The following is a 68,946-nucleotide window of genomic DNA, read 5'->3' on the forward strand; positions in this document are numbered from 1 at the left end:
AGCTCTTTGTTTCCTTTGTTCATTCAGCAAGCAGCACACGTCATCTGCCCTACGGAGCTTACAGTCAAATGTGCTGGAGAGATATTTACTAACCCAAGACCGACAGAAATGTCTGTGAAATTAAAGTTGTAAAGAGGGTCACAAAAGAGAGATCCTGGAGGTTAAAGAAGACAGCCCTGAGATGAAACAGGAAAGACTTGGGGTTAGCTCTGTGAAGAGGGGACCGGTCCAGGTGGTCCGGTGGGGGGCCCCAGTGTCAATGAAAGCCCTGTGGCAAGTTGACGGTGTGGCCGAGGCTGCAGAAAGAACAAAGAGTGAGTAAAGTTGGGGGTGGGAATGTCAGGTGGAGCGGCTTGAGGAACCCATTGAAAGTGTTCTCAGCCCAGGGTGGGGCTGACACGACTGTATTTGAATTTCAAACAGATCACAGGGGCGGGATGGGGAGGGCACTGTGGGGAGTGGAGGCGGGTAACAATAACAAGCTGCACAAGGTTGCGTTAAGGAGTGCGGATAACACAGAAGAGGCCCCGCATGGTGCCCAGCCCCTCCTGTGCAGCAGATCCCAGCTGCTCTTATTATGCTCTTATTATTAGGTGCTCCCAGGGTTTACTGTCTTTGAAGCCCATCTCCCTTTCCACCACAGATAGAATCCAGTGCCTGAGACATGATGGTAACTCAATAAACAGTAGTTAATTTGTTCAAGGTTCGTGGCTTTGTTTTGTTTTGTTTTGAATTTTCCTCCCCTCCCCCGGCCCCCCCCATCCAGAAAGCCCTAGTTTCACAGAGCAACGGACAGGGAATCTGGGAAGGACCTTTTGACTAACAATCCTGGCCTGCGCCACTCTGCCGCCACCTGGTGGCAGCATGCCTACAGCACAGAGCAATGGCTCTGGGCAACATCAGCGTCAAAAATAAATGAGAGATACCACTACTGAACAGTACACTTAAAGATGGCTAAGATGGTAAATTTTATGTGATATGTCTTTACCACGATTTAAAAAATAATTAAAGTGTAAAATGAAGGTAAAGGGTAAAATTAGTCCTTTCTCACTTAGGATATCCCATTGCTTATCTTGGGATTATGTTGTAGCACTCTCAAATTTTATTTCTCACTCAATACAAATAACATCATGACATGACAGTTCAAAGTATTTCTGTCCTATCTCTGCACTTCCCTCAAGCCCTTTAAAATTTCTCTTTGGTATCCTTGGAGCAGGGTTGTGACGATATACTATTAAACATATGTTATTAATTATGTTATGGATTATAAATATTACATATTATACTTACAAATACTGCTGCTGTTTGACTCAATCCCCTCAAAGACACCCTTTACTCAGTTTGCAGTTTCCCGAGGTAAAATCTCAACACCAGTTCCATCTGACCTGCGTCTGCTAGGGTACAAATACGCGTGACCTGCCCACCCCGTGTGTTACCAACAGCAGCGTACGACTGGCCCTGACCTTAACCCTCTCTATCCTTTCTAACAAATGTGAGGTCCTCGTGGTCCCCGCTTGCAGTCCAAGTCCAGGAAAGCAAAGATGGCAGCTGGTTTGAAGTCTCCCCTCATTGTTCCCTGAGGGCTCCCACAATGGTTTCTCCACGCCCACTCACGGCCACAACATAAAAGACCCCGTCCACTGTCTACTCTGCTCCTTACCAGCTGTGTGACCTCCAGCCAATCACCTAACCTCTCTGCATTTATGGAATCCCTATCAGTAAAAATGGGATTAACAAGGTCTTTCTCACGGGAGGATGCTAAAAACCAAATGCCAATGTATAGAAAAATCACTGTCCACCCTACAGCACTGTGCAAATACTGTTATTACCCCATTGAGACGATGGTTGTTTGACTGTTTGCTTCGGCTGCAATTAAAACGTGGACGTGGGGTGGAGACCTGGGCTCGATTAGGATCCGCATCTGCCATTTAGCTGAGAACTTTCCCTGGACTTCTCACCTCCCTCTCGGAGCTTCCATATTCACATTTGGGAAACAGAAGTAACTATTCCATGAACTCAGGGATTGTGCCATCATTACATGACATAGCAAAGGTCAAAGGGCTGTCCCAGAGCAAGGGTGCAGCGCATGGGACCCAAGAGCTCTCTCAGAACACAGGCTATTCCAGAACCTTCCTGGAGAGTAGCCCATCCCTGACCAACCTTGGCCACATGGACCAGGAGGTGCCCTGCCCTGCACCATTGGCAGCCTGGATTTTCACCCACAGATTTGAGCAGGTTGCTGCTTGAGACACCGCTTGTATTTTATTCCCTGACTATACAGTTCCGTTGAGATGACAAGCCACTCGAAAAAGTAGTGACAGACACTCCGACCCCCTCCCCAGCCCTTCAGGACAATAAAGTTTATTCACAGCTTAACAGGAATTATATTAATTATATAGTATCTCAAATTGAAGAAAATTGTGGACATTTATATTAGATTATGTTGCTTATAACACACATAACCTTGTTTAAAATAAAAGCTTTATTGGGATAATTCACCCTATAAAATGGTACAATTCAGTGGTTTTTACTATATTCACAATGTTACATTCTCACACTGTTGTGCAAGCATCACCACTATCAAATTTTAGGACATTTGCATCACCTCAAAAAGAAACCCTATACCCATTAGCAGTCGCTCCCTCCCCCAGCTCCTGGCAGCCACTAATCTATTCTCCCTCTTGATGAATGGATTTGCCTCTTCCGGACATTTTATATAAATGGAATCATACACTATGTGGCCTTCTGTTTCTTCCTTCCCTCCTTCCTTCCTTTCGTTCGTTCTCTCTCTCTCTCTCTCATTTTTTTTTTTGAGAGCAAGGGAGGGCGCACGTTCAAGGAAGGGGGGAGTTCAGGAGGGGATGGGCAGAGAAAATCCCAAGCAGACTCCCACTGAGCACAGAGCCCCTACGCAGGGCTTGGTCTCACGACCCTGAGATCATGACCTGAGCCAAAATCAAGAGTCGGACACTCAACTGACTGCAGCAGCCAGGCTCCCACTCATCTTTATTACAGCTTTCCCAGTCAGTGTGAAGTGACCTGATTTGCATCTTCCTAAAGACGGGGGAGGTTAAGCATATTTTCATGTGCTTATGGGCTATTTGTGTATCTTCTTTGGGGAATGTCCATTCAAGCTCTTTGCCGCTTCTAAATTGGGTTATTTGTCTTTCTGTTGTTGAGCTGTGAGAATTCTTTATGGTTCTAGATACTAGACCTTTATCAGATATATGATTTGCAAATATTTTCTCCTATTCTGTGGATTATCTTTTCACTTTCTTGATAGAGCTCTTTGATGCTCAAACATTTTTAATACATGATCTTTTATCTTTTATTTTAGTTTTTAGGTTTGTGGTTTTTTTTTGACAGAGAGAGAGACAGCCAGCAAGACAGGTAACACAAGCAGGGGGAGTGGGAGAGGAAGAAGCAGGCTCCCAATGGAGAAGCCAGATGCGGGACTCGACCCCAGGACTCTGGGATCACGCCCTGAGCCGAAGGCAGACACTTAACGACGGAGCCACCCAGGCGCCCCATAATACGTGATCTTTTAGATTTATTATAAAAGTGACATATTTTATTACATTCATGAGTTAAAAGAGAAAGCCATTCTCTTGTGCTTGGGTACAATTCAGCAGCCATTCCTAAAAAACCCTAAGTAAAACAGAACTGGAAGAAAACCACCAAACCCTGATTAGGCATTCTTAACAAAACCAGTAGCAACCACCAAAGCACATGAGGCCATGCCGACGCCACAGCTCCTAGAAAGAGCAAAAGGGCAAGATGCCCATTGTGCTTCAACTGTGATTTTTTTAAAGATTTTATTTATTTTATTATCTGAGAGACAGTGAAAGTGAGAGAGATCACAGAGGGAGAGGGAGAAGCAGACTCACTGCTGAGCAGAGAGCCTGATGAGGGGCTCAATCCCAGGACCCTGAGATCACAACCTGAGCCAAAGGCAGATGCTTAACCAACTGAGCCACCCAGGAGCCATCAACTGTGATTTCAAGGTTTGGATCAATGCACTGAGACAGGAAAATAAAAGTATTAGTATCAGTATTTGAAAAGAAGGGAAAAAATATAACTTTATTTGTAACAATATAATCTAGAAAATCTGAGGCTCTCCTAAAACATTAAAATTAATAAAAGGATTTGGCAAAAATGACTGGTTTCAAGAAATACGTACAATAAACCAATAGCTGGGGTGCCTGGGTGGCTCAGTCAGTTGAGTGTCCAACTCGTGGATTCAGCTCAGGTCGTGATCTCAGGGTTGTGAGATCGAACCCCTCATCGGGTTCCACGTTCAGCGGGGAGTCTGCTTGAGATTCTCTCTCTCTCCCTCTGCCCCCCCACTCCCTCTCTCTTCTCAAATAAATCAAAAAACAAAACAAAACAAAAAAACCAATAGCTTTTCTTTGAACTGGCAAAGAACAAAAGAAATCAGTGTGGGGAAAAGTATTCCATTCACAAGAGCAACAAACACTATTGTGTCAATAATTTGAACAAAAAAAAAGGATCTATATGGGGGCGCCCCGGTGGCTCAGTTGGTTGGGCGTCTGCCTTCGGCTCAGGTCATGATCCCAGGGTCCTGGGATTGAGCCCCATGTTGGGCTCTCTGCTAGGCGGGGAGCCTGCTTCTCCCTCTCCCTCTGCCGGTCGCTCCCCCTGCTTGTGCACACTCTCTCTCTGTCAAATAAATAAGTAAAATCTTTAAAAAAAACCCAAAAAAACAGGATCTATGTGGAAAAAACTAGAAAGTTGTATTTAAGGACATAAACATAAGGCCTAGAAAAATGAAGAGATATCAGGATCATGCTTGGAATGCTTTATATCATTAAAGTATCAATTCTTGGGGCACCTGGCTGGCTCAGTCAGTGGAACATGTGGCACTTGACCTCAGGGTTGTGAGTTTGAGCCCCGTGTTGGGTGTGATTACTTAACAATAATATATTTTTATTTAAAAATGTATCAATTCTTCCCAAGTAAATAAAAAAAAAAGTTAAATACCTCCAATCAGAATGGCCTGGGATGGGCTGGAAAACATAAAACGATTTTAAAGTTTAAAATTGTTCCTTAAAAATTGTTTTAAAAATAGCAAAATGCTTCAACAGCTTTTTTTTTTTTTTAAAGATTTTATTTACTTATTCGACAGAGAGAGACAGCCAGCGAGAGAGGGAACACAAGCAGGGGGAGTGGGAGAGGAAGAAGCAGGCTCCCAGCGGAGGAGCCTGATGTGGGGCTCGACCCCAGAACGCCAGGATCAGGCCCTGAGCTGAAGGCAGACACTTAACGACTGAGCCACCCAGGTGCCCCTCAACAGCTTTTAAAAGTAACTATAAAGTTACTCGGGGCAAAGACTGCTAAGTGCTCAGCCAGCATTAACTCCCTCCTTTCTTACTACCAAAACTTGTATATTAATGAGGATAGCAATGTGTCACTGCCATAAAATTACAATATAACTTATGAACTTGCATTTCCTGGCCTCCCTTAAAGATGTGGCTTTGTGACTAAAAGCTAAAAGTTGCTGGGAAGGGTTTATAGAATGACTCCTTCAGAGAGGAATAGATGAAGGTTTGGAAAAGTCTTTCCCCCTTTTCTTCCTACTTGGAATATGAGTGTGGTGGTTGGCATCCCAGAAGCCATCTTGGACTCTGAGCTGACCTCAAGCTAGTACGAGGATAGTGGAACAGAAAGATGGAAGGATCCGGGGCGCCTGGGTGGCTCAGTCGTTAGGCATCTGCCTTCGGCTCAGGGCGTGATCCAGGAGTCCTGGGATCGAGCCCCAAATCAGGCTCCTCCGCTGGGAGCCTGCTTCTTCCTCTCCCACTCCCCCTGCTTTTGTTCCCTCTCTTGCTGGCTGTCTCTCTCTCTGTCAAATGAATAAATAATCTTAAAAAAAAAAAGAAAGATGGAAGGATCCAGTCGCTGATGAACACAAAGCCACCACATCAGCCCTGAGCTGCCTATTTCTGGAATTCTTTTATCTGACAGAGAAATAAACTTCTGTTTTGTCCAAGTCACTGTTATTTTAGGATTTGGCTGTATGTTCCTGATCCAAAACCTATTTGACACACTACTATAATCAAAAAAAGTATTATCCTGACACAGAAAAGGCAAAGAATAAATCAGTGGAATGGGGAAAAAAATCCAGAAATAAATCCAAGTATTTATGGAGACTTAATACATGAAAAGATTACAGTCAATTCATTTGGAGAAGAATGTTTCATTTACTAAGTTTACCTGACATACTGGCTGTTTGGAAGAAAACAAAGCTAAATCCTTCCTCACATCATAAACAAAATTAATTCCAGGTGAAGTGGATATCTAAAGGTGAAATGTAAAACAATTAAATTAATAAAAGAGAAGTTAGAAGAATATTTGCATAATGAGCTTAGATTGGGGAGACTTCATCAGGCAAAGCAGGGAACCAAAAAGCCATAAAGGAAAAGATAGACATAAAAATGGTAAGGGCGCCTGGCCGGCTCAGTCCGTGGAGCATATGACTCTTGATCTCAGGGTTGTGAGTCTGAGCCCCACGTTGGGGGTAGAGACTACTTAAAAATAAAAACTTTTTAAAAAATTGTAAAACTTTGGTAGAAGAAAGTGCAAAGTTAAAATACAGGTTGGAAAAAGTCTGGGTGCAACACACTTGCTAGGCAGTGGTTATCCTCTCTGACGGGTCTGCAAACATCTTCTACAAATGACAGATGGTAGATATTTGAGGTTTAAGGGTCATAAGGTCTCTGTCACAACTACTCAAGTCTGCCTTCGTAGTGCAAGCTCAGCCATAGACCATAAACAAATGAGCATGGCTTCTTCCAATAAAATTTTATGCATAAAGAAATTTAGATTTCATATCATTTCCATACATCTCGAAATATTCTTCTTCTTTTGATTGTTTTCAACCATTTAAAAATGTAAAAAATATTCTTAACTTGAAGGCCTTACAGAAATAGACAGCTGGCCAATTTTGGCCTGAGGGCCATAGTTTGTGACCTCTGGTCTATGATATACGAAGAACACCTGCTACTTGGTCATAAAAGGCAAAGGACAAAGGATGTAGACAGGGTAGCTGCAGAAGAGGAAATCTAAATGGTCAGTAAGCATTTGTAACAGGATGTGGAATGAGTTTTTCCTGTTATCTGAGCACAATACATAACACATAATCCCACATTGTAGAGAGAGAGTACTGACATGCTCTTGAAAGCTTTCTATAAAACACCAGCGCCAGTCTGTTGACAATCGGCCCCCATCACCCACCTCCAGATAGTTAACAGGCAGCTACTAATTCAGGAAAGGACTGACAGGGAGGAGAGTTGGTGTCAGACCTAGTCTATTTGACACTCAGAGCAGATGATTTAAATCCTCCTCTTCTCTACTACATTATTTTTAGCATTTATTTTTATCATGAAATGAAACTATACCCAACATGGAAGGCTTTACATATTTCAAAATAGTTCTAGACATTCGATAACTTCCTCTTTTGCTTTTATTTTTCTTTCTTAGGCTCTACTGAGTCAATGTCTTTTCACATAAGGACAGTGCCCCTTGGCACTAATCTGGCACTGCTGTAAAGGTACTTCATAGATGTAATTATAGTCCCAAATCATTTGGCCTTAAGAAAGGGAAATTATCTGGGTGGACTTGACCTAATAACACAAGCCTTTTAAAAACGGAATTCCTCTGGCTGGTTGAAGAAACCCCTAGAAAGGAATCCAGCTCGGCCAACACCTTGATTTCAGCCTCACCGAGCAGGGAACGAGACATGGAGACATGCTATGCCCAGTCATCTGACCTAGAGAACCTTGGGCTAATAAGTGGATATTGTTTTAAGCCACTAAATTTATGATAAATCGTTACGTAATAATAGAAAACTATTACACCCTTTATTGCTTGTACCCAGGAGGACCACTCCTACTCTCTGCCCTCGGTACCCACCAGTAAGAGGCCTTAGGGGAGGGTGAGGGTTTTCCCTCTCCACCCAGCCCTTGAATGGGGGAGCAGACAAAACTCTGCTCCAGGTTGCCTGACCGAGACTAAGACAGGGTGCTCTGGCTCTCTGCATGGCCCCTGTCCCTCATCTCATTCCCTAGAAGTCTTTGGCCTCTGGTACAGTCTTGAGAATCACTGCTTTGGTAAAACCCCATACTTTCCTTAGTCGGTCCCTACGTTTGGGTATTCGAACAAGTTCCATTTTTAATATTGTAAATGAAACTACCACAAACATCTTTGTGCATAAAACTTTGTCTGGATTTTGGCTGGTTTTCTTAGGATAAGAAATGCGGTGTCAAGAGTAAATGAACATCTTTAAGGCTCCTCATCCATATTGCGAAACTTTTCTGGAAAGATCCTATCAGTCTACCACTCCATTAGCGGAGTATGATGTCTAAGGTTATTGATCCAAGCTGAGCCAACAGATGGTGGCTCAAAGACTTAGAAGATATTTCCGGGGAAGGCCACCTTTTCATTTTACTTCCACTCTCTCCCTCTTAGCGAACCACCTTCACTCCCAAGTTTCCAGTCACCCACTGGGAACTTCTACCAGAAAATTCCCAAAGGCACCCAAACCGAACGTGTCCCAAATTAGGGCATTTCTCACCTTTCCACCCCTTTTCCACCAAAACGCCTGATTTAGAAAACACTGGAACCAAGCTGATAACCGTTGATGATAACCAACCAGATTCCCTAACGACAGCAGCTTTTAAGATAAACGAGGACACGCCATGTGCAAAGATGACGACGGGGACAGAAAAGGAACGTCTTGTGCTGGGCACAGAAGCTTTGGGAGGTTTGCGGGGTGTATACACAACAGCGCCTGCGCACCAACTCACAGGACAAGAGGGTGACGAACAGTCGTCACGGAACTTCGCCCAGAACGCACTGCCCGAAATACAGGTAACCCCGGCTGACACCGAGATGCGATTTAGGTAGGCGAGCCAAGCACGTCGCGCCCCAGAACCCAACTTTCGCGCCTTACGAGACATAACTACGCAGCCGCCATAGGGTAGGCGGACTGCCGGCCGCGGCGCGGGGAGAGGGCGTGTGGCATTTGTGCGCACGCGCCCTTGGACGCGCGGGGGCGCGGGGCGCCTGGGAACAAGAAGGAAGCAGAGGGGAAGGGGTGGAGTTGAACCTGTCTCGCGCATGCGTGCGCTGTGCGAACCATTTGGCGGGTTTTCCCTAGTTGCTCCGTTCTGTTCCAGTCATTGAGGTGCTCCGCGCCAGTTTTTAGGAAGCCGGACATTCTCCCCAGAAGAGCGAGTTAACGAGACTTCTGCTTCCTTCCTTCGGGCGTTTGGGGGCTCCTCCCACATTAAAAAGAAGTGTTTCTCCGTGACTGACGCAGGGGGCCTTCTGACCGCCTGAGGGCTTGGGCCGTTTGGTCCTCTTCCGGCTCGGTCTCCGTGCGGGTGAAAGGATCCGAGGAACCTCGTCCAGCCCATCAGTCTCCACGCCGTGGGTTCCTTGAACTCAGGTCCGAGCTCGGTGAGCCGGGCCCCCGGCCTCTCTCCTGGGTCACCATGAGCGTGTCCGCCCAGCGCCTGGTGGAGGAGTTGCAGATCTTCGACGTAGAATGCGAGGCGGCTCTGACCGAGAAATGTGAGTCCCTCGCCCCCGACCCCAGCCGAGGTCCACACTCCTGCTCTGTGTACCCAGTCGCCTAGAACCCAAAAGGGAACGCTTCCAAGTTTCTCCCCTCCACTAGATCAGACCTCTTAGTGTTTGGGAGATGAAGAATTAAACAGAGTTTTGAGATTTGGGATGTAGGGACTTTGAAATGTTTGCAGTGTACTGCTTGGATCCAACTCAAGAATAAGAATATGTAAATCAGCGCAGTTTCAGAAAGGTGGAATTGGGACGTGCCAGGTTCAAACGAGGCCCGGTGGCGCGAGTCGTGAAATTCTTTAAGCCCCATAACGATAAGAGATGTAGGGGTTGTGAAATGTAATTTTATATTTCTGGCTCTTCCCTTTCCAGCCTACACTTTAAACTTGCTGATCCGTCACTTCTCATCAAAGCTGTTGGTGGTCTGTGCAAATATGAACCCTTGAGGTGGATTCCCAAAATTGAATTTTAGCATTGACAAAAGCTTTGGGGAGCTTGTCAGCTGTTTACAGAGGGAGAAAACGACAAGGAGACCGCTGGTCTGTGAACCCCAGTCTCCTTCCTCAGGTCCAGTGCTCCCTCTTACTGGTCGGGCTGTGGGGCAGGAGATGTTTGAAGCAGTGTCTTGGGAGATGTAGAAGTCTCAGTTTTAGGATCAGGATGAACGTGCACCTGCCTTAACCATTCGTCAACACTTTGAACTTCTCTTTGAATGTATAAAACCAGAACGCAAACATGTTAATTTATCTTGAGATACCAAAATACTCCAAGTTCTTATGACCAGTGCATTCTTTTCCAAAATGCTGTTGCTTGCGTCTCACAGAACTACTTTGGCAGAGGTGTTGGACTTCTAGGCTTTGTATTCATAATCACTAGCCTCAGTGGGACTTCAACTTTGCCACCTTCTCCTTTAACATCCTTCTGTCCCACTCAAAGCTGATGAACTTCTTGTCTCACCAAGAAGGTAGAAAACTTCCATAAGAAATAATTAGAAAACTTTCACCATTACTTCTTCCCACCTACCTCTCCTGCCGTCCTATTACAATGAATAAATTCTCCATATTCCTAGCAAAATCCAAACCCTCCACTTGAGTCCTAAATCCCATTCCTTCTCGAACCTTCTTAAGAACATCACTCCAGTAATTCTAACCTCTTACAAATTTTCTATGTTCCTTGCTATAAGAGTTTTTCTCCTAATGGCATAGAAATGTGGTTCTTGCTCGATTTTAAAATACTCTATTGTGAGCACCTGGGTGGCTCAGTATGTTAAGCGTCTACCTTTGGCTCAGGTCTCGATCCCGGGGTCCTGGAATTGAGCCTCCCGTCGGGCTCCCTGCTCACTGGGGAGCCTGCTTCTCCCTCTCCCTCTGCCTGCCGCTCCCCTTGCTTGTGCTCTCACTCTCTCTCTCTGTCAAATAAATAAATAAAATCTTTAAAAATAAATTAATTAATTAAAATAAAGTACTCCATTGAACCCACTCCCTGTTCCAGTTTCTTTTCTCCCCAGTACAGCAAACCTCTTCAAGAAGGTTGTCTATATTTGCTGTCTTCAAATTTTTCCTCCTTAATCCCATTTCAGTAAGCTTTTTCATCCCCAGTGTTTCACTGAAATCGCTCCTCTCAAGGTCACCAGTGACCTTAACCTAGCTAAACTGTGGTGAATTTTCAGTCCTCATCTGGAATTAGCAACATTTGGCACCGTTTGTCATGTCCTCTGTGAAACATGTTTTTCTCTTGGCTTCTTAGACACTACACCTCGTTCTCTTATCTTGCTTGTCACCACTTCTCAGGCTCGTCCTGAGTCCCAAATGCACACACTTCCTTAGGGATCTCACCCCGTCTCCCAGCTTTTCATCCCCTGTGTTGCTGATGATTCTGAGGTGTGTATCTTAGGCTGGACGACTTGCTAAACTGCAAGCTGGTCTGTCCACCTGCTAGTTGGATATGTAATTGGCACCTCGAGCTCTATGTGTCTAGAAACTAAGCTCCTGTGTGTCCTCCCTCTCCTCACAGTACTTCCTCCTGCCTCTTCCCCACCCTTCTAGGTGCTCAGGCTGAAAACATCATCATCCTTGACTCCTTTTTTTCTTCCCATCAGCAAATCCCACTGGCTTTACCCTCAGGATGCTTCCTATCTGAGGTCCCACCACTTCTTCCCCCTCCATCGCCACCACCTTGATCCAGGCCACCGGCATCTCTCACTTGCGCTTTGCCATGGTTCTCTTAATTGGTCCCCCCGATTCTGCCCTTGCCCCCTTCATTCAGTGCTTAATGCAACATCCAGAGTGATCCTGTTCAGTGGAGGCTGGATCATGTTACTGTTCTGTCCAAACCCTCTAGTGATTTTCTAAGTTGCTATGAGTACTAACCAGGGTAATTATAGTGGCCAACAGCCTGTACCCCCTTTACCCTTGAACTCCTCTTCTGTCTCCTTCCTCACTGTGTTCTAGCTGTAGTGGCTTTGCTGATCTTGCTTCAGCTTCAGGATCTTTGCTTGAAAGCTCTTTCCCTAAATACTGGACAACTCACTTCCCTGTCTTCCACCTTCTCAGTGAAGCCTTCCCTAATCACTGTATTGAAAATTACCAACCCCCTGATCCCTTCCCCACCTTTATTTTTCTTTTCTTCTTTTAATCTTTTTTTTTTAAAGATGTTATTTATTTGAGAGGGAGAAAGAGACAGAGAGCAAGAACAGGGAGAGGGAGGGATGCCTGGGTGGCTCAGTCGGATAATCATCTGCCTTAGGCTCTGGTCATGATCCCGCAGTCCCAGGGTTGACCCCTCATTGGGCTTCCTGCTCAGTGGGGAGTCTGCTTCTCCCTCTGACCCTCCCCCATCTCTTGCTCTCTCTCTCAAATAAATAAGTAAAGTCTTCAAAAAAAAAAAGGGGGGGCGCCTGGGTGGCACGGCGGTTAAGCGTCTGCCTTCGGCTCAGGGCGTGATCCTGGCGTTACGGGATCGAGCCCCACATCAGGCTCCTCCGCTGTGAGCCTGCTTCTTCCTCTCCCACTCCCCCTGCTTGTGTTCCCTCTCTCGCTGGCTGTCTCTATCTCTGTCGAATGAATAAATAAATAAAATCTTTAAAAAAAAAAAAAAAAGTACAAGGAGAGGGAGAAGTAGACTTCCCGCTGAACAGGGAGCCTGACCTGGGGCTCAATCCCAGGACCCTGGGATCATGACCTAGCTGAAGGCAGACACTCACCGGACTGAGCCACCCAGGCGCCCCCAGCTTTATTTTTCTACACAGCACATTTAACCATCTAACCTACCACAGATTTTCCTTACTTGTTTTCTGTCTTCAGTAGTAAGCTTCGTGGAGACAAGGATTCTTCTCTGTGTTGTTCACTGCTATATTCTCATGCCTGGAGCAGCGCCTGGCACTTGTGGGTGCTGAATAAATATGGACTGAAGAAATCAAAGATTGTTTTCACCTTTCGCAGGGAAAGCTGCAAGAGATGAACTGAGTTCTTACCTGTCCCCTTTTCCTTCCTGCAGTGGTGGAGCTGTGCATTCTGTATGGACAGAACGAGGAGGGTATGGTAGCTGAGCTCATAGCCTTCTGCACCAGAACAGGGAAAGTTTGCCTCACCTCAGAGACCCTGAACTCTTTTGAGCACGAGGTAAGAACAAAATGTAAGGAAACTAATAATGAAATTCTCCATTTCTGCTCTTAATGGGAGGCGTTGTGATGTAGTGTGAGAAGAGTGTGGGCTTTCGAAACAGATCCGGACTCTGGTCCCAATGTGCACTTGGGCAGACTACGTAACATCTGTCCCTGAGCCTCCGTCTCCTCTTCTGTTAGTGGTTCTGACAACCCACATTTTTGTTATGGTTATTATAAGAATTAAATGAGAGTGGATTTAAATCACCCAAGACTGTGTATGTCGGGTGGTAGGGCTTCAACAGATCTTTGGTGGTGGCGTTAGATTTAAGTGTTTGCGGACAAACGGTCACAGGACAACTCTTTGTTTTTAGCCTGTCATGCATAGTCTGAATTCTTACTTGGAGGAATTTTATATAGTAGATTATATTTTGAATGCCTGTTATTACCTCATGGCTGTGGAAAACACCTCCTCTGTTACTTGACTGGAATAATGTGTTCATTATCTTTTACTCCTCAGTGTCTGAGCAAAAAATTGTCCAGAGCGCCCAGGGATGGTGGGCACGCGGGAACTAGAGACATTGTTTCCATCCAAGAGCTGTATCCTTTCCTGCTGCAGGTTTTTGTATAAAGCCAGCAGCTGTATTTTGTAATTGTGTAATTTAAAAACAAATAATGCAAGTATCTACTCTTCAGATCTCTTATTTAATCAACCCTTGCCTTAGATTTTGGGTGGAAGTCTTTTTCTTGAGCACTGTTTTTAGAATCCAAGTGGAGGAAGAAGAAGAGAGCCTCTTGAACTCTTACACCACACCCTCTAAGGTGAGTCTATGTTTGGACATGGCTTTCTAGGAGTAGTGGTTTTTTTCTTAATTCTAAAAACATTGTCACAACATTTGAAGTTCTGAGGGAGAAAATCAGCCCCCATACAATTCCTACTATGTTTCCACTTACACGTCTTCCTTTCCCATCACAGACATAGCTGTGTTTACATAATGGCGGTCCTTGTAACCATATAGCTATCCTGCTTTTTTCAGTTAGCATAAATAGCATAAAATGTTCGTAAGTATGGTTTCTCCATAATAACTCTTCGTAAAAGTTGCAGAGTGTGGTATCAGGTGGAGGTACTATAATTAAATGATCCAGTCCCAGCCTGAGAGGTAGGGTAGGGTAGTGGAATAGCATTGCCCTCAAAGCCTGAGTCAAAAGACCCAGGTGGCCCTAGGTGAGTTGTTTCATCCCTCTGAGCTGCAGTTTCCTAATCTCTAAAATCCCGATGCATTCGTTCATTTAATGAGCAGCTGCTGTGTGCCAGGCACTGTACTGGACGCTGGGTGAACAGTGGTGAAGGAAACAGGCACAGTGGGGCTCTGCCCTCAAGAAGCTCGAAATAAATTTGTAGGAATCCATAAACGTGGAGTAAGCCTTCATTTTTCAAAGTCCGGTCACACTGTGAGAAAGAAGGTAAGTAGTTCAGGTGCGCCTATGGAGAGCAAGAAAGCTAAAAACACGCCCAGTGAAGTTGCTGACACAAGACAGGCACACTTAACATATTATGTGGACATGCTGCAATTTTCCTTAGCCTAAAATTGAAGAGATGTAAAATCAATGCTTGATTTTCCCCCTAGAGATGGTCCTGTCCTAGAGTCCATATCTTACTAAAAAGTGCTTCCATTTTAGGGGTTGCTCAGGCGGGGAGCCTTGGAGCCCTCCCTGAGTCTTCCTTCTCTCTCACGCCCCACACCCAACTCATCCGCCAGTCCTGTCAGCCCTCCTTCTGGAATTCCAGCCCTCTTACCTTGTGCACCGGGACCTGTCACCACCAGGTCCCCAGCACTGTCATCTCCCGAATGAGCGGGACAGCTTCCTGTCCTGGCGTCTTTCTGCTTTGTCCGCCTCTGAGCAACTCACACAGCAGCCACAGTGCGCCATGCTCCTTTCAAATGCAAGTCAGGCCCCGTTTTTCTGCTCATGGCCCTCCACTGGCTCTCCCGTCTTCCCCAGTAACGTTCAGAAGGCCTGTGTGGTCCGTCTGAGTTCACCCTGCTCCGTTGTCCACTTCCCACTCCTCCTCGCTCTGGTGGTCTTACTGTTTGGTCTTCAAACACACCAGACATGTGTCCACCTCATCTGTCCCCTGTCTGAGGGAACAAACCTGCCTGCAAGAGCAAACCCCTCCTCTTTCCCTCCTTTATTTTCTTCTCTTGCTTTTCTTTTCCCTGTGGAACTTACTACCATGAGACAGGTTATATATTCACTTTGCTTCAGTCCACCTCCCTCTGTTAGAACCGAAGCTCCTTGAGGGCAGAGACGTTGCTATGTTCTCTGCTGTTCTCCCAGAGCCTGGCACATTAATCGCTGTTGAAGGACAGACCTTCTGAACACGAACGGTTGCTTGGCTCCCTAAGTACCATCAACCAGGATTGCAGAACCTAGTGGGGCTGCCTTATGTCGATCTGATTGACAAACTCACAGCTCCGGAATTTGTGATTTGTCTGTATATCCAGAGTCGATTGTGTTTGTGGGGACTGGACTCGTGGTAATCCAGCTCTCAGTAGACTGACGCGTAGGTCAGATGCACATTTACTTGATTTCCTATGGAGGTACGTGCCCTTCCAATGACGGAAGTACCGTCCTGACGACACCCAGTCCTGCCACGGAGGTATTTAGGAGGTTCAGTTATGAATCACAGGTGGTGACCAGGGAATCAGAGTTAAGTGAGTCGGACTGAAATGAGCAAATACGATGAGCTACGTGTCTAAAGCTCAGAGGCGACGCCACATGGGTCTGGCCTAGAGAAATGGAAAGTACTCAGAACAGTACCTATCACATGGAAACTGCTCGATCTTCGTTAGGCCATACATCAGTGGCCTCCCAACAAAGTAGTCATAGGGCCAAACGTTGGCCTTTCCCACCTGAACAGTGCCACGGCGAGGTTGCCAGGCCCTTGTCGGGTCTTCGAGGCAGGTGTGCCTAGGGTATAGGTCCGAGTGTCCCGGTGGCCTTACCTGATCATTATGAAATATTTGACTTGTGCAGTTGACAGTGTTTTGTTCCATGCTCGCCGTAAATCCCCTGGAGACGTGGAGGGAATGTGTTAGCCTGTGGATTTGAAGTTCCCATGCCGCCGGCGTTATATTTCTAGTAAATAAACTGGCAACTGGGGCTATAATTTGGATTTCTGTGTGGTATGAGAATGTGCTTACCCCGGGATGTGAGAAGATGGTGTCCTCGCTCACGGTATGGCTCACTGCAAATGAATAGGCACGCAGCGTTAATAGCAGATCTCATGAGTGTGGTTAGAGTGAGCACATCCCTGAGAAGCGTAACTGGAGTTGGTCTGTTGACACCATCGGGTTTCGCTGTGAGGGCTGAGGACAAGGGCCGTGAAACTGCCCCCTCTCCCAGTGTGTCGTCCTCTTGCCATGTCCCGGGAGACGGACTGCCTCTCTTGAAATACCCCCACACAACCTTGGCCCTAGAGTTCAACAGCCCCTGTGGATTACAAGAGTTGTTTAGGAAAATAGTTTGAGAAAATACACCAAAACCGTAAAATTTTATCCATCCTTTGGCCCAGTAGTTGTCCCTAGTCAGAATCTCTCCTAAGGAAATAATCCAAATTATGGGAGAAGCTATCCGTGTGAAGATGGGCATCTCAGCGTTTTTTATGATCACTCAAAATTATAAGCATCCCATATATCCAGTGATAGAGAAGTAGTTATGGCCACTGTTGTGTCAGTTTAATCACAGCTACTAGAAAGGACAAATGTGGTGACGATGTGGGAAAATGTTCATAGTTAATATAGCGTAAAAAAAAATCAGTATATGTAATATTCAAATAAAGGTTTATATTTAAACTGAGATTGTAAATATTAGAACTTATATATTTTTTAAATTGGAAAAATATGAAAATACCGGAAAGGAGTATTAAAAAATGGTGGTTGTATAAGAGCGGTAGCATCAGGGTCTTTTTAAAACCTGATTTCCATCCTGGCTACTTGATGATGGCCTTGCGTCCGGTCTCGTGTTCAGTCCCCAGTCGTCCCCCGCAGGCAGCTGTGGTGGCATAACTTCAGCGTGCAGCCAGGAGGAGCCCACGGGCAGGGAATCCTCTGTAGACCGGCTGGCCTCCTGCTTATGGTCCCAGCAAAGAGTTTATCTCTGCTCTGCCATGGTCCGTGACCCCAGACTCTGGGGAGCAGTGGATCTCTGAGCTGTGGGCCTCACCCCCCAATCCGGGGCATACCTTTGGGTATTTGTTCATGAGCAAAAGCCAGAAAACAGGAGACCATCAATGAGGCGTTTGCTAAGTAGTCAGGCTGAGAGCTCAGCCGTGTGATCTGCCTGGAGTCATTCCCTCCCCTAATTTTGAAAACGTGCAGGGGACTTTGCCAAAATGAGTAGTAACGCGGTGCCATCCCTTCTCAGGAAAATGTGTCTGTGTGGGTCAAAACTCCCAGCTGTTGTAAAGCAAAGGGGTGGGGAAAGAAAGTGACCACGTGAACAGTTTGACAGGACAGATTGCCTGCTTGGCAGTCCTTTCTGGGAAATGTTGATACTTTTTCATGATTGCCTTCAAAAGGGGGCGGGATTCCGGTGGATTTGGTGATAGCCGCTGAAGATTTCTCTATGGGATTATGCCTGGAGGTGGGGCCTTAAGAAGGGAACCAGCCCAGCCCTACCTTGTGCCCTTCACTTGGGCACCATGCTTTTCTTCCCACGGGGTGAACCCTCAGGTAGCAACTTGAGTCTACAGTGACTAGGATCTTGTTTTCTGTTTTGTTCCTAGGGTTCTCAGAAGCGAGCTATCACCACCCCAGAAACCCCCCTAACAAAAAGGACTGTGTCTAGTCGGAGCCCCCATCAACTCCTCTCGCCGTCGAGTTTCTCTCCAAGGTACAGATCAGAGTGAATCCAGCTGCGGGACAGCAGGCCTGCCCTCCCCTTTCTGTGGTTGTCAGGGGGCTGACCCTGCAGTGACGACTCAGTGCAGGTGGCCATGTGCCTCTGCGGTGCCTGGCTCCGGAGCCTATTGCTCTCTGCCCTCCCTGCCTTCTCTTCCTGTGTGGAAATTTACCGTGTCTTCCAGTAGTTAAGGAAACTCACTTTCCACCCACTTTTCTGGGGCTCATTTCCTAGATCAGGAATTGATATCTTCTCCAGAAAACAACCTGTCTATTCAAAAGTCCAAGAGTCTCAGGAGTCTTGCCAATAGAGACAAATAGGTTTCCACCTGCCTCTCTTAGTTCTGGTGTTGTTAGGTTTCTTCTCTTCTTCTTCTTCTTTTCATCTATAGTATCTCTTTTTTTTTAAGATTTTATTTATATATTTGTCAGAGAGCATAAACAGGGGAGTGGCAGGCAGAGGGAGAGGGAGAAGCAGACTCCCCGCTGAGCAGGGAGCCCGATGTGGGGCTCGATCCCAGGACCCCGGGATCATGACCTCAGCCGAAAGCAAACGCTTAACCGACTGAGCCACGCAAGAGCCCCCACAGTATCTATTTTTTAAAAAGAAAAGTACATACCTGTGTTCATCCTGTTGTATAACCTGTTTATTGTTCCTCTCTCAGGTTACAACTAGTTTCTGAGAGTTTGCGTGTCACCGTGAGTCTACACGGACTTAACTGGCATTTTTATCCTGGCTGCCACCTCTGCACATAAATCCACAAAGATCACATGTGATTTTTTTGAAATCCGTAAATGACATGTCTCCTACTAGAGAATTCCATAGGTGAGGGCCCTGCCAAGTAGAAGAAAGGCTTGGTGCTGCCCCGTCAGGATGAGGCTAAGGACCTGTCACGTTAACCATTTAGGGAAATACGAACTGCCCGCTCTGTGGATCCCTTGTAGATGGAGCAGAGCTTAAGGTCGACCAGCTCTGTCGCTTGAGAAAAGAGGTGATAGCAGTCACTCCAGATGAGCAGTCATGGGACTCAGAAGGACAGTTTCTCTGAGGTGGTCCCCTGCTGCTTTCTGGAGTTCTCAAACTGGTTTGGGAAGCGAGCTTTCTAGACGTACAAGGGTGTCTTTGACACTTGATGGGTAGAGACGGTTCTCATCAGCTGAGCCAGCACTATGACAGCAGTTACATTCTCTAAATAAGCAGGCCCTCAAAGCTCCACTGCACTAAAGGGCCGGCCGCACCGCCGGTCCCACGGAGCGGCGCGGGGAGGAGCTCCGAGAAGTTGGCCGTGCGCTGTCTCGGCATTTTTTAATGCACGCTAATAAAGCTGACATCAGAAACTGGTTTTGTAATTTATGAAAGTAGCTTCTAAATTACTCAGGTAGAGGCAGCGCGGAGCTTGAGATCGTTAATTGAGCTCGTTTTCCGTGGCCTCTGTGGGAAGAAGGGATGATGGCACCAGTCACCGTGTGGCCCACATAAACCTGGTTCCTGCAGGCTTCCGGTGCCCACGTGCGGACTGTTAGAAAGTGGCCTCTCTGCAAACTGCGTTCGCAGCTGGGGGGTTAGAGGCCCTCGTTGGCTTCTGAGGAGCTCAGCGCTGTTCGTGTGCTTGTTTACCAGGCAGTGCATGGAAATGTGAGAACTTGGCAGCGAAGCCTTGGAGAATGGGAATGTTTGTTCACCGGCTGACTGAATTTATTACATCTCCACCTCCACACACATGGGGGGAGAGCTGATTGATTCCTCTTAACTTCATTTTATTGTGGTGTCTACCGTGAACTATGTTGTGAGGAATTGCAGACGCACAGCAGCTTAGGGCTTATCCACAGCCAGGCTCTAGTGGTATTCCAATAAGTGCTAAAAATAAGATAAGAGGGGCACCTGGGTGGCTCAGATGGTTAAGCATCAGCTTTCGGCTCAGGTCATGATCTCAGGGACCTGGATCGAGCCCCACATCGGGCTCTCTGCTCAGTGGGGAGTCTGCTTCTGCCTCTGCCCCTCCCCGGCTTGTTCTCTCCCTCTCTTTCTCTCTTTCACAAATAAATAACAAATCTTTTTAAAAATTATAAGAAAGAAAAGAAAGTGGTACTTGAAACTTGCTTTTTAATCAATCCAGAGTTTGGTTTGGTTTTGCTTTGTTTAGTTTGTAAGCCAGGAGAAAACCTTTTAAAATATGTCTCTTTCTCTAAATTTACCCTCATTCCTGAGATTCCTTGAGGGTTCAGATACGTCCAACCCCATTAAGCTGATTAGATTTATAAAATGTGAGGCCAGGTTGACGTTTCTCCAATCCCCATTTCCAAAAGGTAACCTCATTTTATTCGTCTCTCTTTTTAGATGGGCATACAGTAATGCGTATCTGTTTTGCTTCCAATCAGTGCTACTCCCTCTCAGAAATACAACTCGAGAAATAACCGAGGAGAAGTGGTTACCTCCTTTGGCTCAGCAGAGGGAGTGTCTTGGTCTGGAAGAGGAGGGGCCGGTAACATCAGCCTGAAGGTCTTGGGGGGTCCAGAGTCACTCACCGGGAGCTACAAATCAATGTTTCAGAAGCTTCCAGATATTCGAGACGGTAATTGTTTTTCTCTTTGCAATTCTGGAGAATATAAAACCACCTGGAAAGGTGTAGAGCAAGTAACAAAGCTTTAGCTAGGCTGGTAGAACAAGTTCCAAGGTTGCCTTTGAATATAGAAGTTGGTAGATGTCCTCTGGATGCCCCCAGCAATAGAGGGACATGCGGTGACACTCAGCAATTCTCCCAAGTCCCTTCGCTTCCCTAAAGAAAAAGCACATAACCATTTCCCAGTGGCAGCCATTTGAACTGTGTTAAAGAAGCCAATTAAAGTCAAAGACATTTATGGTTTCTTCCTTGTAAAGAATGGAAGACTGTGGGGTGCCAGGGTGGCTCAGTCGTTATAATCATCTGCCTTCGGCTCAGGTCATGATCCCAGGGTCCCAGGATCGAGCCCCACGTTGTGCTCCCTGCTCAGCAGGGAGCTTGCTTCTCCCTCTCTCACTCCCCCTGCTTGTGTTCCCTCTCTCGCTGTCTCTCTCTGTATATCAAATACATAAATAAAATCTTAAAAAGAAAAGAAAGAATGGAAGACTCTCCAGGTTGGACTTGACTCCCCCTAAACCTCACTGATGACCAGAATGAAGGAAGGCTGGGTTGTGGGCATCCGTGCTGAACCTCAGGGATTGTGCCACATAAAATTTCAGCCATGAGATATTGGGAAATTGGCTAGGTCCTGGGCACCCTCCTGCTTCTGTAAAATGACTGACTTCAAGATTTTACAATGCACTGTATCTTCTCCTCTTGACAAGTGAAATGTCCTAAACATAATACTTCTTCCCCTTTGGGCTTTCAGTTCTGACCTGTAAGATAGAGGAACTTGGCAGTGAACTCAAGGAACATTACAAGATTGAGGCTTTTACTCCTGTTCTGCTCCCAGCTCAAGTAAGAATTGTTCTAATAGTCCTTCCTAATTAATATTGTATTTTTAAACTGATGGTAAAAAGACATCCTTGCTTCCTTTTTTACTTCTTGTCTGTGTTCTAGTTAGAACATCTGTCTTGGTCGAATTTGACCCCATGGATCCTTCTGAAGAAAGACGTAGAGGTGCTCTCTGGTTTTGTGACCAGAGATGGTCATTTTCTTCGCACTTGGATTAGGGTCTTGCACATAAGCAAAGACTGAGTCCTTTTCCTTTTTAGTGGTGAGGCAGGTAGCCCCCTGGAGATTTCCCACGAATAGAAGTTTTCAGTGATCAGGATATGAGGATAGCAACAAGGGTAGGGTTTCCAGGAACAGTGACCCATGGTCTCTCCCCTAGTTTGGTCTCTGTCCTTCTGGATCAACTGCTGCCAGTAGTATCTTTAATTATGGTTTAATCTGGCATATGTTCCAGTGCTTTCTCTCTGAAACATTTTTTAATCTAAAGGGAAATGTGTTCTAGAAGATTCCTTAAGGCACCTCTGTCATTGTTTGCATTCAGAGAAGATTGACCAGTTGGAGAAGATATGCAAAACCATGTCATATAAGGAGGTTTGAGAGCAAGTATTGGAGGGGAGGCAGGGATGCACGGTCTTGTGGGGAAAGATTAGACTTCCTCAGTCTCCCCCCAGGAATGGGAACAGGACAGAGGAAGCCACAGAGAGAGAAATTTCAGCTTAATTTAAAGAAGAACTTCCTGTTAAGAGACAATATGGTGTGTGGTTCAGGATATGGCTCTGGAGCCAAACTTCAAACCCAGACTTGACTCACTCTTTGACCTTAACTAAATTATGTAATCTGTTGCTGATTTTTCTCTTTTGTAAAGTGGGTGCAATAATAGTATCCACCTCAGCATCGTTGTGAGAATTAAACGAGTTAATACACGTAAGCCTTTAGAACAATGCCTGGTATTCAGTAAGCTCAACAGATATGAGCTATTAATGGTTAACACTATCCAGAGATGCAGTGGGCTCCCTTGGGGTGCAGGGACCGAGCTTGCTTCACGACAGATGCCCAAGCTTAGATGACCATCCACTTAGAGGGGCTCAAGCATTGCATGGGTGGGCAGACCAGATGCCCTGAGAGTCACTGATGATACTTGTCAATATGGTGCCCCTACCAAAAAATGTTTCCCGCTTGGGATTTGCTGTTCATTCTGTTGACCCCGGAATCAGCTCCTGTCCCCAAGACTGCCATTTTTATGTTACACCTTCCGTAGGAGCCTATCACTCTGCTGGGCCAGATTGGCTGCGATACCAACGGAAAGCTGAACAGCAAGTCAGTGATTCTTGAGGGAGACCGGGAACATTCCTCAGGGGCTCAAATTCCAGTGGATTTATCTGAGCTCAAAGAATATTCTCTGTTTCCCGGACAGGTAAGATCAGATGCACGCCTGCTCTTTGCTCTGTAGCGCGTGTGGTGGGCGGTGGGCGGGTGAGCAGCGCCTCGCCGGCTGCCTCTCACTTCCACGAGGTGGGGCAGGAGCTCCGGCTCAGGAGCAGACAGCAGCGTGGGGTTCCAGCTGTCCCCGAAGGCTCTGACCTCAGCTCTGGGACCTGCTGCCCACTTCAGACTCCAGCCCCACCCCAGCAGGAGAGCACCCACATTCCTAAGCCAGAGTGTCTTCATCTCTAAAATGGGAATAATAATTCTTACCTCATAGGATTGTTACAAAAAATTAGATCATCCATATGGAGCTCAACCCCCTTAATTTGTTTCTAGAAAAATACTCCCAAGTTTATCATTATAAAATGAGATAGATGGACTTAGTACTTAATAGACTTTTATTAATAAAGTACCCCCAACATGGGGCTCAAACTCATGACCCCAAGATCGAGAGTCCCATGTTCTACCCACTGACCTGGCCAGGCACCCTAGTACTTAATACTTTTTATCTATATCAAAATAGTTGTATTGCTGATCTTGTGTTTCACTCCCGTTCTGCTTCTTGTCCTTCAGGTTGTAGTTATGGAAGGAATGAACACAACTGGTAGAAAATTTATTGCCACCAAACTCTACGAGGTATGACGGTGGCAGCCCCACCTTCCCTCCTGCTTTGTAGCAGGCACAGTACGTGTCGTCCTGTCCGTCCTGGAAACTCGGGAGAACCTATTTGTTTGCTTCTCCATCCTCTAGCTATAGAATGGGAAGCTGTCTCTGGGCCCCCTTGCAAACCATTTCTGTAAAGGGCTGTACAGTAAATACTTGAGGCTTTACAGGCCATACGGTCTCTGTCACAGTGTCTCGGCCGTTGTGGCTCAGCTTGCAGAGCAATGAGTGTGTCTGCGTGCCAGTACAGCTGGATTCGTGAAAGCAGGCAGTAGCCAGATGAGGCCCATGGGCCCTAGTTTACCTACTACCCCTGCTCTAGGCAATAGTCCTCCACAGGTTTGCAGATAACACAAGCAGAAGTAGCAGAGTCCCTGCTCTCAGGTCCTTGCCTGGGATACTGGTACTTGGGGCACCTGTGTTCTCCCACCTTTTGCTGGGTGGTCTATTATGAGCGTGGCCATAATGTTCCTCCTGTTCCCTGGGTTTCTTTGCCGCTCTCCCATATAGAAAAGCGGCAGGTACCATCAGTTCTGTGAGCTTTTAGCCCCAGGGAGCAAGACTGAGGCTGCTTTCTTCCTTCTGCATCTCAGCCCCCGTTCAGGGCCCACCCCCCCCCTTTTTTTAACCAAGAACTCAGTTTAGCTTTTCTCCTGTTTTTAAAAGGGCGTGCCACTTCCATTTTATCAGCCCACCAAAGAGGATGGAGGTAAGTTTGGGTTCAAACCTTGTTTTGCTAACAGTGAGGATGGTGGATGAGGGTCCAGGTTCCTCGGGCCCTGGGAAAGCTGAAGAAGCTGCATGGGAGCACCCCAGTGGAGGCTAGGGAGGACGAGGGGTGGGTGGCTTCATGGGCCCTTGGTGGAAGGCCAGGGTCTGAGCCCAGTGAACGTGGCCACCTGGATTCTGGCTACATGAGGCATGCCATCTGTATCTGGAAGTTACTTTGTAAGAGGCAAAATAGAAATAGTTTTAAAAAGAATTTCTTTCACTGCACTGTGGGATCCTGGAAAAGAAAAGAGACATTAGTGGAAGAGCTAGTGACCCCCAAATAGTCAGGAGTTAACAGTAATAAGCCAGCAGTAGTTCCTTTGTTTTGTGTTTTAAAGATTTATTTATTTATTTTAGACAGAGAGAGCACACACGCAGCGGGGTGGGGGGAGGCAGAAGGCACGCCTGACACGGCTCGATCTCACGACCCTGAGATCACGACCTGAGCTGAAATCCAGAGCCAGACACTTAACTGACTGAACTACCCAGGTGCCCCTGGGTTCATTTTGACGAATGCACCCTAGTCAGGCAGGGTGTCGGCATACAGGAACTTGGTATTATCTTCGCAACTTTCCTATGTTTCTAAAGTTATTCCAAAATAAAAGGTTTATTAAAAAGTTAGACAAATTTCTGGGGCACCTGGGTGGCTCAGTCAGCTAAGCGTCTGCCTTCAGCTTGGGTCAGGCTCTCGGGGTCCCCGCTCCCCGGGAGTCTGCTTCTCCCTCTCCCTCTGGCACTGCGACCCCTCTGTGCTCATACTCCCTCTCTCTCTCAAATAAATAAATAAAATCTTTTTTTAAAAAGTTAGACAAATTCCTAAGGAAGCCTAGAATTATTTGGTAACGAATCTAGATAGGAAAGGACAAAAAGTTTAACAGACTGCTTCAGAATAATTCAGAGCATTTTTGAAAGCAAAGCAGAAGACTGTGGAGGACTTGCAGTGAGATGGCCGACTCTAGGGTATTGTCAGCACCCCGCGCACAGTAATGGTGTGTGATGAGGTCGTTCTTGGAGGTAACGTAGAATCAGGAATGAAATTTAGGAGTTTATGACATTGCATATTGCATCAGAAGATCCTTGTTTCTGGCAACGAAAGGAACGTGGTGGTATTAGATCTGCTTCAGGTGGCAGAAGGAAATTGATGTGGCTGAGATGCCTGGAGCCTGAGCTGCGTGCCAGGAAGCCTCTGGAAGCAGTTGAATAAGTTATTAACATTTTTGACCAAGGTACTGAGCTGGGCACTCATGGAGACACAGAATAAGGCGTGACCCCTCCTCTGCGGGCACTTGCTTTCCTCCAGGGCTTACATCTCCTATAGGCTCCTCAGAACCAGATTTAACTTTGTCCCCTGCCCTGGCACTGCATGAAACAGACTCTTCTCCCTGAACTGTCATCTCGCTTCATGGTGTTCCTGCTCTGGTAGACGAATAACGGCCTAATCCCTGGAACAGTGGACTATGTTACTTTACATGGCAGAAGGGACTTTGCAGGTGTCCTTCAGTTAAGAATCCTGAGTTGGGGTATTGTCCTGGATTGTCCAGGTGGCCCCAGTGTAATCACGAGGATCTTTCTAAGGGGGAGGGCGGAACGATCCGCAGCAAAGGTAGAAATGGTAGGCTGCTGGCTATGAGGATGGAGGAGGGGTGATGAGCCAAGAAATGCAGGTGGCTTCTAGAAGCTGGAAAAGGCAAGGAAACATTCTGGTCTGGAGCCTCCAAAAGGAATACAGCCCTGCAAAAACCTTGATTTTAGGACTTCTGACCTCCAGAACCATCATCATAAATACGTGTTTGTTTTCGGCCACTGAGGTTTTGATAATTTGTCACAGCAGCTGTAGGAAACTAATACAACTCCATGTGAAGTCAGAGATCTCTGGGTTTTGTTGGTGTAAGCTACAGAAACTGGTTCGGACTAACTTAAGAAGAAGAATTTGTTAGGGGAAATCCACCTAGCTCACAGCGAGGACAGGGAGCTAGAAATGCAGACTTAGAAGCAGATAAGGACCTCACAACTGTAGGTGTCCAGTTAACAGGAATTCCCCAACTATCTCATCCAGTTACCTCCGGCTGGAGTAGGTCAGCTCCACCCTTTTTTCTGTTCTTGAATGATTCACCTCGAGATTCCAGAACTAGGGAGGAGAGTGTGGGTGGCTCAAACTGGTCACACGCCTGCCTCTTGGCTAGGGGACGTCATTACACCTAATTTACAGCCCCGCGGACTGCCTTGTGGAGGAGAGGGCTGGCTGTCCCAAAGGAAAGCCGATGCCGTGAGGAAAAGGGCAGTGCGAGACAGGTGGCCAAACATCACGCCTCTGTACCCCTCACATAGGAATCCCGTGCCAGGCCTCACACCCAGCCTGTCTTTCTGGACTCCTCACTGGTCCACGTCCTCCAGCCACACTGGACCACAGATACTCCCTCACGCCGAGCAACTCAAACCGTACACTCTCCAAGACCCTGCCTTGCCCTTTGCCCCCGGAAAATGCTACTCACAAGCATAAGCAAAGCGAAAGAAACCAGTCACAAAAAGATAAATAGTGTATGATTCCACTTACATGAAATACTTAGAGTAGCCAAAATCCTAGAGACAGACAATAGAATGGTGGCGGCCAGGGCCTGGGGGAGGGGGAGTTCATGTTTAATGGGGACAAGAGTTTCGGTTTGACAGGATGAAGAGAGTTCTGGGAATGGATGGTTGTGATGATTGCACAGCATTCTGGATTTATTTAATGCTGAAAATGTACACTAAAAAATGGTTATGATGATAAATTTTATTTGTGTTTTATCACAGTAAAAGAAAATAGGGGAAGGACATGAGCAAATCTCACCTTGATCAGATCTTTCCTGATTGCTCAGTGTGCTGCTAGCAGACTGCCTGTCACGCTCTAGTTATTTGCATACTTCCCTGTCTCTAGCAGCTGATGGAGTATTTGAGGATGGGGATGAGATCTTGGATTCCAAGAGTTGTACACAGAGGGAGACTCTCAATTAATTGAATCCTGTGGCATCTTCCCCTAATTGTCCTTTCTCCCACCATCCCATTGTCTTCTAATCAATACCTTATGATCCTTTCTGTCTTAGATTTTGAGCAAAACATGGTCCTGGTGGCCTGTGGGCCATATACCACATCCGACAGCATCACCTACGACCCCCTGCTCGATCTGATTGCCATCATCAACCGCGATCAGCCGGATGTCTGCATTCTGGTAGGAAGCTCTCTTGGGACAGCTTTACTGGGGGAGGCACCAATGGGAAAACGGGAGGAGACCTTAGAAAAAGGCCCAGGGGCTCCTGGGTGGCTCAGTCAGTTAAGCCTCCAGCTCTTGGTTTCAGCTCGGGTCACGATCTCATGGTCATAGGATTGAGTCCCGAGTTGGGCTCTGCTCTGAGCATGGAGTCTGCTTCAGATTCTCTCTTCCTCCCCGCTCTGCTCCTCCCCCAACTTGTCTCTCTCTAAAATAAATAAAGTCTTAAAAAAAAAAAAAAAAAGGCCCAGTGTTGTAGGAGGCAGTACACCTGGTTAGGGGGCTCTGGCGGCCTCTCTTCATCCAGGGTCACAGCCTTTGCCTGGGCTGGGCCACCACCCCAACCCCATCTGCTACCTGGAGGGACAGATGGACCCTGGGCAGAGAACACTAGGAGAGGGTGTGTGAAGGCGCTCACGGACACAGGTGGTCCTGATAGCTTTGTTTCTCTTATTTGCAGTTTGGGCCTTTCCTGGACGCTAAGCACGAACAGGTTGAGGTAAGTGACGGGCCGCGAAGGGGAAGTGCCGGAAACTCACATCGGGTTGAGCCCTCGCTCTTGTTTCCATAGTTTGGAGTTTATTTGTAACAAACCTAAATTAATCCCTGTGGCTAATCAGAAAAACATTGCAGCAGGGCATTTTTATAAAGATACTGGATTTGAAGGCTTCGTGTCCCCAGAATACAAGGCCGTAGGGAAGCCGGGGGAGGGGAGTACACGTCTGCGAGGCTGGTGTCCCCCTGTGATGCTCGGTGTCGAGGCACCAGCGCGCTCACACACATGCAGGTGTCTGTGGCCCGCGGAGCTGCCACCCTTGGCTCCAGGACCCACCTGTTGCTGTCCTTTGATGCAGAAAACACAGAAGGCCCTTCCCAGGACATCTCCGTGGCCTAGAGTCAGTGTCTCTACCCTTTGTCTCAGGATATTGTACCTTCCACAGAAAGGATTTCAGAATGCTCTGGCTTCTAGTCTTTCGCTCAGCTTACATTCTAGAGGATGAATTCCTTCCACATCCCCTTTTCCTGCCCCCAAGACTCTGCTCCTTGAGGACAGAGACCACGAACATATGTCTTTCATCATTGTGTCCTCCAGTTCCTCGCTCAACGGCTGGCCCCCAGGGTTGATCAGCAAGCTCGGCTGGTGAATAAAGGCCAGCATCTGCCCTCTGAATTGGTCTCCTTCCTTCTCTTGCAGAACTGCCTGCTCACAAGTCCATTTGAAGATATTTTCAAGCAGTGTCTGCGGACAATTATTGAAGGGACGCGCAGGTCAGAATTCAGACTGTTGGACAGAACCTTATGCTTCCCGGGGAGAAGCTAAGCTGTCAGGAAGTAACGGTAGCTCCTGCCCCTTCATCCTTTTGAACTCCAGAGATCAGATCCACCTCTTGACCCCCAAGTGCACTGACGCCGGGTTAAGAGGCATCTCTAAAACACAAAGATAAACACACTTGACAGGTTGACAGGAAGAGGCTGCGCAGACTTTCCCTCTTCCCTTGCTTGCCCTTCACTTCCTTCCTTTTCTCACTCCCTTTTGTATAAACTCTTACTCCCTGGGAATCTTCCCAGCTGATTCTGAGAAGTGTTTGATGAGTTCCCCAAGAAAATCCCTGGGGGCCCCAAACATCTCGCTGCTTGAGTGATTGTTTTGGGGTGAGCCCAAGTCCTTCCCCAGGGTCAGAGCTGCCCCAGGTTTCACGGGGCACTGCTGACGGCTGAGCAGGCTGTGGCAGAAGCTCAGGGGCGGGGGCGGGGGGGGAAGGGTCTTGGATCCTTGCCATAGACCAAGGGACAGGAACTGTGAGGAGGGATGTGCAATTCTAATTTGAGAGAAAAGGCACTATTCCAGGAAGAGTCTCGAACTACAAGTAGGAAGTTACTCAGGAAGCTGACAGCCTTACTTCCTCTCCCTCTTCCTCCAGGGCCGGGGTTTGAAAGGAATTGGTATAGGTGATGGATCTTCTCCTCTAGGGATTTGCTTGCCTGTGGCTGAGCTCATAGAAAATAAACATTCCTGAGGCTAAGCTTTTAAAAACAATCTATAACAAAGGTGGTTTTAAAAACAAGATGTATAATCTTCCACCCATTCGCCGTGAGAACTGATCCCAGAGTCGATTAGTCGTAATACTACCTTCTTGTGTCGGCAGCATGGCCAGTCTGGCAGGCCTCGGGGGCTGGGGAAAAACACCCCTAACTTACCCGGGAGTTGGGAGACTCAGCCTGAGCCTGGGTCTGCCCCTTCCCCGTTCCCTCCCTCAAATGAAGTTAATACCAGTGCCTCCCCTCCCCTCTTGCCCTTTGCTGTGACACGGGCCAGACTTAGGGAGCACCTAGTGCTCCTCAGAGATACCTTCCCCCACCTCCGCCCTGCCAGGAGCAGAGCTGGTGTCCCTGTTTGCTCGGGTCCCCTGGGGATGAGCAGGGACCGCACGGCCGTGCCCCAGAGGGCCGGGTGCTCTCAGTGCAACTTTGGGTTCTGTTTTTGGTTCCTCGCCCCATGTGGTAGTGACAGCAGTGGGACAAACAAAGAACAAACCAAGCATTGTTACTGTGGGGTGAGCGCCCAGCGCTGCCAGGCACTTTCATCAGCAGCCAGCCTGCGCCTCGGGGCAGGGGGAGCTGCCCCGCCCTCCCCCCCCAACAGTATATAAGCAGTCCCGTGCTGGGGGATTTATTTTTATTCCTGAGAGAGCAGACGGCCCGAGCACAAAGCTGATTTATCAGTAAAAGCCAGAACTCGAGGAAGCGCCCCCTCCACAGAGAGCCCCGCCGCAGAGCCTCAGAGGGAGCGGCTGTGGGGACCCTCCCACTGTGATGCACGAGGTTGTGCAATGCTCGGCATAGTTGGAATTTTCTTTCAGATCCCTCCCCCTACAGCCACTTCATAACCATGAGCAAGAGGGCTGTTTCCTCCTTAACCGTTGCTCCTCCAGCACCTTCGCTGGAACAGCAGCTCCACGTCTTTAACGGTGGCCAGCGCCACCTCTGCCCTTTGTGTCTGACCCAGACTGAGCCCATGGGGTCTGGAACGGGGTCTGGAACGCAGCTAGTCCCGGGCACATCAGCCATGGCTTTGGGTAACGATTGTGTCCTGCTCCATGTCACAGGGACTGTGGCTAATGTGCAAAGTGGCCTCAAGATCCTGGTTTTCTGTTGCACGAGTCTCAGTCCACACTCCGAGCAGGTATGACAGACAAGTGACAGATGTGACAACAGTCACCAATACCTTTATCCCATAGGAAACAGATAGGGAGCTGTACCTGCATCTGGGAGGGCCATCAATTTTAAGCAAGAGAGGGAGTTGGCAGTGAACGCTGTTGGTGGGTTTTAAACATGCCCTCAAAGTGACGCTTAGCGCCTCTGTGGTTTGTAACAGGCCCCTTTGCCAAGCACCGCTGAGGGAACGAGGAAACGGGACTTTTTTTCCTTTCCTCTTTGTGTGGCTGAGGAGGATACACAGTTGGGTCCTAGAGTTAAAGGTTTTTCTTTGCTTACATGTTGCACCCTGGAGATTCCCCTTCTGCCTCCATCAAAGGAAATCTCTTTTTACTGTTGCTGTTAAATATTCCTGTCACTCTTGCAAGACAGTCTGCTGAGAAAAACTTGGGGCTTCGTCACCCTATGCGAGAGTGAAGGGAGCGGTGGCCAGGTGCATTCTTCCTCATCCCTCGGAAGGTGTTCCTGTCCATTGTTGTAAATAAGACCAGTGTTCTGTTAGGGGGCTGCAGTTTGGCCCTGCACGCATGAAGGCAGCGTGGGTCCGGTCAGCACGGCTGATCTCCCCCTGGACGAGAGCCCCCGGTCAGGGCGGCTAATGCCGGTGCTCCACATCCGTGTGCACGGTGTGCAGAGTCAGAACTTTGGTTCCATATCTGGCTGCAAGGCTCTGATTCTTTGGTCAAAACCTTGTCTTTCTAGATTTTTCTATATCCCAATTTCTGCTCCCCCTTTCCTACCAAACAGCCCCGTCCTCTCCCCAGTGGAACACCACTCAGGGCCAGGAGAAAGCATGTCCCAGGTGACCTGAGCCTCGCCGAGGTAGATGTGTGGAAAGGAGAACAAGTTGTCTTTTGCTCAGTGTCCTCTGAGAAACAGCCCCTCTCCTCATAGAATTCAGTTCGGAAATTCCTCCCTGGATGGATGCTCTCGTTATCTCAAGCCCTGACATTTCCAGTCTGTCGTCCAGCTGTTCTAACTCAGCTGTGCTCATTTTTCTCCCTCTTCTGATCGTGTTTTGACGAAGCAGCTCTGGCTCCCACCTCGTCTTTGTCCCATCCGTGAGGGACGTGCACCGCGAGCCAGTGTACCCGCAGCCACCTTTCAGCTACTCCGACCTGTCTCGAGATGACAGAAAGGTACCGGCATCCCCGCTCTGGCCCCTGAGTGGAGGGTGGAGATGCCTTCTGGGGGCATGGATTGGGCCTGAATCTTAAGCACCTTTTTTGAATGGATGGTTGTATTTGTGATTTACTGTCCGTCAGTTTGGCCCCCCTTTCGGGGGTCTGCCCACCCCTGGGCACCCCCCCCCCACTTTCATGGGGAAGAAGGTTCTAGCTTTGGTGCACAAATGCTTGTCTCACCCCTTCTCGTTTTAGCGAGTGCAGTTCGTGTCTGAGCCCTGCAGCCTCTCCATAAACGGAGTGATCTTTGGCCTGACGTCCACGGATCTGCTGTTCCACATGGGAGCCGAGGAGATCAGTAGGTGGGAAGCAGTTCTGGTCAGCAGGCAGGACGCTGGCTTTCTGGACCCTGGGCCTTTCTTCCAGGCAGATCCTTGACCAGGAAGTCCTTAGAGCAGCCCTTTGTGCCAGACCCTTTGGCCGTTCAAGTTTCTCTGTTCCCAGAGGGAGCGACAGGATGCGTTTGTTTCTGCTCATTCTTGTCGGTAGAGTTGGAGACCCCGAAAACCATAGCCATGTGTCTTTGCGCTTCATTTCTAACCCTAGAAGTTCATCTCCTTTTCTTCGCCTCCCACACTCGTGAGCTACACGGGAGCGGGTGTCCCTGCTTGCGGAGGCTGAACTGCAGAGCTGCTCAGCAGGGCGTCGGTCTGCAGAGGATCAGACCCAGCCTGCCTGCTGATGTAGGCCCGGCAGTTCCTCCAGCGCCAGAAGGCGTGCGGAGCCATGTGTGTGTGAGGCGACATGGGTGCGTGCTTGTGGGCTGAGGTCTGAGGTGCCGGGGTCACCCTGACTACACGCTCACCGCACGCTGGGGCGCTCCTTGCACATTCTTGCACACTGCAGTTCTAGCCAACAGCCTGCCATGCCATGGTCTTGAGCACCCGGGATGCCTGCTCTCCCTTCGCAGCCCGGTGGCCTGCTCCCCTTCTCAGGTGGGAACAGACCGAGCTCTTTGGCGGCGGCGGGGGGGGGGTCTTTCGACTTCCCCAGAGGTACCCTCTCATCACTGTGTGTGGGCCATGTAGCTTCTCCCCAGTTTATCGAATCCTCAAGTTCTTCCCAAAGAGACACAGGAGCTGAGGAACGAGGCTCTGCATTCCATTTCTTGCTTCTCTTGTGTCCTCAGTGCTTCCGGAACTTCAGACAGACTCAGCCGAATCCTCAAGCACATCCTGACCCAGAGGAGGTGAGCTCGCTCGTGGGAATAACTGACCAGGACGAGTGCGCTTTGGGGTCCGGCACTCTGACAGATTTGATTGCAAGCACCTTCCTTGGGCCACTACCAGGGAACTCTCCCCTGTGATGACAAGCCTGCCTTCTGTCCCCCAAACACAGGGAGGAACAGGAGAGACAGTCTGTGACAGCTTGGAGGCCGTGTGGAAAGAGGGGGCCCCGGCTCAGCCACTGCTGTTTCTCTCCGTCTCTGTAGCTACTACCCACTCTACCCTCCCCAGGAAGACATGGCCATTGACTATGAGAGTTTCTACACGTATGCACAGCTGTCCGTCACCCCGGACGTCTTCATTATCCCATCAGAGCTGAAATACTTTGTGAAGGTAGGTTTGAAGTCTGTTCTTTCCCAGAAACGCCAGAACCTGTCTGACTTTTCCCTTCTAGACCACTGGTCCTCGCTCCTCATTCTGGGGATGATGGCCTCGTTTCTTTGGGAGAGGTGATAGAGGACTAGACAACGAATCTGTTAGTAAAACAGCCTGTGTATCCCCCTGGTGCTCAGTCAGCCAGCCTGGGAACCCCAGGGGCGGGTAGGAAGGCCCTCAAACAGTGGTTGTCATGTGGGGCCATGTCAGGATGGCCTGGGAACCTTTCACACGTGTACTTGCCTGCCCCCCTCCCCTGAATTCGGGTGTGACCTCCGGCGGGGGGGCTCAGCCGTGAGAACTTTGATGAAGCTCTTGGGTCATTCTCATCTTGGCCACCTGAGGCCCTGCCCCCCCAGGGTGGGTCCCTCACGGGGGACCCATCCAACCTGTAGCCCTCTTGCCCAACCAGAGCTAGTTCAGCCTCAGGAGGTAAAAATGTGTTCCTGTGTTGGAAAACAATAACCAGGTCAGGTTTGTCTCCGAAGTCTGGGAGCTGATTGTTACCCTGCTTTGTTGTGTTTCAGAGGCTCAAAAGGAATTCAGGGTTTTCCAGTAATAGGTTAACAGATTAGACTTGAGATGTGTTCGGTTGCCTTCCTTTCCATTTTATCAACCCCTCTCTGAGGTCTGACTGTTAGGTGATTCCAGCTTTCTCACATCGGCCCATTTCCTCTCCCCAGGACGTCCTCGGCTGTGTCTGTGTGAATCCCGGGCGCCTCACCAAAGGGCAGGTGGGGGGCACCTTTGGCCGACTGTTCCTCAGGAGGCAGCAGGCTGCGGGCGGGGAGGGGAGGCGGAGTCCATGCACTGCCGTCCAGGTGGTCAGGATCTGAGGCCTGGGTGCTTTATCGTCCCTGTCGTGCTGTGCTCGTGGACATCTGAGAGCCCAGGAGTGGCCCTCTGACAGGAGCCCAGCCGTGGAAAGGTAGAGGTGAGGGGGCAGCCAGCTGGAGAGAAGAGGCTGCAGGGCGCGGGCCCAGCGGGCAAGGCCTCATGCAGCTGGACCCTGAGCCTGACTAGAGCTGCTCTGGAAGAAAGCTATGGTTTCTTTGTGGACACGCAGAGTCATCCAGGGCCAACTGGCTGTGGATGCAGCATGCTCAGAAAAGGCAAGAAGACTGATTTTTTGACATGAATCAGACGCAGATACAACTTTTGGAGAAATAAAAGTAAATTCGGACGGTGGCTTCTGAGTTTAATTCTTCTTCCGCTCTTTCTTTTTCCCGGCAGTGAACGAAGAACATTGCCTCCTTGACCTGTGCCCAGCGAAGGCAGAGCATCTGTCACGCTGGGTTTCCATCCAGCCGCAACCCTGATCCTCCCGGGCCCCTGTGGCCTCTGTGCTGAGGAGGTGCGCTGGGCCGGGGCCACGGAGCCAGCTGCAGAGTGAGCAGCTGGCTGCGTGCCTGGCCCTCCCCGCGCAGCCCTCGCCTGCGTGCTGTGGTCCCAGCCTGACCTCTCCATCTGGAGGGGGCGGCCTCCCGGAGCCCTGCCAAGGCTGGAGTCCCCGGTGCCGACCCTGCCGAGCTGCCCGGCACGCGGGCCTCGCCCGCAGCCCAGAGCACTTGGCCAGGCGGGGCCCTCTAGGGTCTGCGAACAGCCCGTGTGTCCTGGCATTTGGGGAAAGGCTGTCACTGGCTGAGCGTGGACTGGGTTTTTGCCCAAAGCTGGCAGGCTCTCCCGCCTCCTGTGCCAAAGCCACACCTGAAGAGCCCGACTCCCGGGCTGAGGGACGTGTGCCAGGGAGTGGTGGGTGGGATGACTACGCCCTGAGTCAGAGATAAATAGGTGACAGCGCGGTGTCCAACCTTCGCCTCCCCCCTTGGACGGTGAGGCGGAATCCACGGCAGATCCAACCGGGTTTGGGAGACACTGGTCTCCCTTTGAAAACAAGCAGCTGCGGTTTTGTCTCGTTCATTTTATAGGCGCCTCTTCTGAACACCAGTACCAGAGACAAGCCCCAGCTTGGGGAGCTGATTTTCCCTCCTCCTGAAGATCCCCCGCACGTGAGGCACCCAGCCACTTCGTCCCTGGGTGTGGCGTTTTGGGAGCCCAGGCCCCTCTTCCACAACCTGAAACAGCTGTGGTCCCCCAGTTCAAGAATAGCCTTTGTAGTTCCACTGGCCCCAATGTCCGCTAAAACCCTGCCCCCACACCCCACCCCTGCCTTGGAAATCCCTTGCCTGGGAAGATCAGCCCACAGGCCCTCGGCCACGATAAACCAGGCTCTGGGCGCTTACCGCATGAGCCCATGCGGGGCTCCTAGGGAGCCACGGCTCTCGGCCATTACGCTCATGTTGCTGCTGAAGAAGCTTTGTGGGGAACATCATGTCGTGGTCCCTCCCCTTGGCAAGGTCCAAAGCCCCCTCTCCCCTTAATGACAGACTCCGCAGGATCCAGAGTCCCTGGGGGATGGGGCACTTGGCGGAGGGGGAGGAAGGTTCCGCATCCTGGGGGGAGGCCTGTACAGGGCAGAGGGAGGCAGTGGCGTGCAGCCTCTGGGTGAGAAAGCCGGAGCTTAGCGTGAATGGGAGTATGAGCCCGTTGCCTGGAGACCAGTCGTGTGACTGTTGGAAGTGATCCTGGAGGGCCGAGCAAGCATTCAAAACTCACAGCAGGATGCGAACCCCAGATTGCAGACAGCTGAGGCGGGCGAGCGCCTCTGCCTCCAGACGGTTCCCTTTGGGTTCCCTTTGGCTCGTGTCAGGAAGCTGGTACCCAGCGACTGCCAGCTGGCTGCTCCAAGACCCCTTTTCAGCTGGGTCACTGATTTCCTGAATGGCTGTCCCTCTTGCTCATGCAGGGCTCCTGCTCCCCGCCTGTGCTGGGGCACCAACCTCTGGAGTAAGGCTCGGGGAGGGAGGGTGGAGGAAGCCCGAGGAGCCGGGGCTGGCCCAGGACTCCTGGGACCCTCCTGCTTCAGAACCCCCTTTTGTGCGGTGGCATCATCCCCGGTCCTGGTCATGCCCATGCCCTTGAGATGCACGCCTGAGGGTGGAGCCAATGGTTCTGAGTCCCCGGGCTCTTACCAAGTTCCACGTCTAGATGTCGCAGCCCTCGTGACCCTGCAGGGTCACCGCCTCTTCCTCAAATCTCTGGTGCTGGTGGAGCCTGAGGCTGCCCCCTTCACCCCTGCTTGGCCACCCTTTAGGATTCGGGCTCTGCCTCCAGGAAAGTCAGGGGAGAGCTGCTGAGAGGAACCCCAGTGGGTTCTAAGAAGGGAGCAGGGGATTGGGGCAGTCAGAGGGGGGCAGGGCCAGGCCTCTGGTCCTTGGGGCCTCCATCCTGCTCTGCTCGGCCGCTACTTCGGGTTTGGCGTTTCCTTTCCCTTGACCTGGGGTCACCCTGCCTGGCTCAGCCCGTTCTGCTGCTTCCCCTGGTGCTGGGAGTCGCCTTGTGGGCTGATTTTTCACTTCTGTTTGGTACACATTTCCTTTCCCCTGACCCTGGGGCTCCTGGCTGAGCCCCCGAGAGCCAGTCCTGGTTGGCCACGCAGGGCATCTTCCCCCACACTTGAGCCTTCTAACTAGCTGTGAAGGGCCCTGACTGACTGGGGCAGGGGTGGGGGTAGATATATATTTTTTAACACTTTAAAAATGAGTGAGAGATACGACCAGCTTCAACGTTACCCTCTTACTGTGTACCATTCAGTGGTTTTTAGTACATTCACAGTGTCGTATAATCATCATAACTGTTGAATTGCAGAAGATTCTCCTCATCTCTGAAAGAAACCCCATCCCCAGTAGCAGTCACTCCCCACTGCTCCCCACCCCCACCCTGGAAAACACAGACCTACTTTCCGCCTCGACAGACTTGTCTGTTCTGGGCACATCACACAAATGGAATCACACAATACGTGGTCCTCTGCGGCCGGCTTCTCTCTCAGAGCAGCATGTTTTCAAGGGCCATCCACGTGGTCGCAGGCGTCAGAACTCCGTTTCCTTCTCCCCCTGTTGAGTACCCTTCCCCTGTGCAGAGACAGTGTTGTCTTTCTTCACTCCTCAGGGAAGGGACACTGGGGCTGCTTCCACATTTTGGCTGTTGTGAACGGCGCAGCTGGGACTCTGTCTTCAGTGCTCTCATTACATCCCCCGGCGTGGTGAGGAAGGGACTTGAGGGTTAAGGGGGGGGAAGGGAATGCAAGGAAAGTGGAGGACAAGAGGAGGAAGGAGAGGGGCAGAGAGGGACAAAAAGAAGTGATGGGCCGGGAAAGGAGCTCTGGAGCCTGACTGTGAAGACAGGAATGCCTTGCAAAGGAGTTGGACTTCATTCACCCCCAGAGAACTTTTGGAGGCTTCTGAGTAGAGTAGGGGGACAGTATTCAACCTGCGTCTTAGGAAGGCCTGGCAGTGGCAGAAAGGGCAGAGTGAAGCTGGGAGAGGCTGGAGGCCAGAGACACTCTAAGAGCTATCAGAAGACAGAGCCACCCAGTATCCACTTTCTGTTCCCATGGACACAGTACCCCAGTTTCCCTGTGGGGAACCACCCCTCCTCCACACTCCTCTCTTGCCTAAACCAAGCAGCACATTGCCCCTCCCTGGCCTCGGTGAATGGCCAGGGATAAGCATGACCAAAGACCGTCCAAACACCATGGCTCCAAGACTTCTGTAGGAGTGGTAGAAAAGACATAGCCGCAAGGGTGGAGCAGCTGCAGCCATTTTGCCACAATGAGGGGAAACCCATCCTGAATAGAGACTAAACTAGACGACACATCGCCAGGAGTTAGGGAGAGGTCAGCACCAGGCCACATTGTCTGAGCTCTGATGAAGCTAGCCCCCACCCCTCAAAATCTAAGCCATAATTACCACCCCCTTCTTTTTTCTTAAACTAGTTGGAATTGAAGTTTCTGTCATTTGCAACCAAAACGATGAGACAGCCTGATCCAAGACAGCAGGATTGGGATGACGCCAGGGGACGGACGGAGAAAACACAGCTCAGGTGAGAAGGCAAGGGAGTTAACATTTCTGAGGACGGACCATGTGCACTTTGACATAGAGATCACATCTGACTCTCCCAACAAACCCTGCTGGCAGGTGCTAAGAGGTTGGAGGTCACCAGGCTAAGTAAGCGATGGAACTGGGATTTAAACTCCAAACGCTCTGTCTCTCCACCCTGCACGCTGACCAACTTGGTACACGACAGGGACAACTGAGGAGTTGCCGGTAGCAGCCCAGGTGCCCGGGAGCACAGGGGAAGGAGGTTTTGAGGAGACGTGTTCGGGGAGGTGCCTGGGACTACTGGGGGGAGGTTGGGCTTAAGGGGGCACTGAAATGGCTATTGGGCTGGGCTATTGGGTGACAAGAGCAGCCCTCTGGGGAGGGGTGGGGACTGGAGTGGTTGATCTGGGAGTGGCCTGCGAAAAGTTCACCACACTCAAAAGCTGGAGAACTGCGAGGCCCCGGGGGTCTGGCCTGGGGGTCCGGCGGAGGAGGGGGGAGCTGGAGGTGGAGCTGACACTCCTGGCTTCCCAGTCTAGAGGTCACTGAGGTGGCTGCCACTGAGGTGGGACTCAATCAGCTGCACTCAGGCTTTTGGGTCCTCTTCACCCCTAGACCCCTGAGCACCCAGGCCTATCTGCCCCCTCTGGGTCTGCCCTAGAAATGCCAAGGGCCCCAGAGGCCAGCCTGCCCTTGGAACCACCTGGGCCCACGGCCAGTTGCCGATTCCCCTCCTCCTCACGACCCACCCTCCTCACGTTCTGTTCCGGGCTCCCTGCCCTCCGGGAGCCTGCCTGACAGCTGAGCGGCCGGCAGCTGCCTGGGCCAAGGGGCCCCTCAGAGGTCTCTGGGACAGCTGCGGCCCCATGACCCTGCTGACCCCTGATCCTCTCTGAGGGCCCAGCCGAGCCCCGTCTCCTCTGCGTACTCCATCACTCCCAGATCTTCCCAGGGTCTGAAGCATCTTTGCTGAGAAAGACCTCTAGGGTGGAGTCAGCAGCCCCCCTGGGAGAGTGGGAAAGGGGAGATGCCAGGCTGGCAGAAGAAGCAGACAGCAGTACCCTCCTGGCCTCTCTGCTCCAGGAGCAGGAGGAGAACTGGGCCAGGATCTAGAAGGTACGGCCATTCCTGATTCCCACAGGTCTTTCCCAAGGCCCACATTCTCCTTGAGGACTCCATCCCCTTCAAATGCTCTGCCCCTTAGAACACTTCTAGTAATGGTGGTTTGCTTCTGGGGACGTGTGTGGAAGGGCTAGGGGTCAGGAGGAGGACTCGGAGATTTCATTGTCATGTCCGTGCTCATACCGCATTTGAAATCTTTTGCCATGTGCATGGATTACTTTAAAAGAAAATAAACACAGAGCAATCTGGCCCCTGCACTCTGCTCTCCGTGCCCTGACCCATGGGTAACCCCCTCCCCTGAAGCCAGGATGCCTGCCTCCTGAGAGCAGGGAGCCTGTCCCGACCCTGTAGAGGGCACCGCGGGCAGCAGGCCACGGGAGACCCCTGTGGAAGGAATGCCACCTTCCCAGACCGGCGCCGAGAGAGGAGGAAGCAGGAGGGCCTCTGCCTCTGGGGTGCGGACCTGGGGCCCAAGCCCATCACTTCCCAGGCTTGCTCCTGTTGGCAAACACTCGCTGTGGGCCCACTGTGTCGGGATGGGATCAGGATGCAGACGGGAACCCAAGAGACAATGCCCGCTCCCCCCGGGGCTCCGCCCCAGTGCCGAAACCGCAAACAAGCAAACACCAGGCACAGATGCAGGCGGATGCTGTGGAGAAAACCAAAGGCGGGCCCAGCGCAGAGGGGGCGCCAGGGCGGGGCAGCAGAAAAGTCCCGGGCTCCGGGCTCTTACTTCCCAAACCCGGTCTCCGACACGCCCCCTTCCTGCGGTCCCCAGCCTCGTGCCATTCATCCACTGATCCGTTCGTTCCTTGTTCATCAGGTACCTGCGGTGTTGCCCGCACTCTGGGGAGACGCTGGTGGCTGCCGTCAGGTGGGGGATGGGCGTGAATCAGTTGGCGGTGGCACAGAGCGGACAGTGGTTCAGAGTTTCTCCGAGGGTATCACAAGGGGTCTTGCCATCAACTGGGGGTGCGTAAGGCTTCCCTAGGGGACAGACGCCACAGCTGAGAGCTGCAGGATGTGCCCCAGGGAGGTGGCCAGGTGAGGCGGGCGGGGGAGCATGTGCAAGGGGGCTGCCCCTGCTGCAGAGGGAGGGGAGGCAGCGGGGGTCCTGCCCGGGGATTGTGGACCCAGAAACGTGTAAGCAGAGGCATGTGGGTTGGAGAATGGGCAGGAGGCACATCATCTTTACCCCCAGAATCCTCCACCTCCCTTGGTGGCCCCACCGTCCTCCCTTCCCTCCCCCACCCACTCCAGCCTGAGTCATCACCCTGGGTTGGGCTCAACCCCCCTTCTCCTCCCTCCATGGGCCCCGTAGCCGGTCTGTCACCAAATTCCAATCTTTCTACTTTATTATCTCCAACTCTGGCTTTTACGCCACAGCTGAGAGCCAAGTTCTGTCTCTTTCCTGAACCAACTGTCCCCAGAGTGGCCCCTGCCTCCGGCCAGGCCTCCCTCCAGGTCCCCCTGTCCGAAGCAACATTTCTAAGCAAAACTGTGCAGCCAGTCCACAGAGAAGGAACAAGGAATGACCCCGAAGCCAAGGAAAAGACAGCCAAACTCAGCCTAGCAGAAACACACAAAAGCTACACTTTGGCTAGGTTTAGTCTTCCCTTGCAGACTAGCAGAGATCAAAGAGCTCGAGAGCCAGGCGCTTGGGGAGGCTGAGGAGAGAGGGGCCCCGCACATCCCCTGAAGGACCAGCACACAGAGCTGCCCAAATGACAACTGCGCGCGTCCTTCCCCTGCCTCCCGCGCATAGCAATTATTCCGCAGCTGTGCTCACGTGTGTGTGAATGCGAGGCGGTACAAGGTGACTCATGCAGCCCTGCTTGTCATAGGAAAGGGCTGGGAGCAAAGAAAAGGGCCACCGGCTGAGAACGCCTGAGGTACACCATGACACCCTGGAACGCTAGGCAGCACCAAAAAAAGGGAAACTGAGGACACTTCTTGTGTACGATAGGGGGTGGTCATACATGTAATGTTAACTGGAAAAAAGCGAGGTGCAGAACAATGAGAGGAGCAGAGGCTCAATGAGACGCGGTTTCCCAGACGCCCTGTGGAGTCACCTCCGCTGCCTCTGACAGTAGAGCCTGTCCTCCCCGCCCCCAACTGCCACGAGGACCTGTGGGACCTGGGTGGCCCTACTCGCCTCGATACTGCCATTTGTGTAGAAAAGATGGGAGGGGCTTTGCTTGCACAGGCAGAGTATCTCCAGAAGTGTTTACAAGAAGCTGATAATGCTGGTTGTCTGAGGGGAGAATGGGTGCCTGGGGGACAGGGGTGAGAGGGAGCCTTTTGCCTTGGGGGGTGGGGTTAGTCATACTGGAGACTCTGGAAAACTGAGTGGTGGTCCCCAGAGTAAGAGGGATGGATGCTGGCCAAGGAAGACCGTGCTCACCCACTACCCTCTTGGACTTCCCCCCCCCATGCCGTGGTCTACTGGATGGCTCTTGTCTTCCCAATCACACCACGCATCTACACGTACTCCTCCTGCCCTTTGCCTTTGCCTCTGCCTGCTCCCCCTGGAACGTCCTTCCCTTGTTCTGTCTGGCGAACTCCTATTCATCTGTTAACACCCTGCTCAAATGTCACCTCCTCCTTGAAGTTTTCTTTTTTTTTTTTTTTTTTTAAGATTTTATTTATTTATGGGGCGCCTGGGTGGCACAGCGGTTAAGCGTCTGCCTTCGGCTCAGGGCGTGATCCCGGCGTTATGGGATCGAGCCCCACATCAGGCTCCTCTGCTATGAGCCTGCTTCTTCCTCTCCCACTCCCCCTGCTTGTGCTCCCTCTCTCGCTGGCTGTCTCTATCTCTGTCGAATAAATAAATAAAATCTTTAAAAAAAAAAAAGATTTTATTTATTTATTTGACAGAGACAGCCAGCGAGAGAGGGAACACAAGCAGGGGGAGTGGGAGAGGGAAGCAGGCTCCCAGCGGAGGAGCCTGATGTGGGGCTCGATCCCAGAAGCTGGGATCACGCCCTGAGCCGAAGGCAGACGCTTAACAACTGAGCCACCCAGGCGCCCCTCTCCTTGAAGTTTTCTTAACACTCTTAACACCCATCTTCTTCCTCACCTCTAGCAAAACAAATCCTTCTCATTTCTGTTCTTTTTAGTTCTCACAATCCGCAGTCACTGACTGAGCCCCATCCACGCTGGCCTGGGATAGATAGATAGATAGAGGTGAATCCGAGCCAGCCTCTACCCTGGAGGACCTCCTTTATGGCCCAGAATGTGCTATTTTAGAATCGGTTCTTTGTTTCATTTGGGGTATCTGCTCCCTGCAAGCCGGGGACCAGCCTTGGCCACCTGCGTCTTCGCTAGTCCAGCACACCCGTAGGCAAGAAGTAGAATCAAATATGAGTTTTCAAAGCGAACAGTGACAGGGTGTCTTGAGGAGATGGGAAGTGTTGAAGACTGCCCCTGCTGCCTCTGTGTTCCCCAGGCCAAAGGACAGCCATGCAGCTTGGATGCTCCCAGAGGCCTCTGGGGGAAGTGCCTGGGCTGGTCCCTCCTAAGACAGAGCTGTCACCACTCTGGAAACCCCCATGGCTCTAGGCCTGGGGCCAAAATCCAGACCCAAAGGAAAGTCCCCCCTCGGTTCAAGACCGAGGCAGAAGCTGGGGCAGCTCCAAGGGGACTCTCACCTGAATCCCAGCTTCTGGCGGATCAGAGTTCTCTAAAGGAGGGTGAAGAGCGAGGAGGGCAGGGCTGGAGTTGGCAGGAGCCCAGGGGAGGAAGGAAACAAGAAACAATCAAGGAAAAATCCAACCCAGGCCTGGGGTTGGCCGAGGCCATGGGGCCCTGCAGGCTGAGCTCAGGCTGGCATGGAGGAGGCTTCCTAGGGGCGGATGGAGCTCCTGACCAGCTCCCTGGTGCCCTGTGGCCCTGGGCAGTAGGGGTGCTGAAACCCCTTCCAGATACTTTGTCTCTTCTCACTGGCCTCCTAGATCCCCCCAAGATTATCACTACACTTCCCTTGTGACCCTCTGCTCCCAGACCTGCCCCCAGACTCCTGGTCACCATCATCCCACCTGCCTCCCAGGGCCCTAGCTTCCCGGGTAGGTGGGGCTGTAGAGAGTTGGCTCCAGCCTGGGGGTCCTTCCCTGCCAACCCCTCCATCCTCCCCACTTAACCTTGGAGGAGGGGGCTTCTGACTCCCTCCACGGGGGCTGGGGCTGCTGACGTAGATGATTTCCAGGAAGAAGGGGCTGGGAGGGGAAGGAAGGGCTGAGTCAGTCACTGTGCAGTGATTACAGGGCCCTGTGGGGGAGGGGGGGCAGCCAGGGGGTGGGAGAAACCAGCTAGACCCATCTCAGGCCAGGGAGAGCTCCCAGCCGAGGAGAAGGAGGTTGAATAGCCCATTCCAGGCATTTCTCCATCAGAAGCCTTCCTTGCCTCTAACCCCTCCCAAATGCCCTTCAGGGTCCTGCCCCCTCAGCTGCCAGGGCGTCCAGGAGCCCTTCCAGTGAGAACAGTCCAGGCCTTGGCTGAGATATTAGACCCTGGACATGGGATGCAGGCGGGGCAGGGAGCAGGACATTTGACCTGAATGTCTGTTGAGTCAGAAATGCAGGACACCCTGGCTATCCCCTGGCCCAGAATCCCAGCCTCCCCACCCACACACAGGCCCTTACACACAGCCGGAGACGTTGCGTAAAAAAGGCCAATTTTAGCAAATGAAATCCTGTTTCATAAATGCGCATTAATTGCAGGGCTTCCACAGCAGCCGGGTGTGTACGCAAAGCTTCTGCCTAGTCAGCAAAACCTTCTCCAGGAGAGGAGCTGTCAGCAGGCTCAGGGATTCCTCCAGCCCAGCCAAGTGACATAACCTCATCCGTGCATGGAGAGAATGAACCGCTCACCTGAGTGCTGCGGAACCCCAGAATGCACCACCAGGCCCCAATCATGCCTTGAATGTAGGCTTTGTGAGCTCCGGCTCATGGCAGGGGTATACCGAGCAACATGGGGAGCCAGCACTTAGCTGGAACCTTGTCACTTCCAAGTGGACTTAAAACAGTCCCCCAAGCACAGATGCTGTTTCCGACTCTGGGCCCTGGTTGGAAGGCCTGGCCTGGCAGCCAGGCTGGAGAGATTACTCACTAGTCGTTGAGGGAGGGGAGCATGGGCTAGGGCCAGGCTGAGGGGGCCAAATGCACAGCTCTCTACCCATCTCCCAGTGTTCCCCATTAGCCACCCCCCCAACCTCTCCAAAGAGCTCTGGAACTGGTTCCCAGCTTCATGTGGCCTCTGGTGAGTGTCTTTGCCTGTCCAAACTTCCATCTCTGCAACTTTCTGTTTTGTCACCAGCTCTGAATGGAACCCTTGACCCTTCCCAACCTCCTTCCCCCAAAGGAGGACTCTCAACAGATGGGCAGAGGGTAGGGGGCTGTGCCTCAGCCACATTCCTGCAGGCTCAGGAGCTCTCAACAGTGGAGTCATTCCAAGTCAGGGGGTGAGGCCAGCCTGCTGGCCCCCCAAAGTGACTGTTACAATGTTTGCATGAAAGTGCACCCTGTGGGGCTTGTGTGCCCATCCGCAAAGCACAAGAACTTGTAAGTTTCTTGTTTGGAGACTCATGCAACTCTCCTTTTACAGGCAAAGAGGCTCAGAAAGGGACTGCCCTTTGCCTGTGACCACAGAGCAAGTGGGCAGCAGAACCAGCTCCGCACCTGGGTCCACGGCTCAGAGGCAGTGCTCAAGGCTTGGCACAGAGCTGTGGTCCCCTCCCAGGGCTGTGCTGTGGAAGGGAGGGGAGGGGAGGGGGACAGTGGCTGGGTGAGAAGCCTTAGGCAGGAGGAAGGCCCAAAGACCATAGGACTTGCACTTTTAGGCTGAGCAGATCACCATAACCCTGAGCTTCAGTTTTCTGTCTTTCCTAGGGCGCTGAATTCCCAGCGGCAAGAACAGCAGCTGGTCCATGTTAGATGCTCAAGTCTCTGTTGAATCACTGAATGGAGGAAGGGCAGGTTCCTTCCACCTATGTCCGGCGCCCTGTGCAGGGCCTGCCCTTCAGTAAAGGTTACAGAAATGAATGAATGAATGAATGAATGAATGAATGAATGAATGAATGAATGAAAGAAAGTTAGAAGGAGTCAGTATGGGTTCCACCCCCGCCCCGGAAGCCACCTAGACTGATGGCAAACGGGTCATACCCAGGCCACACACCCTCAGTGCTCCCTTTTCTAGAGGACGGTAAACTCCTTAAAGCTCTCGCAAGTTTGTTAATATTTTTACTACGGTGACTCCAAGGCTTCATTCATTCCTTTAGTGGCCACTGAATACACTTGTGCGGGCGCCTCCCCGGACCCAGCCCTCCAGGGAGGGAACCGGTCCAAGGACGCTCGGTGAATTCGTTAGAACTATAATTCGGTCTTCCGGCTGCCGCCCCCCTGCCCTTCGAACACCGAGAGTTTTGGTTCCGACAGGCACAGCCGGAGTCCGCAAAGTCCAGCCCGGGCACCCGACACCGCCTGGCCCGCAGCCGCCCGAGCCTACACTGGACCCCACGCCCGCGTGGCTGCGGACCTGGGCGCCAAGCCACCGAAGGGGGAGCACAGGCGGGGCCCGGAGTGGGGGATGTGGGCGGGGCCTATTGGGGGCGGTCCGGGCAGTGGCTCCGCGGTCCAGGGGCGGGGCTTCAGGGGCCACGGACCTCACTGGGAGTTCACAGCTGGGATCGCCTCCCAGAGCCGCGCCGTCCAGCTCCCGAGCTTTCGCAGCCCGCGAGTCCGCCGCCTGCGCGCCTCAAGGTGAGTTCGGGCCGCGACGGCAGCCCGTCCGCGACTCCCAGGGCGCTCCCTGAGAGGCCCATCCCCGCGACTCTCCGTCCCGGCTCGCGCCCCTGCCCCTGTGTCACCCCCACGCAGGTCCTTTCCCGGGAGCCTCGGGCTCCACGGTGTTTCCCGCCCGCGCCTCGGTCCAGGCGGCCACGCCCGCGCCCTCTCCGCCTGCGAGGCGCAGCGCATCCCGAACCGAACTCGTGGTTCCGCCCTGAGCCCTCGTCTCCGCCCCACACCCGGGACGCGGGAGTGCCCTCCCGCCGCCCAGCGTCCCCGCCCGGGCTGGGGGTCGTATTTTTAGTCGATGGTGAGGTGTCCTCCTATCTTTAGCCGCGGCCGCGAGTGTCCTGAAACGGATCCGAGCTGGGCCCTCGGGCAGAGGGCGGCGAGGGGTCAGCGCCGGAACCCGAGCTAGGGCTGAGGAACCGGACCCGCGGGAGCCAGGGGTGGGGGCCTGCTCGCCCGAGCTCTGGCCCTGCGCCGAGCGGACACTCGGACATCGCCCAGGCCGGAAAGCACGGGGGAGGCGCCTCCCAGAACTTGGAGACCCTGGCAAGATCCCCAGTCGTCCCTTTTCCCCCCTACTGTCTGGTTGTGAGACCAGAACACCCCAAGGGAAGAATATCCCTCAGAAGATCCGCATCTGATACGCGAACGTGCCACTCCTTGGGGGGCCCCTGCCTAGAGCCCGAGGGGCGCTTGAGACCCTGGTGCGCGCCGGGACTCCTCTGAGATGCGGAGCGACAGAGCACGCCACCTAGCGGCCACCTAGCGGCCACGGAGCCGAGCGCCGCCCCGCGCAGGGACCCCGGGAGACTCCCCGCGGCCCGTGAGCGGGGCTCTGCGCAGGCTGCCTCCAGGGCAGGCGGGAAAAGGCGGTCGCTTGGAGGAGAGAGGCATTTCCATTTTGGTCTTGTTCGGAGAACTGTCCCCGGATAACCAAAACGCTTGAGGGAAGCCCTACGCTCCTCGCTGAATGAATGACAGGGCTGACAGGGACCCGCTAACCCTGTCCGTCCTGCATCTGCGCTCACTTGGTCTCTGCCGGTGGGGTCTTCCAGTGGCCCTCTGGTGACGGCTTTGTCAGCCCATTTTATAGACGGAAAAGGTGAGAGCCAGAAAGGAGAGGTGTCTTGCCCAAGGTCACAGAGTCCCAGATGGAGATGGATTCAAGGTCCGGCCCCTGATTCCAAGGTCAGGGGGTGGCTCTTTGAACACCGCTGGTGGGGAGTGGCCTAGTACTCCCAGCGACAGAAGGGGCTGTGCCTCCCGGAAGTCATTCTCTCCGAAGGAGGCCCAGGACTCCTGTCCAGGGCAAGCTCCCATCTGCTCCTCCCATTTCTGGGGGAAGTCACCCCTCCTGACCCCCCACAGCCTTGTCCTGATGGAGACCTCATTCTCCTATCTCTGGATCCTTGCAAGTTGGGGGAGAGGGGCAGCCAACTGGATTTAAATGGAGGAGCTCTGGGGACCCAGTGGCCCCAGCCTAGCTGGGAGCCTGTTTCTTTCCTGCTCCCCAGTTTTCAGAGGTTGGGCTGCCCGGGGCCACAGGGACCTGGCTGGGTACTGGGGCCCATTTTTCCTCTTCCCAGCTGGGCAACCTCAACAACATTAAGGTCTCTGAGGTTCAGCTTCTGCCTCTGTTAAAGCCGGTGGTGACACCCACCGTGCTGTGCCTGGGAGCTTTAAAATGCGAACGTGCAAAGGCAGCTGGAGCCTGGGGTCTCACGCTTGCCAAATCTGAATACTTGGGGCTTGATGATTGCAATTCCCAGCTCTCCCCTGGGTGGCTGACGCTGGCCCAGCCCTTCCCCCCAGCCTCAGTTCTCCCCACATCTGGAACTGGGCGGGTACATCTGGCTCAGAGTGAGACAGCTGTCAGGGACGCCCAATTTGTTGTGGAAACACTCAGGCCATCTTGGCGCCCTGTGTGATGGGGGGGTGGATGACAAATCCCACCAGTCTGCCCCACTCTTCATGAGGGGAAAGGAAGGAAAAGCTGCCCCAGGACTGCTCGCCTACCAAGGAGACAGGTGGGATGTGTGTTGGCATTCCCCCAGGTCTGGGATGGTGGTCTCAGGTAAATGTCTGGTTCCATGAGTGAGGGATGGAATTCCAGGACCTCAAGGCACCCACTGCCTCCCCCACCCTCCACCCAGCTCCTTCCAGGCTTAGCTGGAATTCCGCCATTGGAGAGTCATTCCTTTGTTTCCTTTTAAACTGCAGGTGCTCAGGGAGGGGCAAGATGTCCGGTCTCTGTGGCTCAGTGTGACTGACCTGGGCTGTCTGGTCCTGGGGTGGGGTTTCCTGAGTGAGCGCCTGGGCTGGGAGTTGGGACTCTGCCTCTCCTGCATCCTCCTTCCTCCTTCCTGCTCCCTCCTGCCAGCCCCTCATTCTCTCCTCACCCTGCCCAGGATAGAGAATGGGGCCTAGGACCTGGCCAGGCCTCCCAGCTGTTTCTCCACCCCTCCCTGGCTGATTTCCTACCTGCTCAGCCCCTGGTGGGCTGGGGAGGGGGCTGTAGGGCAGGGGGGCTCATCTGGTTACCCTCTGGATGACCTTGGATACATTTTTTTTCTTTGCCTTTTGTGGTCCAAATCTACATCTGGGCTTTCTCGTATCCAGTATCCACATATGAGGCCAGTCCCCCACCATGGGAACGCCAAGGAAGGCCTGCAACGCTTCCTTTTTCTGTTAAACCAGTATGACACCCACCAGAGTGCGCTTATTTTTTCCACATTAAAAATAGCTTTATTTTTTCTGATTACGTAAATAATATGTGCACCCAAGGAACACATGCTTATTATTAAGATTTTGAGTTTATGAAGGTATGAAGAAAAAAGGCAAAGTCATCTGAAATCTGCTACCTTGAGAAAACCATTACTCACATTTGGGCAATCGTCCTTTTCACAGTTACCTATATCATTGTATAGGAACAGTACCAAATATTACAGGTGATTTTTATCTAGGACACCTTTCCTCCCATATCACGGACTCCATACCCCTTCCCTGCCCCCCACCCCAGTCTGCATAGCCCGTATGACAACCCAGTGCTGGCCTTCCACGTTCTTCTCTCTTTTTATGTAGGATACAATCCTATGAGGACCTATATTTGTAGGTACACATACACGCATGCATACACGGGGAAGGGGCAGAGGGGAGGGGAGTTGGTCACTGCTGTCAGAAATGGAATCTTTTTTTTTTTAAGATTTTTTTATTTATTTATTCGACAGAGATAGAGACAGCCAGCGAGAGAGGGAACACAAGCAGGGGGAGTGGGGAGAGGAAGAAGCAGGCTCACAGCAGAGGAGCCTGATGTGGGGCTCGATCCCACAATGCCAGGATCACGCCCTGAGCCGAAGGCAGACGCTTAATCGCTGTGCCACCCAGGCGCCCCTGGAATCTATTTTTTTTGAAAGATTTTATTTATTTTAGAGAGAGAAAGCGCGGGCTTGAGTGGGGCAGAGGAAGAGCGAGAATCTCAAGCAGACTCACTGCTCAGCACGGAGCTCGACACAGGGCTCCATCTCACAGCCCTGAGATCATGACCTGAGCCAAACCAAGAGTCGGACGCTTGACAGACTGAGCTACCCAGGCGCCCTAACCCTAACCCAGAAATGGAATCTTCCATGCTATATTTTTGCATTTTGCTTCTCTCCCTCGGCAATGCCTTGTGCAAATCCCTCCAAAATGTGTTCTGGCTCAAATGTTTAAATGGGGATGAAAGGAGGGTAGTTGCAATGATTAAATGAGATGCATTTGCAAAGAACTCAATAAAATGCCAGGCACAGAACAGAACCCCCCAAAATATTGGTACCCTCCACTCCATCTTCCGCTCAGGTGCCGGGCAGGGTGGAGGGACAGTAACTGCATCAGACTCGATCCCGGAGCTAGGAGCTACTAACCTGGAGGGAAAAGGGGGACTCCGACGTGACCTCACTTCTGGGTGGGACGAAATGGGGCCGATCAGGTGTCTATCATTTGGCCCCGTTGGTTGAACACCTGCCATGTGTCCAGGCCTGGCAGAGACGGGTAGGCAAGACAGAGTTTGCGAGATCGTTCTCCTTGGTCAAGTAGGGGATTGAGACAAGTCTGTAAGACACCCCCACACAAACTTGGCACTTGTTACGTCTTGGAGCACAGTTGATGTGCAATCAGGGCTGCGTACCCAGGCCTCGGTGATAAGCAGAGCTGGAGACCCAGGGCAAGAGACCAGAACCAGGACTTTGGATATGACTCTGGGCCTGTCACCCAGGTTTCCGGGCCTCAGCTTCCACACCGATCAGGAGAGGGGCTCGGTGCTAGTGATCCAGGCTCCAGGGGGAAGTGAGTCTGTAAGCAAACACGGGCTTCTCCAACAAGGCTGCCCCCGGGCAAGCGGCCCCACCTGGGCTCCCAGGGCTGACGCTGGGGGCCCAGAGGTGACGCGGATGCCTCGGCCTTGTGTCCTTCTGTCCCTGACTTATGCTTTGGTGTTTCAGCTCTTCAGACCCCTGGAGACACTTGCAAGAACAAGACCAGAGAGCGTTGCTGCCTACAAGAGCTCCACATTGCTCCTGAGAATTTTCCAGAGCATTTTCAACTCTTTCGGGAGAAAGCGCTTTTTGTTGTCTCAGCCCTCTCACTTCACCGGCCATTAATCTTTCTTTTTCTCATCCCTTGGGCCAACTTCTGTCACATCCCACACCGTAGTCTTTGCCTTCAGCGAGGCTTCGGTGTCTCTGGCTGCGGCGGTGAGAGGAGGCAGCAGGAGGCTGTGGTGCCCGCAGGTGCACTGTCCCCAGCACCAGCGGCCAGGCCTGGGCACTGAGGTCACAATGTCCACCAAGGTGCCCATCTACCTGAAGCGCGGCAGCCGCAAGGGCAAGAAGGAGAAGCTGCGGGACCTGCTGTCGTCGGACATGATCAGCCCGCCGCTGGGGGACTTCCGACACACCATCCATATTGGCAGCGGTGGGGGCAGCGACATGTTCGGCGACATCTCCTTCCTGCAGGGCAAGTTCCACCTCCTGCCAGGGACAGCAGTCGAGGGACCTGAGGAGGATGGCGCCTTCAACGACCTCCCCTTCCAGTTCACCCGCACTGCCATGCTGTGCGGGCGGGAGCTCCCCGAAGGGCCGTCCCCTCTGCTCAAGAATGCCATCTCCCTCCCTGTCATCGGTGGGCCCCAGGCCCTCACCCTGCCCACAACCCAGGCCCCACCCAAACCCCCTCGCCTGCACCTGGAGACCCCACAGCCTTCCCCGCAAGAGGCAGGGAGTGTGGACATCTGGAGAATTCCAGAGGCTGGCTCTACCCACAATGGGCTGACCCCCGAGTCAGGGGCCGAGGAGCCCTTCCTGTCCCATGCCAGCTCCCTGCTCTCCCTGCACGTGGACCTGGGGCCTTCCATCCTGGACGACGTCCTCCAGATCATGGACCAGGACGTGGGCCACATGCAGATCCCCACGTAGGACAAAGGCTGGCCAGGCCAGGTGCTCAGGATAGAGTGAATGCTGGGAAGCAGAGCCGGGACGCAACCCTGGCCTAGAAGTTGGGATCCCAGGTCCCACTGTGTGGTCGCTGGCCAGTGATTTCTTTCTTTGAGCCTTTGTTTCCCTTCCTCCCAGCCTCTCCTTAGGGGCAGGGTGTGCCTCATTGCTTTCCCCTAAAACCCACTAGGGACACCTGCAGACCAAAGTGCCCTGAGCGTCTTGGGCCAGCTGGACCCCCACCGCCAACGGCTCCTCCTTCCCTCACACCCCTTGGATGAAGCCTCGGCCAAGATGAACTTCCCTTTCCACCTGCCTTCTGCCTCAGCCCTGTGGGATGCCCTGACTGGGGGCGGGGAGGAGTTGGGGGGGAGGCACGGCACAGCCGACCAGAACTTTGGCTCCGTGTCCTGGACTGGGAACATGGCATCAGTGACCGAATGTCCCTCAGCCCCATCCCCCTCACAGGACCAGGAGATTCTGGTCGCAATAAAACTTGCTGCTGCTGGTAGTTGGGCTCCCTGCACCCTTGACCTTGGTTCCCTCCAGAAGACAGACTGGTCTCTGCGACGTGGGCTGACCCTGGGAGACCGCACTCCCAGAAGGCTTCGTGCCCTTTGAAAGCTTCTACCTGGGAGCAGGAACCGACCAAATGCCAACTGAGGCTATTGCAACATTGCTCCTGGTGTTTACAGAGATGGCTGAGCACTGCTGTAAGCAGGCGCCGTGCCCAGGCTGCTGGGGTCTGTTGGGGGAGACCCAAGAATGAAAGCATAACCCCCAGTGCAAGGAACCAGCAGCTTCTCCAGCTGCAGAGGACTGAGGGAGCACACAGGAGGGAGGGCCGGGCCTGGGGCCGGGTGGGATCCGCCCAGTGCTTGTCAGCGCTGTCTAGTGAGCATCGACAGGGCACTGAAGCGTGTTCCAGGTGTCAGACAGACGCAATCCGGGCTCTCCTATAGCTTATATCCGAGTGGGAAAAGGATACTAAATTTGTAAGCAAGTAAGAGGATTTCCCACCATGTTGAACACAACGAAGAAAACAAGATCAGGATGCCTGGGGTAGAGGTGCAGCCATGTCAGGGCCCATTAGGATGGTCAGATGTGATTCTGAGCCGAACCCGAAGGCTAAGATATGCTCGTGCATAAGCAAAGGCACTGAGGCACCAGAGTGAATGACAGAGGAGCCACCGAGTGGTGAAAAGAGCACAGATCTCTGAGTCTGACCTAGTCTATGTGCCATTCAGTTTCTCCATCTCTAAAATGGGTCGACGGTACCTACCTTGCAGGGTTGTGGGAGAAATTAGGAACATTTATGAATTGGCACATGGAAGGTATTCAGAAGTGGCTAAGGACATAAAGGAACTCGGAGCTTGGAAAGGGCAGGACTGTGAAAACAGGTTGGAGTCGGCTGGGAACAGCTTTGCTTGCAGGCTGAGCCAAGGCAATGGGGAGCTGCAGAAGGATTTTCAGCAGAGAGACACGTGGTCAGATCCAGGTTTTAGAAGGGTCACCACCCGGGCCAATGGAAGATGGACCGAAGGTCAGAGAGGAGGAAGCCATTGCAGGACATGGAGGCCTAGATGGGGCAGGGGCAGTGGAGGCAGAGGAGGGGAGAGTGCTAAGGTGAGGCTTGTGTCTGATTGGCAGAGACCAGGCAGGTGGCTGGAGGCAAGTTCAAGCGTCTTCCGTTCTCTGCTGGTTCTTCTCCATCCTTCTGACCCTGTGGATCCCAGATTCCCGCCTCACCCCCAGCCTTTCCTGCCTCTGTTCCCTGTGTCAGGTTTCAGAGCGGGGGCTGAATTTGACCAGGAGTCGTTTTGCTTGGCCACAGGGCTGTGTGTGTGTGTTGTGTTAAAATACATACAATATGAAATTGACCCTCTTCACCATGTTTAAGTGTATGATTCAGTGTCATTAAGTACATTCTCATTATCCTGCAACCATCACCACCATCCATTCCAGAACCTTTTTCATCTTCCCGAAGTGAAACTCCACACCCACGAAACACTAACTCCCCACTCTCCCTTCCCCCAGCCCCTGGCAACCACCCTCTGCTTCCTGTTTCTATGAACGTGACTGCTCCGGGGACCGGATGTAAGTGGAGTCACAGTGATTGTCCTTTGGTGATCGGCTTATTTCGTTTATCCTGACGTCTTCGAGGTTCATCCATGCTGCAACATGTGTTGAAATTTCCTTCTTTTAAAGGCTGAAGAGTATTCCATTGTCTGTCTATCCCACATTTTGTGTATCCATTCACCCATCAATGGACACCCAGTCGCTTCTGCCTCTGGGCTATTGTGAGCAATGCTGCTATGAACATGGTGTACAAATATCTGCATCCTTGCTGTCAATTCTTCGGGGTATAAATGCAGAAGTGGAATTGCTGGATCATACTCTGTCATTTGATATTTAATTTCTTGAGGAACCACCACACTATTTTCCATAGAAGCTGCATCATGTTACATCCCCGCTAAACTTTTTTTTAATTTGAAAATTTTGCCATCATTCGAGATTAGGGGTTTCACTATCAGGAGTGGGATTTTAACCCAGGTCTGTGAGACCCTGAAGCTCATACCCGACTGCACCCCTCTCCCCCAACACGGGCTCCGCCTCAGACCCTGGTGAAGTGTGAAAGTAAAGGGCAAGGAGCGGAAACGCCAGCAAGCTCCTTGCCTCCAGACTCCCTGTCTGTGCTTGAAAGGCTTGTCCCTTCTGCCTTGGAAAGGGAAGACAAGAAAAAAGCAAACCTTCCTTAGAGCTTTCCCAGCTGGAAGGCCACTCCTCACCCGGGACCTGAGCTGGGGTCAGAGTAGCCATGCCCGTCTTGGGTCCCCTGGAACTGCTCCCTACTCCCCCTGCATTAGGCACCCGCCCAAGGGCCCTGGGGAAACACTCAGGGCTGCTGTGTCAGGCTGGAAAAAGGGAACTAGGCAGGACACATGAAGCGTCAGATTAACTAAACTAGGAATACATGCTTGTACCGAGGTAGCCATGGGTGAAGAGAAGGACCTTTCCTCTTCAGCATGCATAATGCTACTCAGGCACCATGCCCTCCCAACACTACCCACAAAAAGGAATTCCCCAAAATAGGAAGAGAAGTTGGTGGCAGCCAAAGAAATGACCAATGTCCCTAGCATCCACTGAGATGTCCCAACATCCATGCGTTACTTCCTGTAAACGTAAGATAACATAAGCCTCCCTAGTTAAATGCATCTACTCCTCTTTCTGTCAAAAATATATTCACTCTTCTTCCAAAAGGAGGCAACTCAAAATCTTGTCAATGATCACACCCACTTGCAAGGCCAGGATTCCCAGACATTCATTCCTTCTGCAATTTTTTCTACCAGCCCATCTCAATGTTTTGCAAACTATGAACTATGCTGTAAAGCTAATTACCACCAATACACCCTATCTGCAAGAGCGGAAAGAAGGAGAGAAGAATGGGAGAATTAAAAGATGTAAAAATATACTTGACACAGCAAGAGGAGAAATGTATGCAGAAGCCACAGACTTTTTCTACAAAACTGTAGCAGGTATGAATAACTTCCCCTCCTTCACTATCCGGTCATATTCCCTTTGCCTTCAAAGATTTTCTTTTACTTTTTATTTATTTTTTTTAACGTAATCTCTACCCTCAGCATGGGGATTGAACCCATGACCCCGAGACCAAGAGTCGCACGATCTACTGACTGGGCCAGCCAGGGTCCCCTTCCCCTTGCCTTCAGCCTGCATCTTGGTGGTTCAAGGTTCTTTACCAGGTTCACGTAGTCCTAGACTCCCATTTCTAAAGAATCGTAGTCCTTGCTGGATCTCCCTGTATAGAATTGAACTTTTTCCCCAAAGCTTTTATTCTGAAACATTTCAAACCTACAGAAATACTGAAAGACTAGTACAGTGTACATCCATATACCTTCATCTAGCTTTGCCCATTTTTTAAAAAAGATTTTTTATTTATTTGGGGCGCCTGGGTGGCACAGCAGAAAAAGATTTTTTTTTAAAGATTTTATTTATTTATTCAACAGAGATAGAGACAGCCAGCGAGAGAGGGAACACAAGCAGGGGGAGTGGGAGAGGAAGAAGCAGGCTCACAGCGGAGGAGCCTGATGTGGGGCTCCATCCCAGAATGCCGGGATCACACCCCGAGCAGAAGGCAGACGCTCAACTACTGAGCCACCCAGGTGCCCCTAATTTTGCCCATTTTTACCATTTTGCCTCATTTGCTTTATCTCTTTGCCTATAAAAACAATTATCCTGACCTTTTGAAAATAAGTTGAGGACATTGTGACACTTCATCCCAAATACTCTAGTATTGACTTCCATGAGGTCCTTATTTAGCCCATTTCAGTCTTATTTGGCTTCTTCAATCTATGGATTCATGTCTTTCAGGGGTGCCTGGGTGGCTTCGTCAGTTACACGTCTGCCTTCAGCTCCAGTCATGGTCCCAGGGTCCTGGGATCGAACCCTTCATCTGGCTCCCTGTTCATCGGGAGTCGGCTTCTCCCTCTCTCTCTGCCCCTCCCCCCTGCTCATGCTCTCTCTCACTCTCACTCTCACTCTCTCTCAAAAAATTAAATATTTTTTTAAAGATTTTATTTATTTATTTAACAGAGATAGAGACAGCCAGCGAGAGAGGGAACACAAGCAGGGGGAGTGGGAGAGGAAGAAGCAGGCTCATCGGAGGAGCCTGATGTGGGGCCCGATCCCATAACGCCGGGATCACGCCCTGAGCTGAAGGCAGACGCTTAACCACTGTGCCACCCAGGCGCCCCTCAAATAAATAAAATCTTAAACACGTCTTTCAGCATTACTGGAAAATTATCAAATATTTTCTCTTTAAACATTGCCTCTGCTCCTTTCTCTCCCCTTCCCCTCTGACACTCCAATTAATATTAGGGGGAATCTGGGTGGCTCATTCAGTTAAGCATCTGACTTCTGGTCTCAGCTTGGGTCTTGATCTCAAGGGTTGGGATTTCAAGCCCTGCGTTGGGCTCCATGCTGGGCGTGGAGCCAACGTCATAAAAACATTTTTTTTAAATGTATGTTAGATCTCTCTATATATCGATGTTTCTACTCTACTTCTGTATTTTCTATTCTTTTGTCTTTCTACACAGTGTTATGGACAGTATGAAGCTGCCTACCTAGCTTCTAGTTTCTATGTTCTCTCTTCAACTACAAGTAATCTGCTTAAAGGATTCACCATGTTCTTAATTTTGGTTATCTTATTGTTCAGTTTGAGAAGTTCTATGTTGTTCTTTTAAAATTCTGTTGTGACACTTCTTAATAAGTACTTGCCCCCTGCAGATGTGTGCTGTTGTTTTTTTAAAGATTTTATTTACTTATTTATTTGACAGAGACAGAGAGAGAGAGCACAAGCAGGGGGAGTAGCAGGCAGAGGGAGAGGGAGAAGAAGGCTCTCCCCTGAGCAAGGTGCCCATTGTGGGGCGCGATCCTAGGACCCTGGGATCATGACCCAGGCCAAAGGCAGAAGCTTAACTGACTGAGCCCCCCAGGTGCCCCAACAGATGTTTTGTTTTGTTTTTTAAAGATTTTATTTATTGGGGCGCCTGGGCGGCACAGGGGTTAAGCATCTGCCTTCGGCTCAGGGCGTGATCCCAGCATTATGGGATCAAGCCCCACATCGGGCTCCTCCGCTAGGAGCCTGCTTCTTCCTCTCCCACTCCCCCTGCTTGTGTTCCCTCTCTCGCTGGTTGTCTCTATCTCGGTCGAATAAATAAATAAAATCTTTAAAAAAAAAAAGATTTTATTTATTTATGTGACAGAGAGACAGCCAGCGGGAGAAGGAACACAGCAGGGGAATGGGAGAGGGAGAAGCAGGCTCCCAGCGGAGTAGCCCGATGTGGGGCTCGATCCCGGAACACCGGGATCATGCCCTGAGCCGGAGGCAGACGCTTAACGACTGTGCCACCCAGGCGCCCCCCAACAGATGTTTTTATACTAGTTTTTCACTCCTTGAAACACAATAAGCAATGCTATTTTATGGTCATTATCCAATAATTCCAATATGTTAAATCTTTGTGTGGGTCAATTTATGTTTTATATTTTTTGTATTGGCTCTTGTGCAAGGTTTCTTTTTACTCTGTGTGCCTGATTATCTTTGACCATGGGTTGCATGTCATATCTGAAAAAAATATTTTTAGAAATAATTTGGGGACTAGGGTCACAGTACACTCCTTCATAAAACCTATTACTCAGTACCAAATATGCTTGCTTCTGCCAGGTGACCCCGGGCAGTATAGAGATGGCTCTACTTTAATCCAAATCCAAGGCTTAAGCTTCCCTGAACCACCGAGGTATGATTCTGGGCTACAAGTCCATACAAGTTGGGATCCCATCTTAAGGTGTGTATGTGTCCATGGTGGGGTGTCTATCTTCCTACCTTGGGCAGGCTTTGGATTTTAATTTTCAGCCCTCCCCTCCAAAAACCACCAAACAACTCAGTTTCACAGTTATAGCTTCCAAGATAGATCAGTAAATGTCCCCAGGACAAAAATTGCTTCGAATTCTGGGCTTACATCTTTGGGTTTTAGCTTCCTAAATATAGGCCCAGTTATTCTTCACTATGTCATTAATGCTTTTAAGATTTTTTTTTTCATTTCCTCTGTTTTTTAGTTTCTTCAGTTGGTTTGGATTGGAATTAAATACATAACTAGGAGCTTCTCTCCCATAAACTACCCAAAATGAATATTAGGGAGATCCCCTGGGCTTCATTTCTATTTCTTCCTGCCCCCACTGGGTAATAACAATCCTATTTCACCTTGACAATTAGAATCAATCACCCCATGACACCTGGGTGCCTCAGTTAAGCGTCTGCCTTCAGCTCAGGTCATGATCTCAGGTTATGATCCCAGGATCCTGGGATCCAGTCCCACATTGGGCTCCCTGCTCAGGGGGAGTCAGTTTCTTCCTCTACCCCTCCCCTGGCTTGTGTGTGCGCTCTCTGGCTCGCTCTCTCTCTCTCTCTCTCTCGCAAATAAATAAATAAAATCTTAAGGGAAAAAAAAGAATCAATTACCCCAGCCAATAGTAGTGCTCCCTTTCTACTTTCTTGCCCCGTGGCAAGCAGAACAAAAAATAGTCCATTAGCATTCTTAGCTCCTAATTTAGAGAAATCATTATTGTGCCCCCTGGTGGAAGCATTTCTTCCGTGGATCAGGCTGAACCCAGAGGCCCAGGAATAGGAAACATTTTGCAAAAGAGTCATTCGTTGAGATTACGAAAGCCTGCACCCCACTTCCACTCCTTGGTTCCTTCCTGTAAGAAAAACACTGTATATACTGATCACGGTTCAGAGCATCTATTGTTCAGTGATGTAGCATTTCTTAGAAGAATCCTAAAAGAACCGAAAGGCATTGATTCTGGGCCCATAAACTACCTTTCCAATTATACGGAACTAGACTGTGTATTATTTCTAATATTTTTTATTTTAAATTTCTTATTGAAATAGGCAGCGAAGAGCCCAAATTTTGTGTAGTTCAATAAACTTGTATAAAGTGAACAAACCTATGTACCCACGGCCCAGATGAAGAAAAAGAACATCACTAGCACCTCAGTAACCACCGCATGCCCCCTCTTGTCACTACCCTCCGAAGATAACTACACTCCGGAGGTTTAGCCCCCGAGATTAGTGTCTGTTGGTGTAACTTTATATAAATGGAATCATCCAATATGTCATCTTTTGAATCCAGCTTCTTTTATTCAGTATTAAGTTTTTGAGATTCACTCATGTTGTAGAACAATAATTTGCTCTTTCCACTCTGTTTAATCTACCCCGCTGTGGTGGGCACTGGGGGTTTTTTTGCAGTTGGGAACTATTACAATGCATGCTGTGCTGTACGTACTTGCACATGCTTTTTGGTTTATATACCCGCAAGCGGAGTCACTGGGTCATAGGATCTCTGTTCAGCTTCAGGGCTAGCACACTGCCTCAGCTGGGATCCTACAACAAAATATCAGAGAGCGGGTGGCTTAAACAACAGACATTTATTTCTCGCCATTCTGGACGCTGGGAAGTCCAAGATCAAGGTGCCAGCAGTTTTGGCAGCTGGCGAGAGCCCACTTCCCGGCTTGTAGACATCTGCCTTCTTGCTGTGACATCACATGGCCTTCCCTCAGGGAGGAGAGAGCTGTCTTCTTCTTATAAAGGCACTAATCCCATCATGAGGGCCCCACCCTCATGACCTCATCTAAACCCAATCACTTCCCAAACGCCTCACTTCCATATACCATCACATTGGGGGTTAATGCTTCAACATATGAAGGGGGGAGCACATTCAGGCCACAACACACACTGTACTTTGACTCCTGCTTTGGAGACACCTCTGATACTCTGTCCCCACAATCATTTGGTTCCTAGGGGTAAAAGAGGGTGCCAGTATTGCTTCTGGGTTTTTCTTCCAAGCTGCTGCCACCTATTGTACAAGTTTAGTGCAGGGTAGGCAGTGACAAATACCCCACAGCCCCCATCTGCCAAAAATGATTTTAAGGCGCAGGGATGGTAAGATGTCACCTGGCTCTGAAACATTAAAATAGGGGAGGGGAACAGGGAATATGAGCATCTAGGAATTGATGGAATAAGGTATATGGCAAAGATCAAAGACCACACCGTGAGGACTGTGACATTTAAAAGTGGAACGAAGGACAGAATCAGTAAAAGAGGCTGAAGGAACTGCCAGTGTGTTCAGAGCACAGTCAGAAGAATGCTCGTCTCAGAGACCCTGAAAAGAGCTTGAAAAAGGAGGGAATGTGGGGCACCTGGGTTGGCTGGTGGGTTGAATGTTGCACTCTTGATTTTGGCTCACATCATGATCTCAGGGTCATGGGATCGAGCCCCCCCCCAACCCCCATCGGGCTCCACCCTCAGCTTGTCCCTCTCCCTCTGCTTCTCCCCTCCTCCCCTGCGCATTCTCCCTCTCTCTCTCTCTCTCTAATTAATTAAATCTTTAAAAAGAGAAAGAAAAAGGAGGGAATGGTCAATAGTGTCCTGGTGTCTTTGTTAGGACCTGTTTCAATGAACCAGTGGGAAAAAAACTGCCATTAAACTGGGCAGAAAGGGACTTGAAAATAAGTCAACAGAGATAGGGAGTATAAACAGAAACTCTGCTTTGAAAGGGTGGAAAGAAATGGGGTGATAATCCAAGGCATCTATGGGCTGAAGAAAGGGCTCTGATTTTTTGAGAGGATATTAAGCCATGTTTGTACACGAATTTGCATGATTCAACAGTGAAGGAGAAATGAGTGGTACAAAAGATTCACAGATAGCTGCAGGAGGGAAGTTCTTCAGAGCCTAAGTGGAGGGACAGAAGTAGGAAGCAAGGGAGGTGGGGATCACTGAAGTTGGTGGCTGGGTTTGGTGGCAGGAAAGGGAGGTAACTTTTGCCAAGACTCCAATATTCAGGCAAAAGAGCTGCCCAGTTCGGGACGTTAATTTTCCTCTCCTTGAAAGGGCACTCGATTAGGGGCCCAAGTGGACTGTGCATCACTCTCGTCTTCGGCTACGACCAACAGCTCCCTCCCCGGGCCCATGAGTGGGGGCAAAGGATTAACCAAGGTGGGTGAGGTAGCAGAACGCATATGCTCCATCTCGCCCATCTCTGGGCCTCCAGTTTTCAACATCTTCATTTCGTCGATCCTCTCATTTCGGCACCAGGCCAGATCCTCCCTCTCCGGTCCCGCCCTCCCCATGCAAGACACGGGGCTCGGGCATTAGCCTCGGGGCGCGCGCCCGTTTCTGTCGCGCCTGCGCATTGGGCTCCCTCGGCTCCCGGGCCCAGGTGGACTGTCACGAAGCCTGTTCTCCGGGCCTCGCTCTCGGGCGCGCGCCTTCGGGCGGCGCCTGCGCAGAGGAACGAGGAAACCGGTTCCCTGGTGCGGTCCCGGCGCCTGCGCGCTGAGGGCTCCGGGCCTCCCGGCCTGAGGGAGAGGAGCCGGGAAGATGGCGGCTGTGGTAGAAAATGTAGTGAAGCTGTGAGTAGCCGTTTCTTTCTCTCCTAGGCCGGGAGGTCTTGTAATGGGCCTGCGAGTAGGGGGCGGTGCGGGAGGGGACGAGGCGGAGGGAAGGACGTGCCCGAGAAGGCCTTGTTGCGACTCCTAGTAGGGAGGGCAACAGAAGACTCCCAAGAAGACGTTGCGCTTCTTTGGAAACTTGTGGAGGCCCTGAGGGGGGCACACGGGAGCCCCTTACGGGCAGCCTCCCTGCGGGGCCGTGCGGTCTGAGCGCTCCTTCGGGCTTACGGTGGCCTGAGTATGGCGCCCTCGTTGCGTATGAGAAACACAGTCTGGGTGCGCTCCCGAGACCAGACGCCTCGGTCCGGAGGGGCCGGGCCGAGGGCGGACCCGGGACCGACCCGTGTCCCCGCGAAACCGGGCGCCGACCCCTCCCGATCCGCTGTCCGCGGCCGGTCCTGGAGCAACAGGCTCAGAAGCCCTTGTCCGGTTAAGCACCGCGGAACTGTTTTGTTTTAACAGCCCCTTGACGTTCGAGGCGGGGGTTGGGGGTCTTGAGTATCTGATTCCCAAGACCAAAAACATTACTGGGAAGGATTTATTGAGGAGCAGATGCAGAAGGGTAAGAACTTAAGGGGAGAGGGCCTTTGCACCGGCCAATCCAGCCACCAAAAAACGGGAACTGGACGGAAGCGGTCCAGGACGCCTCTGCAGCCTAGAGGGGCATCTAGGTCGGCAGGCTGCGCGCTATGCAGTCCCCTTGTGCTGGTCAGGTTTCCAGCAAAGTTAAAGTTAACGGTTGTTGGGGAAAAATGGAGAGTGGCCTATTTGGCTTGAGTTAAAGATGCTTTGGGACTTGATTTAACCTAGCCTCCTCCCTGAAGAAGATTGAAATGGGTTCGTGCCCGGTGGGCGAATAGAACAAGCTCTTTTTAGTGGGTAAATTGGGCTTGGTTCAGAGGTAGGAAAATTGAGAGGTGAGTAGTTGTTTAGGCAGGGTTTTTTTTATTTTGGCTGGATGACAAGGTAAAGGTTTGGGAACTATTCTGAGGGACTCACAGCTTCTCATCTGCCTTTGTGGTGGGCTGAGCCCCCACTCTTCCCAAGAGCCTTTTTAAAGAGTACTTTGCTTTGCCCACTTCCCCCCACCCCACCCCGCCTGGAGCCTTTTCTTTGAGAATGCCTTCCCACTTCCATTAAGCTAAGTGCCTTCTTCTCCTCTTGTGGGTTTTTTTTTTTTTTAACTTGCTTTCAGCTCCATCCTGCCGCCTCTTTCAGCTCCCCCTCCTCCTAACACTATTATCTTTCTCTCTGATCTGCCCACTCCAGTTTCCCCCAGCTCTTTCTTCAGGCTGACATTTTCCTCAATTTAGAAATGTCGCTGTTGATCTACCATTTATATAGTTATCCTTCCTGACTCAGATGTTCTTTGTTTCCCTGCCTTTCTCTTTGTTGACTACCCCCCCACACCCCAATCCCATTGTAAAGGGAGGTTTTACACAGGTTTCATGCTTCCCAGAAAAAAATCAGAGCTTCTACCTTGGAAATCTTACTGTATTGGGGGAATGTCAGACTTCCCTAGGTTTTGAGAGTTAATAGGTAATGACTTTGTGATGGAGGACTTTCTTCAGAGAAATAGAGTTGCCAACCCTTTCATGTGGTGCTAGAAGGGAAGAGTTGCCCATTTCAACAGAGCACGACTTATTTCTCTTAAAGGAACTACAGAGATTGTGAGGGTCACCAGCCACTGGTTCCTGAGTACTAGTAATGGGAAACCAACTTTCTCCTCAGTTCTAGCTGCAGAGGGCTGTGGACCACAAATAATACATTTCCCTACAGAACTTGACCTTTAAGAAGGGGCTTCCGTTCTTCCTGTACCATTCTCACCCAGGAGAGAGAGACTTTTCTGGAGCTTCTCTTGTTCGTGGTGTGCCTGCTTTTTGAACAGTTGAGGTTATATATACATCGAGGTCAGGACTACTAACTCATCTTTTCTGACTTGCATCTTGTTCTGGGAGAAGAATTTTCCTATTTATAAATTCTCTCTCATTCTCTCTTAGTCTCTCCTCATCAGATCCTCTCTCCCCTTAACTTAGGTGTTTCATTCCCAGTTCTTTCACGAGACAGTTTGCACCGCCTTCTGAAATCCCACTTGACTCGCAAGAAGTGCTGTGATAGAACGTCTCTCATTGTTCCCTCCAAAACCCATTCTGACCTCCGTGCTCTGACTTTGCAGCCCTCAGCCCATCTCACCCTTCCTTCCATTTGACTTCCAGTGTCAGTATCCATTCCCTTCAGCAGAAACAAAGGAGCTGCTGCACTCGGCCCTGTTTATCCAATTTTCCCCTGTGTGGTGAGGACATGGCTGCCTCCTAAAGGCCAGCTAATGTGAGCCGGTTCCCTTTTTTTCACTCTCCAGCACAAGATTCATGCTTACCTCAAATTACAGTCATTACCACTCATTGAATCAAGCCAGGCCGTCTTGTGTTGTCATCGCCTTGTGTGTGGTGTGTCTTTTTCAGTTGCTTGGGAACATACTAAGCAATGCCTCAGTGGTCTATTGTGACTGCTCTGTGAAAGCCCTCCTCGGATTCCAGAGCATGGTTTGTTGGTGTAGCTTGAGTTATGGACATAAGCAACAGAGGCTCACTTTGTCCAGCTTCTGATGCTAAGGGTCTCTCTCCTGGAGAATATGTTAGAGCTTATCTAGTCTATCCTCCGCCGTCTAGCAGAGGAACCTGAGCTCCACGTGGGCTGACTAAATGTCCACATTCGTGTGGTGCCTTGCAGTCTTTTTACTCCCAAGTCAAGTCAAGATGTCCCAGACACCTTCGTGGGTACTGGGGATACTATGGGAAAGAAACCACCTCTGCCCTCAGTTTATTTAAGATCAATTGAATATGTAAATATGACTCACTATAGTTCCAATACTAACATGTTTGTTAAACCCTGAGGATGAGAACAAGGTTGGTTTTACATACATGCTTAGAACCAGGTAACTCCTGGCACTGTGTAGTTTTCCATCTTTTCAAAGCACTTAAAGGTTTGCTCTTGATTTAGATTTCAAACTGAGTCTTTTGAGTGAAAGAAGGTTCTTTCCTATATAATTTGATGGTGTGAGAATGGAAAAGGGCCTAGGATGGACCTGTGAGGAAACAGGTTTTGTATCACTCTAATGGCACTCAGGAAAAAAGTAGACTTCAAAGAATTTCAGGTATTTTCAGACGTTTTCCATTGACTTTAAAATTAGCATATAGATTTAGTTTAGTTGGCTAAATACAGGTCTCCCCCCACTGTCCAACAGTAGAGTGTTCTTACGAATCTGCTCATAAGCCGACGTGGCATAAAGCACAGAAGCAATCGCCAGTTCTTAAAAGCGAAAATCCTCTCTGGATCTCGTTTGGTTAGTGAAGACAGGCACTTATGTAGGTCTTTTATAAAAGTGAAGTGGCAGAAAGCACACCGTCAGATAGTGGGAGAAACGTGTATCTAGTGCAAAAATCAAAAGATATGAAATGGAATATAGGAGAAATTCCCCCCTGGTCACCCAATTTTTCTCTCTGGAGGCCTACAGTTTCTTTTCCACTTCTTCTTACATAAATGGTAACATCCTATAACAATTCTTAGCACTTTACTTTGCTTTTTTTCCTTGTCATCTTGGAGATAGTTTGATATCAGCACATGAAGAGCTTCGTTTTTTTATAGCTTAATAGAAATTAATTGACATGCCATAGTTTGTTCAATATATTTTAGTACGGGCCCCAGACCTTGTTGAACTCTTCCTCATTTGTGAAAAGGAGCTAACCTGTGCTTCTCAAGAGTCATGAGGGTTAAAAAAAACAGCATCTTGACTGGCACAGGGTTGGACTCAAGAGAGGCACAGAATGAACATTAGTTTCTCCCGGTCTTTGTGGGTTATGCTTAAGTCTGAGTTGACGCATGAGAGATCATGTGTTCCTGATTATAATTTATTTATAAAGTGCCTTTCCTCATAATGGCTTAGTGAAGGGGTGTGGTGTCCCATGAGGTAGAAATGGAGGCAAGTAGGACTAAAGCCACAGTCTTCCGGTCCCTTGAGCCTTCTAAAGAAGCAGATGGCAAGGCAGAGGGGTAGCTCAGCGCCCTGTGCTCCGCCCCACGCCAGCACACACACACCTGTCTTTGTCTCTCCCGCAGCCTTGGGGAGCAGTACTACAAAGATGCCATGGAGCAGTGCCACAATTACAATGCCCGCCTCTGTGCCGAGCGCAGTGTGCGCCTTCCTTTCTTGGACTCACAGACTGGAGTCGCCCAGAGCAACTGTTACATCTGGATGGAAAAGCGACACCGGGGTCCAGGTGAGGGTTCAGTCTCAGGAGCACAAGGAAGAAAGAAGCTTCCTCATCTTAAGTGATGAGCCAGCTGAGAGGGTTTTACTGCTTTCCACGCATGCGTGAATACGGTCTTGCCTTGATTAGAAGCCCAGGGAGGAAGAAGCAGACAGGTTCATACCAGCATCTTTGTTTTCTGCAGGGCCACCCTGCTGTGGCTGTCCTCGGGCTTCTGGGGAGCTATGTGTTAGCCAAGGCCCCTGAACTTACATCCGTTTTTCTTTTCCATAAACTGTCCCTCCTCCTACCCCCAGGCCCTCACTGTCCATATTCCTCCCTGACTGTAGAACTCGGTGGGCAGCGGGGTGGGGGCGGGGAGGGTGCTACTCCTCTAGAAAGTGTTTGATATTATTGCCCAGGACTAGGTTAGGCTTTGACTTTTCTCTCACAGGATTGGCCTCTGGGCAGTTATACTCCTACCCTGCCCGGCGCTGGCGGAAAAAGCGGCGAGCCCACCCTCCTGAGGATCCAAGACTTTCTTTCCCATCTATTAAACCAGGTAAAGCACACCCATCCTCGAGCAGGGGTATGGCCTGCTGTGTGAAAGGCCTGTGAATCACCTGGTACTACCAGGCCCAGTGCCAGATCCTGAAGACGCTAAAATGAATGAGATGCCGTTCCTTCCTTAAAGAGCTCGGCCTAATAGAGGAGACAGGGAACCAGAGAAGTCACGGTGCCAAGTTAACTGGGGTGTCGTGGTTCCTGGGCAGCCAGAGACCAAAAGACAGTGACTAGCCCATGGCTGGCCTAGCACTGTGTAGACCCCGAGCGGTCTGCTTTCAGCCCTTCTGAGCCTCGCCTCATCCTGACCTTGCCTGCAGACACAGACCAGACCCTGAAGAAAGAGGGGCTGATCTCTCAAGACGGCAGTAGTTTAGAGGCTCTATTGCGCACCGACCCCCTGGAGAAGCGAGGTGCCCCAGATCCCCGAGTGGATGATGACAGCCTGGGCGAGTTTCCTGTGACCAACAGTCGAGCACGGAAGGTACAAGATGAACACTGTGGCTAAGGGAGCTTTGATGGAAACCAGCCTCCTCTTCATCAGAGGCCACCCAGTAATCGGAATGGAAGCAGAAGCTATGGGCCAGCAGGCAGGCCCGGGGGTTCTGTTGCCGCTCATTCCCTGATTAGCACTGGGTACTGACTGGCTTTGCTATTAGTATCCAGTTTTTCCTGTTCCTTTCCAAGTACAGACCCTCCCTCATTCATCTTTTCTCACAAATGTTTTTTGGGGTTACGTGGGTGAAGCAGACCTGATCCCCACCAACAGGGAAGATAAAACTATACACAGAAATAGTAAGAGCTAAAAAATATGGCAGGCACTGTGCTAAGAGCTTTTCCATCATTTTCTCTAGTCTCTACAACCTAATGAAGTAGGTATTGTGGCCCCCGTTTCCCATATGAGGAAGCTGAAGCAGAGCAGTTAAAAAAGAAAAAAAAAAAAAACCTTCCTATAAGCCCACACAAGTAAGCGGCAAACCTCTAATTTTTTTCAAGATTTTATTTTTTAGAGAGAGAGAGAGAGAGAACACAAGCAGGGGGAGCAGGAGAGGGAGAAGCAGACTCACTGCTGAGCAGGGAGCCGGTTGGAGGGCTCGATCCCGGGACTCTGGGATCATGATCTGAGCCGAAGGCAGACGCTTAACTGACTGAGCCACCCAGGTGCCACCCAGAGCTCTAATTTAAATCTAAGAGGTGGGGTGCCTGGCTGGCTCAGTCAGTAGCGTATGCTACTCTTGATCTCGGGGTTGTGAGTTCAAGTCCCACATTGGGTGTGGAGTTTACTAAAAAAAAATAAATAGACTTTGAAAATTAATCTAAGAAATGAGGTGTCAGAGGGGAACCACTGGTAGTCTGTTCCTGGGGCAGCAGATCAGAGGCAGGAGAGGGCATGGCTACTTGGGGTACCAGGGAAGACTTTATGAAAACATGGCATTTGAGTCAGCCCCATGGAGATGGTGGGGACGCACTCCAAGGGAACAACAGGAAGAGAGGCACAAAGGAAGGAAAGCCCAAAGCATTGACGGGAGAAGGAATGGGATTCTGCGGTGTTGAAAGGCAGCAGTGAGGAGCGAGGCCAGAGGGGAGGGGCAGCTCACGGAGGACGTTCTGGGTGGCCTGGCCAGGCCCGTCGCAGGGAGCTTTTGGATGTGCGTTGTATCTGCCCATCCTAATCCTCCTGTCCACTCAGCGGATCCTAGAACCAGATGACTTCCTGGATGACCTGGACGACGAGGACTATGAAGAAGACACTCCCAAGCGCCGGGGCAAGGGGAAATCCAAGGTGAGGGGGCAAGGCGCTGCCTACGGGGGAGCCTGCAGAGCCCCCTGCTATTGCTTGTTGCCATTTTCCCTCTCGAGTGAAATTAGCAGCCACTTCCAGGAGAGCTTAACTCCTCAGGCCTAGACATCTGAATAAGGGCATCTTTTTGTTGTTTTTTTGTCAGGGTAAAGGTGTGGGCAGTGCCCGTAAGAAGCTGGACGCTTCCATCCTGGAGGATCGGGACAAGCCCTATGCCTGTGACAGTGAGTGCCTCACGAGTGGGTGGGTAGTCCCTGCCTTGGACCCAGCCCCTGCTCAGGATCTGAGAGGAGGGAGGGTTGTATTCTTGCTCAGAGTGATAACAA

At 50.8% G+C, this 68,946-nt stretch overlaps 3 protein-coding genes across 7 annotated transcripts in view; all 3 read left to right on the plus strand.

Annotated features, from left to right (window-relative positions):
• The first annotated feature begins 8,813 nt into the window (after positions 1-8,813).
• POLA2 (DNA polymerase alpha 2, accessory subunit) lies at positions 8,814-34,852 on the plus strand. 4 transcript variants are annotated; one of them, XM_002916645.4, is made up of 19 exons: positions 8,814-8,889; positions 9,341-9,594; positions 13,096-13,220; positions 13,722-13,801; positions 13,966-14,023; positions 17,991-18,097; positions 20,485-20,678; positions 21,475-21,563; positions 22,819-22,974; positions 23,559-23,621; positions 24,315-24,357; positions 27,500-27,624; positions 28,124-28,162; positions 28,859-28,932; positions 31,910-32,018; positions 32,259-32,365; positions 33,193-33,252; positions 33,496-33,622; positions 34,348-34,852. In XM_002916645.4, the coding sequence occupies exons 2-19, from the start codon at positions 9,516-9,518 to the stop codon at positions 34,498-34,500; spliced, it is 1,788 nt and encodes a 595-aa protein (XP_002916691.1). In that variant the 5' UTR covers positions 8,814-8,889; positions 9,341-9,515; the 3' UTR covers positions 34,501-34,852. The 4 variants fall into 4 exon arrangements, with proteins under 4 accessions (XP_002916691.1, XP_034500909.1, XP_034500910.1 ...); XM_034645019.1 differs by having other exon boundaries at positions 8,839-8,921; positions 33,521-33,622; positions 34,348-34,483; XM_019796901.2 differs by having other exon boundaries at positions 8,841-8,921.
• A 10,660-nt stretch (positions 34,853-45,512) lies between these two features.
• CDC42EP2 (CDC42 effector protein 2) lies at positions 45,513-52,492 on the plus strand. Of its 2 annotated transcripts, XM_034645020.1 has the most exons (3): positions 45,513-45,750; positions 46,158-46,481; positions 50,993-51,332. In XM_034645020.1, the coding sequence occupies exons 1-3, from the start codon at positions 45,684-45,686 to the stop codon at positions 51,319-51,321; spliced, it is 720 nt and encodes a 239-aa protein (XP_034500911.1). In that variant the 5' UTR covers positions 45,513-45,683; the 3' UTR covers positions 51,322-51,332. The 2 variants fall into 2 exon arrangements, with proteins under 2 accessions (XP_034500911.1, XP_034500912.1); XM_034645021.1 differs by lacking the exon at positions 45,513-45,750 and having other exon boundaries at positions 46,344-46,481; positions 50,993-52,492.
• A 9,322-nt stretch (positions 52,493-61,814) lies between these two features.
• The window catches only part of DPF2 (double PHD fingers 2), a 13,832-nt gene continuing 6,700 nt past the window's right edge, over positions 61,815-68,946 (plus strand). The window contains 6 exon segments of the mRNA XM_034645292.1: positions 61,815-61,969; positions 66,125-66,285; positions 66,710-66,817; positions 67,140-67,303; positions 68,510-68,602; positions 68,766-68,844. Coding sequence (XP_034501183.1) covers positions 61,938-61,969; positions 66,125-66,285; positions 66,710-66,817; positions 67,140-67,303; positions 68,510-68,602; positions 68,766-68,844 — 637 coding nt within the window. The 5' untranslated portion in view covers positions 61,815-61,937.

Source organism: Ailuropoda melanoleuca, chromosome 16 (genome assembly GCF_002007445.2).
Source record: "Ailuropoda melanoleuca isolate Jingjing chromosome 16, ASM200744v2, whole genome shotgun sequence".
In the NCBI taxonomy this organism is placed as follows: Eukaryota; Metazoa; Chordata; class Mammalia; order Carnivora; family Ursidae; genus Ailuropoda; species Ailuropoda melanoleuca.

What these genes read in the sequence shown, in the direction of transcription:
- CDC42EP2 (XM_034645020.1), top strand. Translation starts at nt 45,684, where the DNA reads ATGGAGGAAGGGCAGGTTCCTTCCACCTATGTCCGGCGCCCTGTGCAG. An exon ending in GGGCCTGCCCTTCAGTAAAG is followed by an intron (nt 45,751 to 46,157) that starts GTTACAGAAATG and finishes TGGTTCCGACAG; the next exon opens with GCACAGCCGGAGTCCGCAAA. An exon ending in CGCCGCCTGCGCGCCTCAAG is followed by an intron (nt 46,482 to 50,992) that starts GTGAGTTCGGGC and finishes TTGGTGTTTCAG; the next exon opens with CTCTTCAGACCCCTGGAGAC.
- POLA2 (XM_019796901.2), top strand. An exon ending in CTTACACCACACCCTCTAAG is followed by an intron (nt 14,024 to 17,990) that starts GTGAGTCTATGT and finishes TTTTGTTCCTAG; the next exon opens with GGTTCTCAGAAGCGAGCTAT. An exon ending in GCTTCCAGATATTCGAGACG is followed by an intron (nt 20,679 to 21,474) that starts GTAATTGTTTTT and finishes TTGGGCTTTCAG; the next exon opens with TTCTGACCTGTAAGATAGAG.